This window comes from Ascaphus truei, chromosome 3 (genome assembly GCF_040206685.1).
Source record: "Ascaphus truei isolate aAscTru1 chromosome 3, aAscTru1.hap1, whole genome shotgun sequence".
Lineage (NCBI taxonomy): Eukaryota > Metazoa > Chordata > Amphibia > Anura > Ascaphidae > Ascaphus > Ascaphus truei.
The window spans coordinates 368,267,557-368,339,645 of NC_134485.1; the positions used below are offsets into that span (position 1 = coordinate 368,267,557).

General features: G+C 47.3%; 1 protein-coding gene and 1 long non-coding RNA gene across 3 annotated transcripts; both read left to right on the forward strand.

Annotated features, from left to right (window-relative positions):
• The first annotated feature begins 38,978 nt into the window (after positions 1-38,978).
• On the forward strand, positions 38,979-47,789 carry HMGB1 (high mobility group box 1). 2 transcript variants are annotated; one of them, XM_075592162.1, is made up of 5 exons: positions 38,979-39,107; positions 42,625-42,787; positions 44,641-44,786; positions 46,309-46,483; positions 47,200-47,789. In XM_075592162.1, the coding sequence occupies exons 2-5, from the start codon at positions 42,638-42,640 to the stop codon at positions 47,362-47,364; spliced, it is 636 nt and encodes a 211-aa protein (XP_075448277.1). In that variant the 5' UTR covers positions 38,979-39,107; positions 42,625-42,637; the 3' UTR covers positions 47,365-47,789. The 2 variants fall into 2 exon arrangements, with proteins under 2 accessions (XP_075448277.1, XP_075448279.1); XM_075592164.1 differs by having other exon boundaries at positions 39,054-39,159.
• A 14,859-nt stretch (positions 47,790-62,648) lies between these two features.
• Positions 62,649-70,153, forward strand: LOC142491150 (uncharacterized). Its single transcript, XR_012800310.1, has 3 exons — positions 62,649-62,832; positions 68,202-68,401; positions 69,734-70,153. It is a non-coding gene; the product is annotated as an uncharacterized LOC142491150 (long non-coding RNA).
• Positions 70,154-72,089: the final 1,936 nt, after the last annotated feature.

Consider the following 72,089-nt stretch of genomic DNA (forward strand, 5'->3'; position numbering starts at 1 on the left):
TGGAACGCTAGACGACCCCCCTCCCCAGCGATCAACATATGAGCACCTATTGTATGGGTAATGTGAATGGGCTTATTGCACTGCGCTTTGTATATGTATGCTGCATAGGGCTCGTTATATACATCTCCCCCACCCCCGGCACTCCCCTCCCAGCACTCCCCCCCTTCCCCTTCCACTCCCCCCCGGCACTCCCCCCCCTGCGCTCCCTCCCCCCACCCCCCCCTGCGCTCTTGCGCTCCCTCCCCCACCCCCCCCCCCCCCAGTGCTCCCCCCCACCCCGCCTGCGCTCTTCCCCCCACCCCCCCACCCCCCTGTTCTCCCTCCCCCACCCCCCATGCACCCCCCCTGTTCTCCCTCCCCCACCCCCCCCTGCACCCCCCACCCCCTCCTGCTCTCCCCCCTCCCTCCCCCCCCTCCCTCCCCCGGCACCCCCCCACCCGGTGGATAAACCAGGGATTCCCGGTATTGCCACTATAAATTAAAATATAAGTGATATATAATATTGTTGTATGGAGGTTGAAAAGTTCTCAGCATCGTTGCTAACTGCTATCTGAACACTTGATCCCCATATGTTGATAAGCTGTTATAGAACGCTAGTCAAACCCCCATTCCTCCCCCCCTCCCCAGGGATCAACATATGGGCGCCCATTGTATGGGTACTTTAAATATGCTTATCGCACTGTGTTTTGTATATGTATGCTGCATAGGGCTCGGTATATACATCCCCCTCCCCCCCTTGCACTCCCCCTTCCCTCTTCCAGCACCCCCCACCCACCCCCCCTGCCCTCCTCCCCCCCCCCTCTCCCCCTGCCCTCCTCCCCCCCTCTCCCCCTCTCCACTCCCCCCCCTGGCACTCCCCACCCCCCCTGCGCTCCCTCCCCCACCCCCCCATGCGCTCCCTCCCCCACCCCCCCTGCGTTCCCTCCCCCACCCCCCCCCACGCTCCCTCCCCCACCTCCCCTGCGCTCCCTACCCCACCCCCCCTGCGCTCCCTACCCCACCCCCCCTGCGCTCCCTCCCCCACCTCCCCTGCGCTCCCTTCCCCACCCCCCCTGCGCTCCCCCCCCTCCTGCGCTCTCCCCCCCCCACCACTCCTGTGCTCTCCCCCCCCCCACCTCCCCTGCTCTCCCCCCCTGCTCTCCCCCCCCCCTGCACCTCCCTCACCCAACCCGAAGGGCCTCCCCTCAAGCGAAGCATATAAATGTGACAAAATTAAAGTAACTGTTGAATGCACACACACAATTGTTGAATGGTGGGCTCTATCCGGTGGACAAACCAGGGATTCCCGAAACGGTCTTTACAAACTGAAATATAAGTGACGTATGATACTGTTACACCAAAAGGGGAGGTTGGTAAAGTTTTTAGCAATGCTACTAGCTGCTATCGGAACAACTAATCCCCTTTTGTGGATAAACTGCCAAAGAATGTTAAATGCTTATGCCTGCCCCCCGATACACACTAACAAGCACCCTTCCCCCTCACTCCCCCCCACTTCACCCCTCCCCACCCTGCCCCCCCCTCCTACCACCCCCCCTTCCTCCACCCCCTCGCCTTCCTCCTGCCCCCTCTCCCCCCTGGTCTCCCCCCCCCTAAATGATAAGTGTAGTAGATAAGAGGGGATTACTCAAAATTTGCGGTGAAAGCATGCACGCAACTGTACTAGTGGAAGCCCCACCAGGCGGACAAACTAGAGGAAACAAGCATTATTGATCCAAGTTGTAACACAAGTTACCCAGCACTGTTAATTCCCTGAATGCACAACCCCCATGGGCTGGAATATCGTTACCCCCGTTACCCCCCCCACCCCAACCCAATCTATACAAATAGGCACCCCCCTATCCTCTCCCTCTACCCTTCTCCACATCCCTCCCCTCCCCCCCCCGCCCGTCACCTGACGGAAGTTACATGGACCCCCAATTTAAGGCCCCTAACCAAATCCCTAAACCAGCATCTAATGGTGTGACTGACAAAAATAGGTAAGGGTCCACGACCTCCTGCCCAGACAGAGAGGCGACAGACCCGGAATCACCTCCCAAGGGCCTTAAGCCCAACAACCGGCTAGTAGACTACCGGTTTATATTTTTACTAGGCCACTCAGAAGCCTAGTCTCTTTCTTCTCCTTTCCCTATACCCCCCGCTGATGCTGTCCCAGCGGGAACCCCTCCTCCCCTCCCATCATAGTCCCTGTCCCTTCCCGCCCTTCCCCCCCCACTTTGCCCCTGGGGGGACGACCCTGGTCCGGATGCACGGCCCCACATCCTAAAGGAAGCACTCAAGCAGACCCTCGCTGTTGGGAAAGGTGAGGCCCTAAAAAACTCCACCGATAAAAGCCCATATGGCTAGCAAATCCGCAATCAAATTGGTCTCCCTCAATGTAAAAGGCCTACAAAACAATAGAAAAAGACGATTAGCTCTTCAAGAAATGAAGAAGTCTGGCGGAGACATAATTTTCCTCCAGGAGACGCACTTCAAATCTCAAGATCCGCCCAAAACATTCCAAAATGCATTCCCCTTGGGGTTTTATTCCTCATTTAGCAGTAAAAAAAGGGGAATAGCAATTCTAGTCCGTCAAGGAACCCCATTCAATTTAACAAAAACAGTCATAGATCCAGAGGGTAGATTTCTGGTGGTGTATGGTACACTCTCAGGGACGGAAATCGCTCTAGTCAATCTATATGCCCCGAATGAAAACCAGATAGCATTTCTGAAAAAAGTGTTAGAGGACCTAGACCCAAAATACCTGTCCTCGGTGATAGTGGGAGGAGACCTGAACATGGTCCTTAACCCAATAGAAGACAAATCACTCACCCCAGGCCGACCACCCCCGCCCCAATCCGTAAGCAAGGGGAAGAGATTCAGAGAGATACTTAAGGAATTTTCCTTGTTGGATATATGGAGAACCCAACATCAGGGCCAAAGAGATTATACGTTCTTCTCAGCACCTCACCAGACCTACTCTCGCATTGATTACTTCCTTGGATCCAAGAACATCTTAGATGCCTCCACAGGCTCAGATATAGGCCCAACAACCTGGTCAGACCATGCACCAGTCACCGTAACTCTATCGGTCCCCTTCGTAAAAACAACCTCCTATAATTGGAAGTTGAACGACACTCTACTAAATTGTCCAGAGGTAGAGAGGAAGATCAAAAAGGCCCTCAAGGAATACTTCTTTAACAACTGTGGCACGGTCTCATCACCTGCTACATTATGGGAAGCCCATAAAGCAGCAATCAGAGGTCATTTCATCTCGATTGCCTCCTATAAGAAAAAAATTAAGGCAAAAGTAATAAAAGATCTGACAGAGAAAATAACCAATTTGGAACAACAACATAAAATTAACCCATCAAAAAGAATATATAAAGCTCTGACCGCCACCAGAAATGAACTAAAAAGCATCCAGCTAGAAAGGGTGGAAAAAGCCCTCAAATGGACAAATCAGAGATATTACGACAAAGGGAACAAGGCCGATAGACTGCTAGCATCTAAATTAAGAGGCGTACAAAAAAGGTCCCAGATCACGGCGATAAGAAGCAGGTCTGGGGAAGTGCTATATAATGAGAAGAAAATAGCGGACGAATTTACTAAATTTTATACTAAACTTTACAATTTGAAGACCCAAAAGGAGGCCTCAGATTCGGCAAGGTCAGAAGCAATCTTAAACTACCTAGCTGACTGTGACCTCCCCAAATTGACGGAGGAAGAAAATTCCCACCTCAACTCTAAAATCACTAAAGAAGAACTGATATCCGCAGTAAAGGCTTCTAAAATATCCAAAGCACCAGGCCCAGACGGCTTCTCCAATATCTATTACAAAAGGTTTCTCCCAGTCTTAACCCCACACTTGCTGAGCCTGTTCAATTCTTTCCTGGAAGGGAACCCTATCCCGCCATCAATGTCTCTAGCTAATCTGGCCATTATCCACAAAGAAGGGAGAGATCCAACACAGTGCGGAAGCTACAGGCCCATCTCACTCCTAAATAACGATTTGAAACTCTACAGTAAAATTTTGGCAAACCGGCTGAATCCCATTCTGCCAAGATTAATAAACATTGATCAGGTAGGGTTTGTTCTGGGGCGTCAAGCCTCAGACAATACCAGAAAGATCTTTGACATTATTGAACATGTCCATCTGACCAACACCAAGGCAATGCTACTAAGTTTAGACGCAGAGAAGGCATTTGATAGAATCGATTGGCTTTTCCTCACCAAAACGTTGGAGAAATTCGGCTTCAAAGACTTGTATCTAGAAGGAGTAAAGGCGCTGTACCAGAACCCATCAGCAAGGGTAAAACTGCCAGGAGGAAACTCGGAGAGATTCCAAATACGAAATGGTACAAGACAGGGTTGTCCCTTGTCCCCCCCCCTCTTTGCTCTCACCATAGAACCTTTGGCGGCTAAAATTCGAAATAATATAAGTATACAGGGCATAACGATTGGAAAAACAAATTACAAAATTTCCCTGTTCGCTGACGATATTATTTTAACGCTAACCAAACCCCAAACCTCCCTTCCCAATCTCCAAAAGGAGCTTGAGGACTTTGGGGGCATATCAGGATATAAAATTAATAGTGATAAATCGGAGGCCCTAAATCTCAGCCTAGCAGAGCCAGAAGTGAAATTAATCAAAATAAACTTTGCATATAAATGGAGCCCTTTATACATCAAATACCTGGGAGTGAATGTATCAAAGGACTACCAGTCACTATATCAATGTAACTACCCAGCTCTCTTTGACAAAATCAAAAAGGATTTGAGCAAATGGGAAGATTACCAGATATCGTGGATCGGAAGGATGATATCTTTAAAAATGAATATACTTCCAAGATTACTGTATTTTTTTCAAACCCTCCCGGTCCATGTTCCCGGCTCAGAACTCAAAAATATCCAAAATAGAATGTTCCATTTCATTTGGCAAGGCAAAAGACCCAGAGTAGCCCGCTCAGTTCTACTGTCACCACGGGGGAGAGGGGGCATGGGAGTCCCAGATATCCAAAAATATTACCAAGCTGCTCAACTAAAGCAAGCGGTACTATGGAACACAGATCCGGCCCAAAGATGCTGGCTCCAAATTGAAACATTCTATGCTAAAATGCCTTCTCTGCCAGCATGCCTATGGAGTATGGAAAGAGAAGATATGCCACCGCGAAATTTCAACCTAAGAACGGCAAGACACACGTGGGAAGTCTGGCTAAAAACTAAAATCAAATATAAGCTTACCTCAATGGGGTCACAACTTACACCAATATTTGATAATCCTAAATTCCCCCCGCGGTGTGCGTCAAAACAATTCGACCAACTAAAGTCAAAAGGTATAAAGACATTGAGGGATATGGTGAGTCTGGGAGGCCTCCTAAGCTACCGTGACCTGAAAGCGAAATATAAGATCCCGAACTTGGACGCGTTTAAGTACCTCCAAATTAGACATTTCGCCCAAAAGGTATCGCCAAGCCCGGAATTCCCCTTTCCTACCAGATTCGAGAGATTATGCGAACCCGAATCAGATCAAAGGGGACTAATCTCCAGGATCTACTCGGAGATAGAAACAAGGGAGGGACCTCCCCAGCATGATTACATGCATAAATGGGCCGCCGACCTGAACATAACTATCGAGGAGGAGGACTGGGAAGAAATCTGGGGAGCGGCCGCAGGGACATCTATCTGCACCACCACAAAGGAAAACATTTATAAGGTACTCTTCCACTGGTATCTCACGCCAGTGAGACTAAAACAAATCTACCCTCTGGCATCGGACCAGTGCTGGAGAGGCTGTGGTCAACGGGGGGACATGGCCCATATCTGGTGGTCATGTCCAGAAATTAAGAAATACTGGACTACGGTCCAAAAATTAATAAAAGAGGTCACAGACCTTGAGGTACCCATTGAGCCACTGACCTACCTACTGGCCAGACCAACTGAGGAAATTGGTCGTCCAACTAGGAAATTGATCTCCTTTATTCTCACAGCGGCAAGGTGTGAAATAGCGTCTTCCTGGAAGAAGGTAGCCCCCCCTACTAAGGGTATGTTAAAAAAAAGAATCAACGAAGTGATGCTTATGGAAAAGCTTACGGCCTACCTAAAGCAAAAAATGAAACCGTTCGAAAGGGTGTGGGAACCGTGGCTGACATTATAGGATGAGGGCCCCCTTCGGGTCAAAACAGGAATCCCCCCCCATAGAGAGCTAGCAGCCCTAATAACTGGGACGCAGGCCGCCCAGAAGATACACTCCCCCCCACCTCTCCCCCCCCATTCAGGTTCCCCCCCCCTACTTCGGTACTATACCAAGCTTCCCCTTCTCGGGAAGTGCTCTTCATGGGCAAGTTGCCTTGCCCTTCTTCCATAAAAATCGAAAATGGCGTAATGTATTGGGATGAAAAATGTTGTCCCTTGTATTCATGTAACCATGTATCTACCCAATAAAAAAGTTTGGAAAAAAAAAAAAAAATATTCAAGACCGAATATTCAAATTCACTTGGAAAGACAAAAGACCGAGAGTATCAAGATCGATAATGTTGGCCCCAAAGACGAGCGGCGGCATGGGGGTTCCGGATATTATTAAATACTTCCAAGCGGCCCAACTAAAACAAGTAGTAATATGGAATAATGAACCAGCAACCTGTGGCTGGCTAGGAATTGAAAATCATTACGCGAGACCTCTATCCCTCACAGCGGCTCTATGGACCCAAGGGACCAAAGAGACACTAACAGGAAGGTTTGACTTGGGAGCGATGAGGTGCACATGGAACATATGGTCCAAAAACAAGAGGAAATTTGCTTTAGCCTCCTCTCTATTCCAGCTAGTCCCCATATTTAATAACCCAGAGTTTCCTCCTGTAGACTCTCATCAACAATTTTCCCAATTTAAATATCAAGATAGCAGAGGACATGGTGGAAAAGGGGAAAATCATGTCCTTCGAGGAACTACAAAATAGATACCAAACACAAGACTTGCAGTTTTACAACTACCTTCAAATCAGACATTTTCTCTTGACAATAGCTAATAAAGCAAGGTTCCTAATAAAGCAAGGTTCTTATCAAAATTTGAAATGTATTGTAAAAAAGGCACCTACCAGAGAGGCCTGATTTCGGGAATATACGGGGGAATCGAGCCCTCTGTGTCCAACCAAACACATAACTATATGTTAAAATGGTGAAAACTAGAAAAAGCACACCCTTCTACAAGCATTCAATGTATTAAATGATATGATTGTTTAATTAAAATCATTTTTAATGATATTAAAGTAAAAAATATATACTAAGTTACACTATAAATTATAATACATCTAAAGTGTATCAAAGTGCGTAACCTGTATATAATAATCAGGTAGCGTACGGACTGATGGCTTATGTATAATTATAAGACATCTACTTGTTCCTCAAAATCTGTAATTACCAATTGTGATAGCTATTTTGTATAGGCACACAAATGGTGTATAGTTGCCTTGAGGCACGAATCAAAGGCTGTATCAATTTATAGCCCCTTAAAACAACCAGAATAGCAAGATACTGCTTAAGAAATACACATGTAAAACAACTATAATGAGCCCACAAAGTGTGTTTATGTAGCTCAGAGGCACGGATCGAATCCGTATCAAAGTATAGCCTCCTAAATAAATGTATAGTTAGTAACAAGCAGATCATTAGCTATCAAAAAATGATTAAAAGTATTCAGGAACAAGGGTATCGCAGACAGATAGGGTAACTAAAACAAGTAGCCAAGAGCTGGTAAATCAACCAGTAAACATACTAGCTGAATATAGTGCCAAATGCAACAATTAGACAACACTATAAAATGTGTCTAAAGTGGCGTTAGGCATATCTCATTGCGCAATGCATAGATAGTACAATATCAATGTTTAGAGATGAAGGCTCGCAGCAAGTTTAAAGTATCAGACCTGCATCAAGGCGACTTGTAAGTCCTACCGGCACTCCGATGCGCCTAGCCCCTTACTGCTGCATACAAACGTCATGACGTCAGTCTAGTCCTGCCTCCCACCTGACGTACGTTTCGCAGAGGCGCTTTGTCAAAGGTGGTGACGTCTGGATAGACAGAGGAGGTACATATATGCAACTGATCACCAATGGGACAGTGATGCAGGGCAGCTGAGATAAACCCTCTAATGGCTATTAAGCCCATTCAAACAAAGGGGAGACAATTAAAACCAAATGGAGAACTAGGAATAAAAATAAATAAATCGTAAATCCCAAATTGTGTCTTAAAGACACAGTGTGCTAATTGTGTCAGAAGGAGTAAATGACTACCGGACGCAAAAAAGAATGAAGTATTAACCAGGTGAGTAAAATAGTGTAGACTTTGATGCAGAGGTATAGAGGAAGGGTATAACCACTGGCAAGGTGTAAACTCAGGGTTATTAACCATTAGATGAAAGGGGAAAACAGAAAGCCCTCATTAACCCCTATTGGAGCTAATGTGCCCAAGGTATAAATCCATTTGGATTCTTTTTGAAGGATTAAACGATTCCAATCCCCACCTCTCGGATTGGGGGGAATGCTTTCTATTCGCAAAAATGATAAATTAGTGGTGTCTCCTTTGTGCACTTGATGAATATGATTGGCCAGGGGGGTGTCAAGATGGTTGCGAATGGCCCCCAGATGTTCTAAAATACTCAATTCTCTAATTGTCTTGCCCACGTACTTTTTGCGACACTGACATATCACCTGATAAATCACGCCTTTCGTTCTGCAGTTAATAAACTGCCGAACCGTAAAGGACTTGGTGTCATTCCAGGTGAAGAATTTTTTTGTCACAGAGATATGTGCACAAGCTTTACAGACCTGGCATTTAAAATTGCCAGTAGATCTATTAAGTAACCAAGTGTTAAGTAGAGGTGGGAGTGAGTAGAATAAATCTAACTGGATGTACTATGTTGGCTAAACAGAGCACACTTGGAAGGTCCCAAATGATAGCGCACTGCAGGCCAGAATTGTGTTATATCAAGGTCAAAATGTGCGAATGAATGTAAACAGTTAAAGTAATTTTAATAATGCACATAATGGTTAAAATTAAAATATACATCCTAAATAGGATCTATATAGAGACCCTAAATGAAGGTTGTATATATATAGTTGTTATGGTTTAAATAACCAGTCAAACAAAGTGAATCATTAGTGTTCCTCCTGTAGACCTACTTGGCATATCATACTCTAGTGAGTGTATCCTTGTGTGTAACCCGCAGTGGATGATCCAAGTATATATGTCTAGTACATTTGTACAATGATGATCATTTGAGTCAATTGTTATGCTTCTGGCATCTCCGGTCTACTATATATATATATATGTAGCCCTCTTACCCCCACCCTAAGTGAGATTGGGGTGTGTAGGTGTATCTGACTACTTCTCAGTGTGGTGCTATACCTGTTGGCTCACAGGAGGGCTGAGCTTCCGCCACGGGGAACCTGGGGCAATTATACTAGGGGTACTTACTTCCAACGATGCAGCGCCTCCACCTGCGATGGCTCCCACCATAGGGGGAGTGGTTCCTCGCAGGACAAGCACAATAATCGATACTCACACAGATATATATTAACTAGGAACTTTACTGTGTTATGCAAGAAATTAGATCACGCAATATCATCATAACCTGTGTCCCTCTCTAGAGGAGACACTTACTGCGTCGCGCAGGACGCTTCCCAACACTAGGTGATCCCACCCAGTGTCCCGAGAATCCCCACCCAATGTCCCGCACTCTAGGAGAGAACGTGGGTGACTGCGCAGTCACTAATTAATGTGTTAGGCCTGTTGGTGCACATATATATTGAATACCTTCCGAGCACTCCGATGCTCGGGCCTGCAACACTCTTCTAAAAGGGTCAGACGTGCGATGCATCCGTCTGATCCTATCCAGGTACTTCTCCAGGAACCCCAACGAGGGTCCCACCGCTTCACGGGAACACAACCGAATCACGGCAACACCAACCGCATCACGGGAACAGCAACCGCCGCTATCCCTGTCTATCCCTAACTAACCCTAAAGCGACAGGAACCCTAACCTAGGGCCTGTCCCTGATGAACCGCAACCTGGGGTGGCTTGGGGAAAACTCCTAGGGCCTGCGGGGTAATAACCTGCCCCACTCCCCTAACTCATCCCAGTCCTGACACTCACTGAACCCTAACACTAACACTAACACTAGCAGCTACGCACTAGCAGCTACGCACTGCAAACTTCGTAACGCGTACAGCAACTTGCTGCACACTAGCACTATGCCTTCTTGTCAGGCCTCACAGCCCTGCCAGCCGTGATCCTGACAAGACAGCACACACACACGCACTAAGGGCAGCGTCCCTATCTGGGCCGTCCCTCAGCACTTACCCACTAACCTGGTGGGGAGTTGGGGCCTTACTTGGGATGTGGGGGACCTTACTCGATGCAGGAGCTGCACATGCTCTCTGCACCCTTCCTTCCCTCACAGCTCCCCAGCTCCAACTGACAAACATGCTGCAGTCCAAACAATGTATCCACTTTCCTTGCCTGGCCTTCCTAAGCCCTATTGGCTCCCTGGTGTCACATGGGGCATACAGAGACTCATGGGACTCGTAGCCCCTGCTCAGAGTCTTCCCTGGTAGGCTAGGGGTTCGCGGGCTTTTGTTGCACTTCCCTGCACAGGCACAGGCTATCTGGGGCTGCCTCACTATTCCCTGGCCTCTCCCTACACTCGCGCGACTTCTCCCTAACTCTCGTAGCCTCCCTGCGCATGCGCGAGCTATCTGGGGCTCTCCTGAGTCTGGGCCATCCCTGCGCATGCGCAAGCTAATGCGCAATGGCGGCGTCCTCAATGGCGGTGCCCTGCTCTGCAGCCGCCGGGACCTTAGAGACGCGATCGCGGCCTTAGCAACGGCCCGATCGCGTCCCCGGCAACCGGCCGCAGGCAGGGGAAGCCGCGCTGCTCCCTGCTCCAGCCCCCACCCTTGGAAGCAGCCGTCGGGTCTTTCGGCACCCGCGATCGAGCTGCCCAAGGGGAGGGGGGTCTCAAGGAGCTGCAGGAGCTCCAGGCTACACTCTCCCCCTGGTGGAAAATCCAACGTCCTCGCTTGGACAACGCCATACCCTGACATAAGGTTTATACAATTAAAATGCATGGCACAGAACATACAACACGTGTCGAATTTACCCTTCAGGTTACATTGCACTTCACACCAATTAACTGAAGCGTGCTGAGACCATTTGTGGGGAGCCCCTAATTGAACATGTGGGGGTACCTCACTTTTGCGTCCGTGAGCCTCCCCTAGAAAAATATCTTGGAGAGCACACTCTAAAGCGACAGTTACTGGCTCTTCGCTACTTCCTCCCCCTGGTGGAAGGAGTAGCACAGTGTCTCTGAAGCAGACCCTTACCCGGTCATCCGCGGCAGGGATGCGGCAGACCAGGAGGCCAGGACCTTTTCCGCGGTCCACGACTTGGCGAATGGCACACTCCTTTTTGGGCTTAAAGGAGGCCAGTCTCCCTGGATCTTCCTTTACACAGTCCTTGTCCCTACGGACTTGCGAGGCTTTCACTGAAAAGCGAGCACTGGACAATGTCTCTGTTTCACCTGACCGGGGGTAAAGAGTAGACACCCGACCACTGCGGTGATTCACGGTGGCCAACAGGTCCTCGGGGACGCTGTCAGTTCCCGTCTCGGCTGTCTTGGGACCTGCCCCCGGCACTTCTGGGGCAGTCCACTTACGCGCTGAAAACTCGGGAGCGTTGGATCCCAGTCCTGGGACCACTTGTGTCGGAGCGCACGGGCTCATTCTCCGTTCAGAAGCCGCAACTCTGGCCTTCTTCACGGCCAGCTCCATCGGAGATTGTGGGGAGTTAGGGAGTTCCTTACCACTCCACTGGCTTGGGATGGATTCTCCCAAGGAGGACACCTCTGCCAGGACGCGATGCAGAGGGGAGCCCTTCACCCGGGTGACCAGACTTAAGGAACCATCGTGCTCCGCGGTCACCTGGAGGCTCACCCCCGACACCCCTGGGGCAGTCGACTCACCCTCATCGTCGTTTGGTACTGGTCCCCATTCTAGGACCGATGGTACCTCGGTAGTAGGTCGGACTGACCATTGTAGGGCGCACGGGCCCACAGCAGGGTCCGCAACATCGGGATACACCTCCTCCAGGGCACACGGGCCCACACCAGGCTCTGTATCTGCCGAAATAATTGGTTCGATAACTTCACTAGAGTGGTCCGCCGGCAGGCGCATCACCACGAGAGGTTGGTCGCTGGAATCACTAAAAGAAAATGGGGGTATAGACACCTTACCCTGTGATTCCGGCATCGGCTGGCTTGGGCTCTGTGGTTCCTGTTCTACCACTAAGCCGTCCCCTTTGAGAGGGTCTGGAACCGTTTCTGCCACAGGGTTTTGGACACACGGGTCCCCTGAGGCCTCTGGAATTAGGACAGATTGATTAGCAATGTCACTCACTTTTGCAGAGGGGTCAGGCTTCCCCGCTTCTTCTTTAACTGCCTCCGTAGCCTGGGGTGTAATAGGTTTCAAGAACCGCACACCGCAGCATTCACATTCGGGCTCCCACGCCAATGCACCTCTAGAGCAGTCACAGGTGGGACTAAAACATTGTATACCCGGTTCTCCGCATACCTCAGTCGTCTTGAAGTCTAGCGGTAAATGGGACAGTTCGGCTCCCTCGTCATAGGCTTCTTGCAGGCAGGGGCACATTAGCATAAGGCCATCTACTCCTGGCGCTCGCCAGGCCACATACACACTGGGGTGTATGTCCTGACAGTCTCTCTCATCCTCATCCTCAGAGAAGAAAGAGTCTATTACTGTATCACTGTATGGTTGAAAAACACAGTACTTGCTCCCCCTGGTGGAATCTGAAGGAGGGGCACTTTCTACAAGGGAGTGGTTCTGGCTCTGTGCTGAGTCACTCACAGTGCAGGGGCGGGGTTCAGGGTTTCGCGCCCAACCCGGACAATACTCTGCAACAATTTCTTGCACAGTCCTGGTGCTCTCCCGACTTGGCGGGAGCCGCCACCTTAGGTGTGACTCACTGCTAGAGAGAGACTCCAATTTAATCACCGTCTCTGCAATTACGCTAGGGCTCTCTGTATAGATAGGGGGGTAGCCTTCTGGTTTTCCCGCCAATCCCGGACAGTTTTCTTCAACACAATCTAGTGCCGGCTTGCAGTCAGCAGCACGTGCGTTCTCCTGCGTTGGCGGGAGACGCCATTTTACTAGGTCTGCGTAAACTAGGGGGTATCCCTCAGACGGGCCCCCGGGCATACACAGGGCGGACGGTGCCTCTGCCAGGCATATATCCGCAGTGGGGGTTGCTACAAAAAGTATCGATTTCCATGGGGCCGTGGAATCGTGTTCTTCATCTAAAACACATGCGTGCGGACACCCTGGAATTACTGAACCTCAACCGCGGGCATAGTTGCGGGAAGGCCTCCTACTGCCACTACCCGGCCAGGCTCCATATACTGCCTCAAAGCCCAGGCAAGGACCTCGTGTCCGGACTTCACAAACATGGCGACAAAAAATTGAGACTTGGACAATTTGGGGAAAAAAATGGAACAGGGCACCCCAGGTCTGTATCTCAGCAGCGCCTCCAAATGTAGCCCTCTTACCCCCACCCTAAGTGAGATTGGGGTGTGTAGGTGTATCTGACTACTTCTCAGTGTGGTGCTATACCTGTTGGCTCACAGGAGGGCTGAGCTTCCGCCACGGGGAACCTGGGGCAATTATACTAGGGGTACTTACTTCCAACGATGCAGCGCCTCCACCTGCGATGGCTCCCACCATAGGGGGAGTGGTTCCTCGCAGGACAATCACAATAATCGATACTCACACAGATATATATTAACTAGGAACTTTACTGTGTTATGCAAGAAATTAGATCACGCAATATCATCATAACCTGTGTCCCTCTCTAGAGGAGACACTTACTGCGTCACGCAGGACGCTTCCCAACACTAGGTGATCCCACCCAGTGTCCCGAGAATCCCCACCCAATGTCCCGCACTCTAGGAGAGAACGTGGGTGACTGCGCAGTCACTAATTAATGTGTTAGGCCTGTTGGTGCACATATATATTGAATACCTTCCGAGCACTCCGATGCTCGGGCCTGCAACACTCTTCTAAAAGGGTCAGACGTGCGATGCATCCGTCTGATCCTATCCAGGTACTTCTCCAGGAACCCCAACGAGGGTCCCACCGCTTCACGGGAACACAACCGAATCACGGCAACACCAACCGCATCACGGGAACAGCAACCGCCGCTATCCCTGTCTATCCCTAACTAACCCTAAAGCGACAGGAACCCTAACCTAGGGCCTGTCCCTGATGAACCGCAACCTGGGGTGGCTTGGGGAAAACTCCTAGGGCCTGCGGGGTAATAACCTGCCCCACTCCCCTAACTCATCCCAGTCCTGACACTCACTGAACCCTAACACTAACACTAACACTAGCAGCTACGCACTAGCAGCTACGCACTGCAAACTTCGTAACACGTACAGCAACTTGCTGCACACTAGCACTATGCCTTCTTGTCAGGCCTCACAGCCCTGCCAGCCGTGATCCTGACAAGACAGCACACACACACCCACTAAGGGCAGCGTCCCTATCTGGGCCGTCCCTCAGCACTTACCCACTAACCTGGTGGGGAGTTGGGGCCTTACTTGGGATGTGGGGGACCTTACTCGATGCAGGAGCTGCACATGCTCTCTGCACCCTTCCTTCCCTCACAGCTCCCCAGCTCCAACTGACAAACGTGCTGCAGTCCAAACAATGTATCCACTTTCCTTGCCTGGCCTTCCTAAGCCCTATTGGCTCCCTGGTGTCACATGGGGCATACAGAGACTCATGGGACTCGTAGCCCCTGCTCAGAGTCTTCCCTGGTAGGCTAGGGGTTCGCGGGCTTTTGTTGCACTTCCCTGCACAGGCGCAGGCTATCTGGGGCTGCCTCACTATTCCCTGGCCTCTCCCTACACTCGCGCGACTTCTCCCTAACTCTCGTAGCCTCCCTGCGCATGCGCGAGCTATCTGGGGCTCTCCTGAGTCTGGGCCATCCCTGCGCATGCGCAAGCTAATGCGCAATGGCGGCGTCCTCAATGGCGGCGCCCTGCTCTGCAGCCGCCGGGACCTTAGAGACGCGATCGCGGCCTTAGCAACGGCCCGATCGCGTCCCCGGCAACCGGCCGCAGGCAGGGGAAGCCGCGCTGCTCCCTGCTCCAGCCCCCACCCTTGGAAGCAGCCGTCGGGTCTTTCGGCACCCGCGATCGAGCTGCTCAAGGGGAGGGGGGTCTCAAGGAGCTGCAGGAGCTCCAGGCTACATATATATACACAACCTTCATTTAGGGGACTCTATATAGATCCTATTTAGGATGTATATTTTCATTTTAACCATTATGTGTATTAATAAAATTATTTTAACTGTTTACATTCAGTCGCACATTTTGACCTTGATATAATACAATTCTGGTCTACAGTATACAAAATAGGTATCACATATGGTAATTACAGATTTTTGGAGGAACAAGTATATGTCTTATAATTATACATAAGCCATCAGTCCGTACGCTACCTGATTATTATATACAGGTTTATTTTAATCTTCACCATTAGTGCTGTACCCAAGGGCTATTAATGATTAATCGTGACCTATTTAGGTCTTATTTATCATTAGGAGTATCTTCACTCGTTACCTAGATATCCCTTGGTTCTCAGTTTTTGACATTTATGTACACAGCGTTTGTCTTGTTTTATATGTTTGGTCACCACAGTGATTTACTCACTTTGATACACTTTAGATGTATTATAATTTATAGTGTAACTTAGTATATATTTTTCACTTTAATATCATTAAAAATGATTTTTATTAAACAATCATATCATTTAATACATTGAGTGCTTGTAGAAGGGTGTGCTTTTTCTAGTTTTCACCATTACCCCTTATTCCCTTTTGCACCTTTGTGTTCAGTAATATATATCATTTTCTTTAATAAGCTGAAGCGAGAGTTTTTCCCTTTCCTTCCCCCCCCCCCTCTTCCCCCTTATTTTAAGATTATATGTTAAAATGGGCAGAAGATCTTAAAGTTGAAATAGATAGGGAAGAGTGGGAGGATATCTGAGAATCGGCAGCCAAAACTTCAATTTGTACAACAACAAAGGAAAATATATACAAAATTCTATTTCAATGGTACTTAACTCCTGAGCCAGATCTTCCCGGGTACACCCGATCTATGATGGAGGGGGTGTGACCTGAGATTGGATATGGCCCACATCTGGTGGTCATGCCTATGAATTCAGAATTTCTGGACTATGGTCCAAAAAATAATTCAAGAAGTATCAGTGTCATGGGAGACCAGGACATAACCTTTATAACCAGGATCATTTAATTGAGCAAAACAAATTGTGATTTATTTCATTGAAACAGACATACAAACAATGGGTTACAAATAGCAGGAAGAAAACACACTTACTTGGACCTGGGATACAAAACTAGACTCTCCTAAGTGCAGGGAATCCTCACCCTGATCACAGTTGCAAAACAGGACAGATTATATCTAGGCAGCTTTCTGCTGAAGCCCCTTTTCTTTCTTGCTGCAGACTGAAACTGGACACTTGGCATCTGAGAATCTTAGATGACTTACTTAGAACTCACTTAAAACTTGGAACACAACTTGGAACACTCTCTGGGCTGGCTACTAACTTTTTTATATCCTTTGCAAAGCCAGCCCCGCAGCATTACCACCAACCTGCAGCATGGGAACTTTACTGCTAGCCCCTCAGCTGTTTGCCAGTCTTGTGTGGAGCTTCAACAGGGCACAGGGGCATGTACGAAAACCACCATCTTGCCAAGCAGAACCACCCGCAGGGCTTCGTGCCTCCACATCTAGAGAGGAGACTACTGGCCAGACCGGCCTGTATTCATCCCAGGACGATAGTACTTCACTCAGCCATCCTGTCCAGAAGGCGTTCACACTTCTGGTCACAAGTGTGACTTTCATGTAAGGGCAGACTTAATGGCACCACACTCTGGTAGCCCATAAGCCCCCCTCAGCGTCCAAACAGTGAAAGACCCATCTTAGGTTTCAATGTACCAGCATACTATATTTAAAAAAATCAGTTTAATAAAATATACTTTATACATTTTCTTATTAAAATGTCCTAAGTCTTTTGGCGTGAGGGATAGAGGGAAAATGTGAACTGTTTCATCCCCACTATCCAAATCCCTTATACTCTGCAAACTTAGATTTATTTTTATTTTAATAAAAAACCTCACAGTCTTATACATGACTAGAGCAACCCCTGAACCCCTGCACCAGTGTTAGGGTGGTTTGGGCATGAACTGGGCATCCCCCCTTATACTATGGACCCCATGTATGTTGCAGGGATACATTAACCTCTTATTCCCCATTACCTGGTGGGACTGTGCTGCAGCAGCAATCCTAGTGGTGAGTCGCAAGAACGTTTTCAGAGTAGGGGTTTTACCAGAGCAGTGTGCTTCAATGTATCAGAGAATCTTACCTGATTCCCAGGGTACATCTTTGGGGTATCCTGTAACTCAGGAACCCCGCTACATAGCCACAATCTGCAGAGACTTTCTCCGTCAAACCCACTTTGAAACTCATAGCCTAGCAATCTCCTGGTCCCAGCAACCCATGAAAGGTAAAAACACAGAAATTCTTTATTGTCGCATAATTTTACACACAGTCACAGTAATGCATATACGACAGTCAGGTCCAAGAGCTGACACTATAGGGCCCCAAAACACCGATCAGGGGCAACCAAGTGGGCTTAACCTTTATTAGTGAGCCTGGTTACCCCTTCACTGTCACAATCAGGTCTGAGAGTTCCACTGGACCCATTGACCTTTCTGCTGGCTAAACCAAAGAAAATCTTTCATGCTCTATGGGGTGGCTAGTCTCCCACATTCTAACAGCTACAAGATGCTTTATAGCCGCGGCCTGGAAAAAAATCAACGGTCCTACCAGAAGAACTGTCTCTAAAAGAATAAACGGGGCCATGACCATGGAAAAACTAACGGCACAATTAAAACAAAACATAGAACAATTTTATAAAATTTGGGAACCATGGCTCCAAACATAGAAAACATTTAGAAACTAAGTAAAGTAAAAATTCACCCCAATGGTAAAGGCAGTAGGCCTCGGAGAATAAGTCAGAAATGAGCAGGTTGGTGGGGGGGGGGAGGGGGGGCTTGGGCAGGGGGGTGGAATGGAGCAGTCTGTCCCAGTCCTCCTCACCGCTTTGCCTCGCCTATCTTAAGCGGAACTCCCCTTCCTCTACCCATCCCCCTCCATACCCCACTCCTGATATCTTCGATGCCTTTTCTTTCTTCTCTTCTTTCTTTTCTATCTCTTTATGTAACACTAAGCCTCATGCAAGGAGTCCAGAATTTCTGCAAGATACTGTACATAAATCCGAAGAGTGGGATGGAAAACACCAACATACAAAGTGTCAAACCACTAATCTAATTTAGAATTTATAGACAAAGAGGTGAAATGTCAATCATTAATTTATATTGTGAATTTTACCAACTGTATTCTGTCTCAACTCCCTTGTAAACAATGAACTGTAGGAATTTGTACTTCCTTGTTTATGCAATAAAAAAGATTGAAACAAAAATATATACTATCATAACACTTGTAATTGCAGGGTATCCAAATGGGCACGTGGAGTTTTATATATATGAAAAAGTTAATACTCCTAGGTTGAAGAATAACCTTAATAATAGCACACAGAGTGGATGTCCAAAGAACACCACAGAGTGGGAAACATGGACATCTTCATCATGACATAAAAGTAATATCTCCTGGAGTTAGACTAGAGCAATGTCTTTAGAAAAGAATGAATGTTAACCATAGAATCTCATTGAATTTACTCATGACCATGCTGTTTGGATATCCAAAGGTAGCGTGCTCCCAGTTTGTAATCGGATGCAGGAAATAGAATCCCATGGGGGAAAGGATAAATGGTGCACTGCTAAAAAAAACAACCGATGGAGGCTGGATTGTTCAAAAGCTTTGACAAATACTTGCGCAAAACGCGTCAGAGGTCCTCTCTGCATGTTTTTTCTTTCATTTTTTAACAAGTTGCTGATGGCCCATTAAATATTTTTAACAACTTTTGAGTGATCCAGCCTCCATCGTTTTTTTCAACAGTGCACTGTGTATCCTTTCTCCATGGGATTCTACTTCCCCAATGTGTCAGCGTTCCTAAATTATCCGACTGACCATCCTCCTGCCCTGACCCCGAATTGCCCGACTACGCTTTCTGCCTACTGCCTGTCCTGACCCAAATCTTTTTAGCTACGCTTGCGCTCCACTTGCCCTGGCTTGCCTGACAATCCAACTACCTGCCTGCACCAGCCATTGGAATAGGAGAGGCAACAATTAAGGAATTGGGCAGGTGTTCATCGTGTCATTTTTAAGGGTTATATCAGTGTGAGCCTATTTTTAAGCATGTCAGTTGCTGATTTGTTTTATTTGTAATTTGTCCATGTTGCCACCCATTGGGCAGAGAAAAGAGCAGCACAGAGGCCCAGTGGTAGGCAGTTGGGTCTGAGGGGGGACCTCATTAAGATGTCATGAATCAGTATTAGGGGTATGAGGTGGGATGTTACAGATGTTACCTGAAATGTTGTGAAGGGGAAGGGTGAGGGCACCATCCAATATTTTACTGTTGCATTTGGAGGGAAATTATTTGGCACTGGTTCAATCGGTATAGTTAATGCAGACTATGCAGAGACTTAATTTTTTATGTGGTCAGAAGTGGCTCCTAGGGTGGAGTGGCATGGGGCCAGAGATAGCAAGGTGGTAGAAAGATCAAGGAGGAAGGTGAATAAGGCGATGGCGACCTTTGTAGGGAAGTTGGGTGGTATAGCTGTGAGGCACGTGGATCAGGCAGGTGAACTCAAAAGATTGTTTAGGGATGAGGGGGTTAACCTTTCAGATATCGGTAACCTAATTCTGGCATGGTATACTGGAGAAAGCAGTGAGGCTGGAGGCAGCTCGCAAAGGCCAGTTTAAGGTTGGTTAAGTTACCTTGCTCATGGTAGGAGTAGAGTGGTATTAGGGCGGGGTCACTCAGTCAATATTGGCTCCTTTAAATGAGGTGCTGGACCTCTTAATTGGGAGTGCTGGGAAAGGTGGTGCCATTCCTGGCTTGGGCGGCTAGTGGTATTTATGTGAATATGTGCCACGTGGCTTGGGCGGCTAGTGGCGATGTGGGTAAAAGTTTAGGTTATCCCTTGGGCTCTTGTTATGTGAAGACAGAGCTTCTGACTGGGTCACTAAGTTCTGTTCATTGTTGTGTTTAATATTTTAATTTGTTCTTAATAAAGCTGGAACTGGTTTATCATCCCAAGCAAGAAGTTGTGGCCTGGTTTTGGGGACTAGTTCAAGGCATGGGTAAGTCATGCCATCAGACACCAAATTAGTTAACATAGAACATAAACACCCTACAAATAAAACATAAAATCAATATGTGCAAATATTAGCCATTAGTAGCCTAAGTAGCCAGCTAGTCATGGGTTGACCATGAATATCTTGTTTATATTGAATATCTTGTTACTAGGGGTTTGGTGCATAAATATGTTATATAATGTTAATATGATATATTTGTAGCCAGGTTCCCCCTGCCTGCCAAGCCCCCCCCCCCCCCCCCTCACCTTCCTGTCGATCGCAGTATGTACAGTAATGGGATCCGGTTTACGAGTCTGATCCGGAAAGAAGTGACTTGAGATAAATGGTTTTAAGAGGGACACATGAAAGACATTGGGAATCTTCATACTGGGTGGTAGTTGGAGCCGGAATGCCACGGGATTGATTTGTTCACAAATAGGGAATGGACCCAGGAACTTAGGTGCCAGTTTAGGAGATGGTACCTTGAGGTGGATATTCCTAGAGGATAGCCATACCAAATCCCCTGGTTTGTAACTGGGTGCCGAACGACGACGACGATCGGCCTGTAGTTTCGATCTGCGGGAGGAGTTGAGAAGGGTAGACTGAATCCTAGACCATGCGGTTTGGAGGGAAGAAATGCATTCATCTACGGCTGGTACTCCAGAAGGAATGTTGGGGCTGGGAAGACAGGGAGGATGGAACCCATAATTTAAAAAGAAGGGCGACTCCCGGGTGGACTTGTTTTTTGCAGAATTGACGGCATACTCTGCCCAAGAGAGGAGTTGAGCCCAATCATCCTGGAAATCGGATATAAAACATCTCAGGTATTTCTCCAGGGATTGATTGATTCTCTCCGTTTGTCCATTGGACTGAGGATGATAGGCGGAAGAGAAAGAAGAAGAGATGCCCAATCTCTGCGTGAAAGCTCTCCAAAATTTGGATACGAACTGAGAACCTCTGTCAGAAACCATGGACGAAGGGATCCCATGAATCCGGAAAATCTGCTCCGTAAAGATATCAGCAAGGGCGGGGGAGGTGGGTAATCCTTTAAGTGGAATGAAATGGGACATCTTCGAGAACCTGTCCACGACCACCAAGATAGTGTTCATTCCTCTGGACCTGGGCAACTCCACGATGAAGTCCATAGAAATGTGGGACCAGGGGCGGTTGGGAACTGGAAGGGGTAACAGAAAACCCTGAGGCTTATGACGGAGAGTCTTGCTTTGAGCGCACATGGGGCATGCGCGGGTAAACTCCAGAATATCTTGAGATATCCTTGGCCACCAGAAATTCCGACGAATGAGATCAGTAGTCTTCTTAAAACCTGGATGACCTGCAGATTTAGAGGAGTGACCCCAAGACAGGACCTCTGGAACAAATTTGGATGGTACAAAGAGTTTGTTGTCGGGAACGACCAAGTCCTTGGGAATGCGTCTCTGGGAGTGCAAAATCTTGTCAAGATTCTTGAAAGAAGACGAGGCGAGAATCCTCTCATGTGGAAGGATAGTCTCCAAAGATTCCTCTGGCCTTTCTTCAGAAGAATGTATTCGGAAGAGTGCGTCTGCCTTTACGTTCTTGGTCCCGGGGATATAGGAAAGGTGAAAATCGAATTGAGAAAAAAAAAGAGCCCAACGAGCCTGTCGTGGACCAAGGCGTCGAGCGTTCTCTATGTAAAGAAGGTTCTTGTGATCCGTGAGAATAGTAAACGGCTCTTTCGACCCCTCCAGCAGGTGTCACCACTCTTGAAGAGCCATCTTCACGGCCAGAAGTTCCCTGTTACCCACGTTATAGTTCCTCTCGGCAGACGAGAATTTCTTGGAAAAATATGCACAGGGATGTAACTTATCTTGGGGCGTGGGTCTCTGGGAAAGAACGGCACCAGCGCCGCAATCAGAAGCGTCGACCTCCAGGACGAAGGGAAGTTCGATGTTGGGATGACAGAGAATAGGTGCGGATATAAAGGCTTCCTTGAGTGTCTCGAAGGTGGAGATGACCTCGGATGACCAAGCAGAAGGATCAGCTCCTTTTTTGGTGAGCGCAGTGAGGGGTGCCACAATGGTGGAAAAACTCCGTATAAACTTACGATAGTAATTAGCGAACCCTAAAAAACGTTGTATGGCCTTGAGAGAGTTGGGTCTTGGCCATTCAGTGACTGCTTGAAGTTTACCAGAGTCCATCATAAACCCCTCATCGGAAATGATATACCCCAGGAACGGAGTAGAGGTCTGATGAAAGGTGCACTTCTCCAGTTTGGCGTACAAATGGTGTTCACGGAGATGGGAAAGGACGTAGGAGGTGTGGCGTATATGGTCCTGGAGATCTTTGGAAAAAATCAGGATATCATCCAAGTATACAATAACAAAAATATTGAGTACCTTACGAAAGACGTCGTTGATGAAATCCTGGAAGACAGCGGGAGCATTACATAAGCCGAAAGGCATTACCAGATATTCGTAGTGTCCACTACGCGTGTTGAAGGCCGTCTTCCATTCATCCCCCTTCCTGATGCGCACCAGGTTATAGGCTCCACGTAGATCCAACTTGGAAATTTTTTTGGCCCCCTGTAATTTATCGAACAGTTCGGTAATAAGGGGAAGGGGGTAACGATTTTTAATAGTGATGTGGTTTAAACCCCTGTAGTCGATGCAAGGCCTCAACGACCTGTCCTTTTTCTTGACGAAGAAAAACCCAGCCCCTGCTGGGGAATTGGAGTGATGAATAAAGCCTTTCTTGAGATTCTCCTGGATATATTCATCCATAGCGTGAGATTCTGGTAACGACAAGGGTAGGTCTTGGACTTGGGTAGGGAGTAACCTGGAACTAGATCGATCGGACAATCGTAAGTCCTGTGTGGCGGCAAGAGGTCTGACTGTACCTTATTGAAAACGTCCCGGAATTGATGGTAAACGGAAGGTAGAATAACTTCGGGAACAGAGGTATTGGCCAGCAGTTGATGAGTCTCGCCTGACCTCGGCCTCCAGGAAATGGGAGCAGAGGAAGTCCAGTCAATGAGAGGATTGTTAAGCTGTAGCCAAGGAAGACCAAGGGTGATGGGTATCCCAGGAGCGTGAATGGCATCGAGAACTAAGATCTCCTTGTGCAGATGTGAGGACAGAAGCAAGGGAGCCGTCTCTAAGGAGATGTGGGCCGGGGTAAGAGGACGTCCATCGATACCGACGAGTGCGATGGGAACCTTCTTTCTCACGAGTGGTATGCGGTTTAACCTGGCGAATTCAAGATCCACGAAGTTTCCTCCAGCTCCTGAGTCAATGAAAGCGGCGGTAGAAGTCTTGAACTTATCGCCTGAAAGGGAGACTAGAAATGTAAGTTTCTTAGGGAGTTCACTTTTAGAAAGGGGACGTGGAGACATTACACCCAGAGAGAGCCCCTCTGTACTCACTGGGTGTTCCCGTTTCCCGGACGCAGTGGACACTCCCAAACCAGATGTTCCATGGATCCGCAGTAGAAACACAATCCCCCGGCGAGGCGGAACTGCCGTATCGGTGTGCGGATGCGTTGTACCCCCAATTGCATTGGCTCTGGCAACTCCAGTGCAGGACGAAGAGGTATGGTAGCACATGGGGGAGCAGGAGTGTTGCTGGGAGTACTGGAGAATGGAACTTGAAAGTTATGGACGCGAGTGCGCTGACGCTCTGAGCGGCGTACCTGGATACGTTGATCCACTCGGACAGCCAAATCAATGAGGACCTCCAATTGATCCGGCCTGGATTGGCGAGAGAGTTCATCCTTGATGGGATCTGCCAGGCCTTGCCAAAACACGGAGACAAGAGCCTCTTGTCCCCAGTTAGTCTCGGCTGCTAGAGTCCGGAATTCCACAGCATACTGCGTCACTATTCGCCGTCCCTGAGTGATCTGGAGGAGAGAAACAGATGCCATCTCCCGACGAGCGGGAGAATCGAATACTTGTTGAAACTCGGCTTTAAATGCCGGGTAATCTTGGGTAAGGTCAGAACGTCGCTCCCAAACCGGGGAAGCCCAAGCCAGGGCGCTGCCAGTGAGGAGGTTATAAATGTAGGCTACCTTCTTGCGATCAGTATTGTAGAGATGGGGGGCCATTTCAAACTGCACCTCACACTGGTTTAGGAAACCCCTACAATCTTGCGGTTCACCTGCATAAGGCTTGGGGGGAGGAATCCTTACATCTGAGCTGCTAACTGCGCTTGCGGAGAGGGGGCTTACATCTGGCGGGGTCACGGTCGGTACCCTGTCGGAGAGTACTGCGACCTGGCATGTAAGTGCCACAATTTGATCCGCCATGGCCTGGTTTTGCTGAAGCAGATTGGAGAGAAACTGTTGAAGTTCGGTCTGGTCTGCGTCTTGTGGGCTCGACATAATGTTACGCCGGTGCTGCCCGCAGACCAGACCCGTCCCCTGAGCTGAAGGGGGAAGTGGTAATACACGCACCCGCAGCAAAGGGAGCGTGTCCGGAGTGTGGTATGAAGCGTTGCCAGGCCAGGTGTAGTAAGGTAGACAATACTTGCCGGTACCGGTTGTAGAGATAAATTGAAGGATGCCTTGCTGAAGTCAGGGAGTGGAGAGTGGAGATAGGTCGTTGTCCAAGCCGTGTTCAAGGGGTTACCAGAGTGAGCGTTGTCCAAGGAGTGCCGAGATCGAGAGCCAGAGGGGGTAGTCGTACGAGCTGCGTCAGAACCTGTGAAAACACTGAGAGAATCCAGAAGTACTTCCATACAGAGACTATGTCGAGCAAAGACTGAGAGCAGAGAGGAGCTAGATAAAGCAGGAAGGTCCAATTAGGAACGGGGGCGGGACAGGAAGAGCTACAGGGAGACACTGCAGATTGGTGCAGGCATAACAGGCCAGGTGAGTCTTGTTAGTAACCTGAGTATGCCCGTGCAGTGTGCGGAGGCGGAGCCTGAGGTCCGGGGGACGGGAATAAGAGTGTGCAGACTGAGCGTGCTCCGTAACTCGTGTACGCGTGTGAACCGAGCCAGTGGATGGTGCAGGTGTGCGTGCAGGAGGGCGTGGGCGCACCCGGCGCTGAGCAGAGGAATCGCCGAGGGGAGTGATCCTGCGATGGCGGCAGGGGCGAGGAGCCGTGGAGGCCGGTAAGGCAGGATTGTTTTGTGAGTCCAGGGGCTTCCTGCGGGGAGGGAGTGCTCTGTGTGGGGAGCGAGGAGAACGCCGGTTTCTGACACTGATCCAGACAGAGTGCAACTTCCAGTAGAATACGAAGACTTCCGGGATGTGTTCAACAATCAGCAAGCAGAGGAACTTCCACCGCATCGCCCGTATGACTGCCCCATCGATTTGTTGCCCGGTGCCATTCCGCCTAGAGGTTGCTCCTATCCACTGTCTCTGCCTGAGACTAAAGCTATGAAAGACTACATTCAAGAGAATCTTCAGAGGGGTTTTATTCGAAAATCTTCCTCACCTGCTGGCGCAGGCTTCTTTTTTGTAAAAAAGAAGGATGGCTCACTCCGTCCTTGTATAGACTACCGCGGCCTCAACAAGATTACCGTAAAGAATCGTTATCCTCTCCCGTTAATCTCCGAACTGTTCGATAGGCTACAGGGCGCCAACATCTTTACCAAGTTGGATCTACGAGGGGCCTACAACTTGGTAAGGATTCGTCCGGGGGACGAGTGGAAGATGGCCTTCAATACTCGCGATGGGCAATACGAGTACCTAGTGATGCTGTTTGGTCTCTGCAATGCGCCAGCCGTATTTCAAGACTTCGTTAATGAAATCTTCAGGGACCTGTTAGACCAACATGTAATTGTGTACCTGGATGACATTTTGCTCTACTCCAAAAACATTCAGGAACATCCAGTACATGTTAAACAAGTTCTTAAAAGGCTACGGGAGAATAAGCTCTTTGCCAAACTGGAGAAATGCCACTTTCATCAGTCTTCAACCTCCTTCCTCGGTTACATTATTTCGGACACCGGATTCGCCATGGATCCCGAGAAGGTCAAAGCAGTTACGGACTGGCCGTGTCCATTATCTCTTAAAGCCGTGCAAAGATTTCTTGGGTTCGCAAATTACTATCGGGGGTTTATTCAAAACTTCTCCTCTATAGTGGCACCTATTACGGCTTTAACCCAAAAAGTGGCGGATCCAACACACTGGTCTCCCGAAGCCACCAGAGCGTTTGAAAAATTAAAGAAAGCCTTTTCTTCTGCTCCCATCTTGGTACACCCAGATCCAGGGTTACCTTTCACGCTGGAAGTGGACGCCTCCGGCGTAGGAGTTGGGGCAATACTGTCTCAGAGGAAAAACCCGCAGGCCCGCCTGCATCCATGTGCGTTTTTTTCCAAAAAAAAATCTTCTGCCGAGAGAAACTACGATGTAGGAAACCGCGAACTCCTTGCCATAAAGATGGCCTTAGAAGAATGGCGACACCTTCTCGAGGGTACAGAGACACCGGTCACTATCCTGACTGACCACAAGAATCTACTCTACATTGAAGGTGCGCGTCGCTTGGGGTCACGACAGGCACGGTGGTCCCTATTTTTCACCCGTTTTAACTTTCTTATATCATATATTCCTGGTTCCAAAAACGTAAAAGCTGATGCACTATCCAGACAATTCCTGGTCGAGGACAGGGCAGAGGATCGTCAACAGACTATACTTCCTCCCGCATGTATTTTGTCTGCCAACACCTTTGACGCCTTACCACACATTACCAGGGCTCAACGTAACATCCCTGTAGGCCTCAAGGTTCCAGAAGGACGCCTGTTCACTCCCACGAACTTCCATAGGAAACCAGGAGAACAATCGACTTGTTGGAGCGCACCTTCTGGTGGCCAGGAATGCTCAAAGACATTGAAAAATTTGTGGCTTCGTGTCCCATATGCGCTCAGAATAAAACGCCTCGGATTAGGCCGGCAGGCCTTCTTCAACCACTACCAATTCCAGATCGTCCATGGACACATCTCTCCATGGATTTTATCGTGGAGTTACCCAGCTCTAAAGGGATGAACACCATACTGGTGGTCGTGGATCGCTTTTCTAAACAGGCGCATTTCATCCCACTTAAAGGTTTGCCCAGAGCGCCTAAACTCTCAGAAGTCTTCGGCAAGGAGATTTTCAGACTCCACAAGTCATAATTTCGGACCGAGGTGCGCAATTTATCTCCAGATTCTGGAGAGCCTTCTGCCAACGTCTGGGCATTTCACTTCATTTCTCCTCTGGGTACCACCCACAAACGAATGGACAAACGGAAAGGACCAATCAGTCATTAGAAAAGTTCATTCGCTGTTTTGTCTCGGATTCACAGGACAGTTGGTCTGATCTCCTTCCATGGGCAGAATTTTCACATAATAATCTTAGAAATGAGTCCACTCAACAGTCCCCTTTCTTCACGAATTATGGATTTCATCCCTCGGCCTTTCCTTCCACAGTCTCCAGTTCGGGAGTTCCCGCCGCCGAGGACAGAATCCAGTGCCTCCAGGACTCTTGGGAGAAGATTCAGGGGAACCTGAGACAAGCCATCAATATGCAGAAGAAACAAGCCGATCGTCATCGTCGGGAGGTCCATCTTTTACTCCTGGACAAAAGGTCTGGCTTTCTACGATGAATATTCGTCTCAAGGTCTCTTCACCCAAATTGGCACCCAGATTCATTGGCCCATTCGTCATTACGGAGAGGGTCAATCCTGTCACCTATCGGCTTAAATTGCCGGCAACCATGAAGATTCCTTCCGCTTTTCACATTTCACTTTTGAAACCTTTTATCCAGGATCCCCAATCATCCATTCGAGACTTGCCACCTCAGCCTGTTCTTGTGGAGGGTCAACAGGAGTTTGAGGTGCAGACAATCCTCGACTCCAGAGTATCAAGGGGGAAACTGCAATACCTCGTTCATTGGAGGGGTTTTGGTCCAGAGGAACGTGAATGGATCCCTCGGGAACAGGTACACGCTTCCAGATTGGTCAGGGCTTTTCATCACAAATACCCTTTGAAACCTGCTCTGGGTCGTCCGGAGGTCTCCCCTGAAGGAGGGGTACTGTCAGGATCGCCGCCAGGCTCCACCCCCAGCACGCGTCACGTGGCTGTACCTCTGGCATTCACAGACCGCTATCTGTGCGCACGCAGCTGCGCAATGCTTCATCCGCGGAGGCGCACTCCCGCAGTATCACTACGGCACCCATTCTGCATCGCACTCATCTTACGCGCGCACGCCACACGCCAACGAACACTAGCAACATCAGCTGTGTTACACCAGCAGCCAATCCTGCACTACCCTATCGGCTCGTGGCTTATGTGTGAGGTCATCATCTGCTAGTTCCTGATTGGTGCTTTCCCCTTTAAATGCCTTCCTTTTTCACTTTCACTTTGCTGAACATAAGCACTGTTGTGCTGTGCTCGCTGCTTCTTGGATCTTGTCTGTCCTGTGCCTTGGCTGACTCGTGTTGTGACCCCTGATTGTATCTGGACCTGTCTCTTCTCTACCCCTGGACTTCGGCTTGTTATTCGATCCCCGCTCTCTCCTCTCCTTGACCACGGCTTCGGATAACGACCATTCTTCTCTCTCCAACCCCGGATCACGGCAAGTTCCACGGCTTCCCCGAACTCTCCTACCCCGACCCAGCTCCACGACTCCGACTACGCATTCCGGACCTGGCTCCTTGGTTGTAGGGCGGCGGTTATATACATCCCCACCTCAGCCCCGCGGTCTAGTCCTGTTTGTGGTGGGCGCAGCGTGACACTTAGATGAATAACACTTCATAGTAATTGGTTATATGGTCTTATGCTTGTGTAGCCTTGATAGGTTTTGGGCTATTATTCTGTCCTCCTCCTGGCAGCAATCCCAGGTTTTCCAGGAGTAATCATGGGTTTTCCCCACTCATTGTAGTGCAGTGAGTCAAAGAAGGTAGTGTCACCAGGCCTTGTCTCCAATCAGAGGCGCAGGGGTGGTGCCTACTGGATCTGTACTTTATGCATTGTACTTCCTGATTTAGATCAGTTGTCTCTACCTTTGAGAGAGACTGATTTACCCTAACCAAGCTGTCAGGGCTCTGACAGTTTGAGGCCCTCCCTTAGGGGAGCGGAGTGAAACCGTTACATCTTATCCCACCACCAGGGGATAAGGGAAGAACTACCGGTGAAGGGCTTTGCGGATAACGTATTTCCGGTGCGGGACTTGGACCTGTACCGGAATCCCGCGATGTCTCTACCTGATGACATCACTTCCGTGGCGACTGCCGGAGTGGACCTGGACTGTGCTGCAACCGCTCCGGTGATTAGCGCCCTCTCTAGGCGAGAAATGGATCGCTACCTTTACAAGTTTGTGGTCCGAGGGAAGCACCGGCAGCTGCCATGCCTGATAGTGCACCGCGTGGTGCGAAGAATCTAAAATGGTGGTTCACGCCGAATCTGGATGGCGCACGTGCAAGATGGCGCACGGACTGCAAGAAAGCTGATTGCAAAGATTTGGCCGGGTTTGGAGCGAAGGTCAACGCCCTGCCTGAAGGAGGGATGTGGTGCAAAAGCAGAAGCCGCGACCCCCTGCGATGTGACTGGCTCAGAGAAGAGTCCACATCATGAAGTGATACCAAGTGACCCTCCTCTAATCTCCACCAGAGGGAGGGTTAACAGTGAGAGCCAATCACGAAGCTCTACCCAGACTAGAGAAGGAGCCGGATGTGAGCTGCCGCACCCTCAGTATGATGGAGCATGGCGAGCAAGAGGAGTGAGTTACCCCTTTCTTTTGTGCCCGTGTCTACATAAAGTTAAGTCAGGCGATATGGACTTTGCCTACCACTCACTGCCAGAAGGTTTCCTGGATGTACCCACTGATGGGATCACCAGCTTGATGTGCTTGGGCCCTGATTGTGCATTCCCGGAAGAAGACCTTGTTTGTGGAGCTATTTTCTCTGTGAGTGAAACAAGCCATCTTGTGTCTAGCCCTTTACTACCTACGGTTGGGGAGTACCAAGCCCCAACGACCGAGACCAGGCCCGAGCCGGTTCCAGAGACCGCCACCCAAATGCTACTGTTTGCGTTGAGCCAACCTGATGAGGCCAGAGCCGGTCTTCTGGTGTCAGCAAAGCCCGATGGCTTTCGCTCCATAACCACTATCCAAAGTGAAGTACCAAGGTACCTGTCCCCAAGGTGTGGAACTTACTATATGCGGCCTGTGGAGCCCTCACAAACTACCACGGACCGGTGTGACGACCCAGCGGTTATGCTATGCGATGTGGGCCATGTCGATGCTACCCATGCGGAGGACCCTTGCACCCTAACAGACGTTCCAGGAGGTCTGTGCACCCCGGTTCCAGAATCGGTTCCAGAGACGGAACCTCAGATGATGGAACCTCAGGATGATGACAGCTCCAGGTCAGTGGTGATGCGCCAACCGGCGGACCACTCCAGCTGTGCTGTAAAGGAAGAGTCACCAACCTGCTGTAACGCTTGTGCTCCCCACACAAGCGCACGGAAAGGGAGGGACCCGATAGCGAGGTGGGGGAGCCGCAGGAGACACGAATGGGAGTGAGTTGCCGCGCAGCTGGGGATCGGTGCACGTAGTCACGTGAGCGCGCCGCGCGCAGGAGAATGCGCGACGCGTCCGGAAGTGCGGAGCCAAGCTCAGAGACACGACTGACCCAGCTGCATGTGTGCGCATGCTCTGGCAGCAGAGCGGGGATGTGCGTGTTCTCAGGCACCAACGCGGGGAAAAGCCAACACTTCAGCACGGGAGTCTGGAATGGGAACTAGGAACATGGAAGGAGCCGGGGAGGTAGAGTCCAGAGCACAAGGTAACATCCACAAGGGAATTGCTTCTTGGAGGACGTCCAGCCTCCTTAAAGGCAAAGTGCCAGAAACAGCAAGGTGCAGCAAAACTAAATATAACATAAGGGTTCTTAGTCTAATCCACTGGCCAAGGAATTATAAGCCTGCTACCACGTCAAGGTGAACCCTACTAAGCAGGTACCTACACTACCCGACGGTAAACTAACCTCAGTAGTATATGAGTGACTGTCCCAGTCTTCCGGAATCCAAAGGAGATAAGTAAAGGTCCCAAGGAGGTCCAGGCAGGAACAGCATGCGATAATAGTACTAGCAGGCACCAGGGCAGGCAGCAAATGACTAATAGCAAAGAGAAAGTCAAAGAGAGGCTTACTTCCTGTCAGGAGGAAGAGGGCAGGATTTGCCAGGAAGCAAGATGGCGTTGTTTGCTTCAGAATCCTTAAAGACACAGGATCTTGACTCGCAGCTAGATGGCGGCAATCAGAAGAAAACAGATACGGAAGGAACACGCCGCAGGGGGCATGTTCCACGCATCGTTACACCTGCGATGTAGAGTGGCCGAGTCCAGAGACCCCCACACGGCGAGCACTGGTGCGCCCAGGATCGCGGAGAAGTTCCACGGCCATGGCGATGCCCAGTGCAGCAGAGGCCGTACCTGCGACTGTTCCAGAATAGGACCGGAAGACCATCGCGAGCCAGTGGAGCGGTCAGGAACCACCACCCCTTTACTCCCGACAGGCCATGACGGAGGAGTCCGTCCGCTCCGCGGATGACGTATTTCCGGTGTGGGACTTGGACCTGTACCGGGATCCCGCGATGTCTCTACCTGATGACATCATTTCCGTGGTGACCGCCGGAGCGGACCTGGACTGTGCTGCGACCGCTCTGGTGAGTAGCACCCTCTCCAGGCGAGAAATGGATCGCTACCTTTACAAGTTTGTGGACCGAGGGAAGCACCGGCCTGTCGAGGCTGTGCCCCAGAAACCAGCGTTCCCTGCTGTAGGCCGTGGCCTAAACAAAGTCAAGGATTTTGTCCTGGATATTGTTGCCCCTCGTCACCTTGCCAATGTTATTGCCCCTGTCCATGTCCCAGCTATTTCGGGTTCCCGACATAGCCACCCTGGGTCACTGAGTAAATGGGAAGGCCCCAAGCCAATTACTGATCATTGGAATTGGGTGGGTTTGGTTCAGGACTCTGGGGCTTTGTGTAATATTGTTCATATTGTGCCTGTTGCCCGGGTAAAACCCTATGTGCCTCCAGTGTCTGACAGAGTTGCCAGAAATCGCCAAAAGTCATTACTCTATTTTCATCACCCACTTGAGGGAGAAATTGAGTTTGAAATGGGTTTCACTGTTGAGGAGAGGGGATATAGTTCTGAGGATGAGGAAAGATAAGACGAGGAAAATTGGGATACTGATAGTTCCATAGACAATTGGGATCGAGAAGTTTCAGATGAGAGTTGGTATAATGAAGAAAGGGTGTATTATATCTCCAGAAAGTGCCTTAAAGAAATGTACGGGTATGATCCTCTCAGACCAATAGCATCCATGCCTGAAGTATGGGTGGATTGTGGGTGTTCAGTATGCCACCCAGAGTATTATTGTACTTCTGCTCTAAACCCAGTGGACCATGCTGTGCGCAGGTCACCCTAAGAGGGTATAGGTAGTACAAGTTAAATATATCCTGAGGGTAGGGTAGTAAACAAACCAGATCCCAGGCACTATTATTAAGTAATGGGTTCTCCATGTTGGGAGTGTCCCAAGTTTCATTTGTTAACACCATCCTAGGTGAATGGGTGATAACCTGTATATGTCATGGCAGTGAAAATGTATAACAATGTCATGTTGTATTTTGTATTGTGTGCAGGTTGTTCTCCTGCAGGATGGCCCAGCTAATTAGGTCCAAGTGGGGACCATTGGATTCCACCAGAGGGAGAGTGTAGCCTTGATAGGTTTTGGGTTATTATTCTGTCTTCTTCCTGGCAGCAATCCCTGGTAAATGCAGGTTTGCCAGGAGTAATCATGGGTTTTCCCCACTCATTGCAGTGAGTCAGAGAAGGTAGTGTCATCAGGCCTTGTGTCCAATCAGAGGTGCAGGTGTGGTACCTACTGGATCTGTACTTTATGCATTGTACTTCCTGATTTAGATCAGTTGTCTCTACCTTTGAGAGAGACTGGTTTCCCTAACCAAGCTGTCAGGGCTCTGGCAGTTTGAGGCCCTCCCTTAGGGGAGCGGAGGGAAACCATTACCTCTTAACCCACGAGGGGATAAGGGAAGAGCAAGGACCGCTCCTGGCGCCCTTTGGCTGGGAGTGAGTCCAGGGACATCCTGAGGGTGGACACCCTACAAGCTACTCATCAACTGGCTGCTGAATACAGAAAGACAATAAAGGACACTGTGTTTTATTATACCTCCTGCCTGAGAGTGAAGTCTATTGGGAGGAGGGGGAAGAGATTCTTCTGCAGAGACTTCACCCCATACACCTGGGGGCTGCATGAGATGGAGGCTCTGCACCTGTGAGTACTATTCGGGCAAGACCCCAGAAGCCTGACCTGTCATTCCCCTATTACACCATGCGGGAGACCCAGGGCCCCCTGTTACCAGCAGGTTTGCACCACACTATACCATGTAACCAGAACGAGTTTCCCAGAGATAGGCCCTATGTGAGATTGGGTGGGGGAAACAGGGTTTCACTTGTCTGATTTTTTTAAAATGGCGTCAAATATATTTAACCTACTGTATGTGTTTGTAATGCCAGTGTCATTAGTTTGCTTTGGTCCGTTAAAAAATCTAAATTACTATCCAACTAACATCAGTTGTCCCATAGACCTCAATAAAATCACCCTTTTAAAAGTCAGAATCGCCTTTTTACAAACACTCTTCCCCAACAGACTTTAATATTGTGTTGTACCGGGTCCTACATTTTCCGAAATCCGTGTACCTGGGGAAATGGGAACATTATACCCGGCCGGGTACCCGGCTACCCGGTCGGCTAGGTAAAACCCATTTGTTACAAACCATCAACGACATATATATTAATATTAACAATTCCTGCGCACAAGCTATATCAATAGTGCAATATAAACCTACTAAATATAATGTTAGCTTTCCATACAGAAGCTAGTTTTAGGCTTTGAGAATGAGTAGTACTCCTAAAAAGAAGTTTCTAAATTAAATGTTTGCCCTGTGAATCCCCTGACTTCTACACTAGTGGCTACTTGTTTTCAATCATACATCCTGTTTCACTTTAACCTCGGTCCGGCTTGTACTTTGTTAATGTTTTCTTCTTCTCTGCCTGACTCTGTACTATTGCAGGATTGCAATAATGAGTTCAGTTTGGAATTTTTTTCAAGTGTCACCTGACAACGAGACGAAAACAGTGTGCAAATTATGTAATTCTGTTTTATCACGAGGAGGTACAAGTACCAGAACCTTCGGAACATCATCATTAATGAAACATTTACGTTTCAAATAGTATAATGAATTCAGTAGAATGGATAAGAAAAGGAAATTTGATGACCCCCCATTGCAGAACCATTGCATACAGATAAGGGACAAACATTGGAACAGTGTTTGGACAAAATCAAGTTATGGGATATAAATCATCTTAAGGCAACTGCAATTCATTATAAGATTGGAGAAATGATAGCTGTGGACAGCCAGCCTTTTTCTATTGTCGAAAATGTAGGATTTATTCATCTTGTCCAATCATTAGAGCAGCGATACAAAATACCTGCAAGAATTTTTTTACACATAATATTATTCCAACATTCCAATGATGGTCAAAAATTCAGGATTTGAGGAACATTGACAATTCACCGAACAATTCCATCTCTTTGACATCCGACATATGGACCTGTTCAGAGCCTAACGAAAGTGTTTTAAGCCTTAGTGGGCAATGGATCACTGAGGAATTTAAGAAAATATGTGTTGTTTTAAATGCTCGCCATTTTCCAGGAAGGCACACAGGTAATGCCATTAGTAATGCATTAGGCGAGGTGCTACAACTCTGGAAGTTAAGTCCCGAAACAAAATATACACGTATTGCTTCGGGACAACGCACGGAATATGACTGGTATTACAAATGAGTCCTGCTTCATCCATTGTCTACAATTGGTGCTCCATGATAGCATATTTTCTGAAAAATCTATTGCAGGCTTAATATCAAAGTGCCGCAATATTGTTACTCATTTTAACAACTCGCAAGTAGCTTGTACGAAGCTGTAGGAAATACTAACCAACTTTTCGCTTCCACAGCACAAGCTAGTACAAGATGTAGCAACAAGGTGGAATTCTTCATATCATATGTTGAAGAGGATATTTGAACAAAAGCAGGCCCTCACATTATACTCATCAGATCACACCATACCTAACTTGACTGCTGAGAATTTTAAGCTGATTGAAAATGTAGTTGTATTATTGGAACAATTTTTCACCGTCACAGTCGAAGCCAGTGCAGACGAAGGTCTTATCTCGATGGTGATTCCAAATGTAGCTACTTTAGAGTGCTTTCCCAGCCAAACCAAAACCAACAACGGCACCGAAACTATGCGAACAGAACAGCTGTAATCTTTGCAAACTAGATTTCATAATGTGGAATTTAATAAATTGTATGTGATCGCCACCGTTTTGGATCCACGTTACAAACTGATATTTTTAAATCCCAATGTACGCGTTCTTGCTAAAACATGGATAATAGAAGAAATGAAAAACCTGTCTCCAACATGTGCAAATAATGCAAAAAAAGATGATGAACAACGAGAAGCAACTGAAGATAAAGATGATGACGGAAAAATTAAAGATGTGTGAGCTTGCTTGTGTAGCCCTGGTAAGAAATAGGGCTATAGTTATTTCCTCCTCCTGGTATAAGCTCTGGTAAGGGCAGGCTGCCAGGAGTTATCATGGGTTTCCCCCACCTCAAGCACTTGCCCTGAGTGGTGGAGGTAGGTCATCTGACCCTGTGTCAAAGCAAGAGACACAGGGGCAGTGCCTGCTGATATCATAAAGAGCAGTGCACTTCCTATTTAGTGTTAGTGTTGAGAGTAGTTCTGGAGTTAGTGTGACCCTGGCTGGTCCAGTGGGTGACAAGTGTGTTAGTTAGTGAGCTGGAGGTTACAGTTGGAGAAAGAGGAGCAGCCTCTGAGTAGAGCTGCTAGGATTATAGTTAGCGAGGTGGACCAATGCCTCTCATCCTGCTTAGGGGGTGAGGGAAGAGCTAGCCCCACCCTGGGTGCCCTTGATCCAGGGTGGTGGCAGGGAGGGACTATCCTGGAGGAGAGCGATCTGAGTGGAGTGGATACCCTGTACATGTCTACTGCTGCTGTGAATAAAGAGCTGCTGCTTTTAAGGAAATCCGTGTGTGTGAGACTCTAATCTCTCATCCCTGTGTGGGAACTCTCTATAAGGATTCCACCCCGCGTTCCTGGGGCTTACTAGAGATGGAGGCGCTGCACCACTGAATGAGAACGAAGGCACCCACCCCAGAAACCTGTTCCTGTTATCCCCCATACCATCGCGGGAGACTCAGGCCCTCCTGTTGCCAGCAGGTATGCACCACATAGTCATGTAGCCAGATCCCAGTACAGCGTAGGGGGCCCGATCTGCGATTGCCCCGGGGTCCATGGGTTACACTTAAATTACATTTTATTTGAAAATGAAAGTCAAGAAGAAGATTTTCCAACTACGGATGATAATAGGTCTTAATCGAAAGAAGAGAGGCAATTTGAACATTTTCTTAAATGTACTAACATCCCTCATAAAGAAAATCCTTTACCATGGTAGGCAAAAAATGCCGCAATCTTTCCAGAATTGTCAAAATTGTCAAGATGTTACCTGTCAGCACCTCCAAGCAGCTATCCCAGGGGAAGGATGTTTAGTGAGGCAGGAATTATATACGAAGAGCGGAGGAATAAACTTCTTCCGCGAAATGCTGAAAAACAATTGTTTCTTCATCATAATCTCCCACTGTTGAATTTTAATTATTAACATTGTAATTGCAGTAAAATATTAAAATTGCAAAAAGTTAAAAGCTGGTACTGGTAGTCTTAAGTTAACCAGTTGTTACAAACGGTGTGGTGAAGTACCGACTGGGCAGTCCCTACCTTATAGCGTGCGCTCTGTGCTTGCATATGCATACTATAATAATGTGTGGGAAAATTAATCATTTAAAATTATTGATATAAATATTTCATATTGTTTAAAATGTTAAAAACGGGCACTGGTACTGTTAACCAGTCGTTTAGCATAATAATGATGCATAATATGTAACATGCATAAATAAAAACATTGTTTCTCTGAATCTCACGACGAAGTTCATTCAATTTGTTTTATACACCATTACACGGCGCCGGTTCCACTTCTCTGATGCCAGGTCCGGGTAATGGCCGGGTAGCTAGAAAAGCGCTTTGTGAGCCGGGAACCGGGTAATTTCCGAGTACTTGGTACATCACTACTTTAATATAATCAGCTTCTTAAAGTCTGGATCACCCTGCTAAAATAGCCACATGCCCAATAGATTCTCATGATCCTAAAGGATCTCACACTTCCAAATGTAGACTGCCCCACAGAATTCAATGGGAAGTCACAATAGCTAGGACACTTTGCTGCAGTCATGGCTTTTACCCACCCTGGTATGTTGAATATTTTGAAAAGTTGGTGTACAAACCCAGAGTGTAAACCTCAGAAGTGGGTTAAACTGTCTTGGAGTAAATGTACAGGGATGCAGTATGTAGAGAGAATAGGTGTTGTATGTATGGTATTACAACAGCGACAAGGTTAACATGATGTCCTCATCTGCAGGATCTGCTGTGACCGACGGTGACTTGAAATGACATATGTGGTAGGCACTTGAAGAGGCCAAGTCAGACACACAAGTCTGCAGACGGGTGCCTACTTTGGCATGAAGTATGTAGTGTGCTGAAAATCCCTGTGCCCAAAGGCACACTGCTACGCGTTATACTGGTGTTGTTGTTATTATTACACACACTGGAATCGATATCACCCTTTCATCTCTATATGCCTTTCTTTAAACACAGAAGTGTGTCTTTGTTTTTATTGTAAGTGTATAGTGACAATATCATGCAGTAACTCCTCAGTAACACCGTGCAGTTTTTGAGCTCAGGCTTCATATACGTTCAGATGGTTGTCACTTGTAAACATAATGGATGTTGTATGAGATACTTGAATAACAGACACTTTCAGATCATATATCGTCTTGAATTTAATTCGTGTTTACATTACTAGAAGCATGCGGCGCTGTAAACCTAATTCGGAATTTCACAAAACCACATTTCGGGTCACCATGGTCCATCCTACTGCTTTTATACTGATCTGAATGTGTCACTCCCTGTATATTTAGTAGCTCACGGCACACACGGAATATGACGAAACGATGTGCCAATGATGCATTTCTAGCCCCGTTTTACTGTTTAAATGCATAGTCTAACCATGAAGCGCGTGCACGCCGGGATTCACAAAATCTGAGAAACGCTGAATAAAAGATTTTATTGCATGAGCCCTGAAAAAGGCTGCAGGCTGTGGAAGGGGCAACAGTGTCCACCGAGGCGGCTGGGCATGTTGCAGCCCATAGAGCTTAACGCCAGTGCCCCGTGATGATGTTAAATCTCCGCTGCCTCGTTTCGTATATTGGGTTATGTGGACTATGGCAGGCTTGTATTGCAAACACCATAACTCTGCCTTACAGCCGCATCCCGCCTGAGCTTCTCGCAGCTCACATCACTTTTTTGTATATGCGCGCTGTTTTCATCTGTGGTGACGTTCGCCAAATCCTGACCAATGCCCGTCGGCCGCTGGTCAGGACAATGGAGGCGAGCCGCCCAATCAAGAGAAGGGAAGTCTTGGCGGCAGCCAATGGGCGCTGGCCTGGGCTAAGAGTAATGTTACAGATTGGGAGAGTGAAGAGGCTGCGTATCGATCCCGCTCTCACAGCCATTGCAGTACATTGAGCTCCATAGACACAGCATTGGGTGAGTACAGTACAGCAAAGTGACTGTCTATGTGTGTGCCGAGAACAAGTGGGTAAGTATTACGGCGTGGATAGAAATAAGTCACCTATTTAAAAAAAGCTGTTTTAAAACAGCGAAGATTAGATAAAAGCGAGGACAACCGAGGGAAAGCGGGGATTATAAACAGGATGAGACGCTGCTTATATATAAAAAATATATCATAAAATAACCTACATTTTATTTTCGTACATGTAAATCACTGTTTAGTGGACAGGGAAGAATATGAATATACCAAGAGTTTTTCAACTCTGATACCTATTTAAAAAAAAATATACATTTTTTAAAAATTTTTTTTTTAACCAAGTGGCTTTTAAACTTCTAATGGGTGTATTTGTGTAATGTGCAGTTACGTGGGAGTATACATGGGTAGGTGGGAAAGCCGGTGCTGCATGATGTGTGTATGCGCCCGTATAAGCGGCTTTACATGAGACGGCGGGTGCGTGCAATGTCAGGAGCCATAGAACCGGACCGCGAGCGAGCTCCACACAACACACGGCCATGATCCGAAGGGGGAAACACTGACAAGCAAGTGCTGACCGTGCCCCAGCTGCGGCCGCTCGGCGGGGGGTTTGCTGAGGATCAGGGCGTGTTGGCGGAGGAAGCATAAATTACCTCAAGAGCAAGCTATTGCTTTAACATGGCTGACTGGGGAGTCTATGGTGAAATCAAGAGCCATTAGGTAGTGGGGCTGAGGGCACACCGTTAAAACATATGTATACATATATTTTGTTAACACATGCACTGGTCTCCCCTCCACCCGCCGTGTGACCCTCCTGCGGGTGAGGTGTGCAGAGCTGACCGTCGCGGTAACGAGTTCGCGAGATGGCGGTTGAGGAGGAGCGGGCGCGAGCCTCTCTCGTCTCCTAACATGGTGGTTGAGTGGCGCGCGCCCCCGACACCCTCGCATAACACAAAAGGGAAGAAAGGGCGACTCGCTGCACGAGTGCGCGCTTCTCCTTCCCTTGCCTCGTACGGGCCGCCATTCTACAGCTGAAGAGAAGCGGGAGCGCGCGCGCGTTCTCGCGCCTTCTCCTTCCCGGACCCGCAGTGTTGTAATGTCTGTGGCAGCCTCGATAATATAAGCGAAGCGGGATCCCCCTGCTGCATCTACATAGCCAGCAAAGCGGAGCACTGGGGGTAGCTCTCCCCAGCACCGGACACGCGTTTACTAACAACCTGCCTGACACGGGGAGGATTTCAGGGGGACTTTCTTTCATCAGAAAGCTCTTCTCACAAGATGGAAGAAGAAAAATTGTCATTGTTGACTTTTTTTTTTCTCCCCCTCCTCCTCCCCCCCCTACCTCCCGGAGCTGCGCCATTGCTTGGCAAAGTATATGACGAGGCTGCTAAGAGAATTTAGTTTTTACATTTCCAGTACAGATATATAACTTCAGTCATGTTGCTGTGCAATAAAATCGCCAAGTTCTGCTCGTGTTATTGTCTTTTTACTGGTTTGAAGAAAGTTTGTGTGTCGTGCTTTCCCGTGCGGTAGATCACGGGTTGCACTGAGGGATGAGTAACATTTGAACTATTTGAAACACATGGCAGTCGCAGAACATACTTGTGTTCTAGGCAAACAATTACCTCGCGTTACCCACAATATCCAATGCAGTTTATCATCTTATAAAATGGAAAGGTTACTAGACACATCCTGTGGAACAATTGAATAGAAACTCTAACTCACCAAGTCCTGAACAGATTAAAATATAACTAAGCAATCACAGACAATGGGGGCTGCAAAACCAACGTTATTCACTGATGTTCTCTTAATGGACACAGGTATACTAATACAGCCATTTCATATCAGTCTTCTACAATGTTGTTTTGTCTTAAGAGAAACAGCATGTATCAACATTTTTACATTTCTTAGAATTACAGAGATATTCGTATGTCCCACAATTTTGTCTCAAAATAAAAGTTCGCGTTTTGGTTGGGCATTCATTGCTTTTTAGTTTTAATGCCCTTTTCTTCAAACATCCGAAGTGTGTCCAACAGCCACGGTTGACTACAGGCATACCCCGGTTTAAGGACACTCACTTTAAGTACACTCGCGAGTAAGGCCATATCACCCAATAGGCACACGGCAGTTCACGCATGCGCCAGTCAGCACGTCCTGAACTGCAATACCGGCTCCCTACCTGTACCGAAGCTGTGCACAAGCGGGGAGACTATAATCTGTTACAAATGCGTTATTTACATCAGTTCTGCACGTATATGACGATTGCAGTACAGTACATGCATCGTGAAGTGGAAAAAAGGTAGTGCTTCACTTTAAGTACATTTTCGCTTTACATACATGCTCCGGTCCCATTGCGTACGTTAATGCGGGGTATGCCTGTATTGGATGGACAATACCAAATATTCATGAGTGAGTCGTAATAAAACATCTTGGCATATTTTTTAATATAGCACACAGCCAGTATGCCTAGTAAGTAAAATCTGTGGTATTGCAGCTTCAATTATTTCGTTTTTGCTTTCATTCTTTAAATTGACACCATGTATTTAGCTGTACTGTAAAAGGTTGTAGTCTCGCTAAGGTCCAAATTGAACAGATATTAAAAGCATGTTTGATCATTAACTTAAACATTATGTAAAGTACAGACATCATTTGCCTTAACATTATCACATAGATGGGAAAAACAGCAATAAGACCAACAAAAGGTAGAAGATGAACAATCTTGGGACAGGGCTTTTTGCCTTGTTTATCATTTACTTGCTGCTACCAACTCAATTGTGCCCCCCCGTATCTTAACTTTTTTTTATATAGAGAACTAAACTGTTATGGCCATTAAGTTACCATTATGTAAATTGACATGGCCGTCCTTTTTTTTTTTTTTTTTTAACTCTTTGGTTATGTTACACTGTTTGCAAACATTTCAAAGACTACAAAAACTAACACTTGTTTATCCTTTTTAAAGCATCAATCGCTGTAACTAACCCATTGAGCACACCTCGCTGCCATTTGTTTGTTTTGTTCCTATGTATACCTTGAAATTCCATATTTACAGGCTAAAATGACCTGAAGTTCCACACAATTGCGTTGCAGCCTCAAATGTATTTATTGTAGCCTATCGCTTTGGAGCTCGTCCTTGGTCCCTGTATCTGGGGACCCCCTGGCTCTTGATATTTGTATTAAATTTTTGATACACATACTACAAATCTTTCCGCTGACCATTAATACTTTTTCCATTGGCCACCGGAGCAAGCCTGGCCCTGTGGCCATTGTGTTTGCCCGGTGGACAGCCAGCTTGATCGAGGATCTCTGGATGTCAGGACCATGGAGGACCTCCAGTTCAGGTGGGCTAAGTTAAAATGGCAAGCAGGCAGACCTGCTGCTGTTATATTACACAATTGACCATATACAAGGAAATACAATATGGAACTCGGTTCTGTTTCATCAACAGCTTAAGTTTGATCTCTAACCAGCTTAATATATCGCTAATCGTGTATACATTTGACTGAACCTTTTTTGTTACAGAAACTAATTCAAGATGGGTAAAGGTGATCCCAAGAAGCCAAGAGGAAAAATGTCCTCATATGCTTACTTTGTGCAAACTTGCAGAGAAGAGCACAAGAAGAAGCACCCTGATGCATCTGTAAATTTCTCTGAGTTCTCAAAGAAATGTTCTGAGCGGTGGAAGGTAAGGGTGGGGGACAAAATGGGCGGTGCAACCTTGATATTGATTCCTAACCTATGTGAAACCTGCCTTTTCAGATCGTGTCAATATTAATTTTATGTCCATTTGGTTTTAACTTTACCAGTAATCAAATTCCTCTGTACTTCAGAATAACGCATGTGTTTCTTCTTTATATATAAGCACACCTAACAAAAGGGTGTGTTGTCCATAAAAGCATTTACAAAAGTAGTTATGTATAATTTTCCAGTTTGTCAAAAAATGTGATCAAGCTCAATTTTATAAGTGCTCAATATTATATATTTTAAATGCAGTTACAACCCACCATTTTTTAAATTGTATTGTTCCAGAAACAGTCACTTTTTTGATCTTGTACTACTTTAATTATGCATCAATGTAATACCATTGTAACAAGAAAATGGAAAGTTGTTTTAGCTTGAATACACTTTCATTGGATGCCAAATGTTGGCATTCTAGACTAGTCATAGATTGTAACAAACAAATTAAAGCTGCATCCTAAGCCCCAACAGCAACCAAACTGCAAGGAAAAAAGAAACTATAAAGGTAACTGAGAGCCAATCATGTACACAGCAATTTATACTGCATGGTTTAAGCTGCAGCGAAATGATAAAGTACTGTAGGAGCAATAGACACGAGAAGTGTAACATGATGATCTCTCATTCTTTCTCTTCAAAATAGCTATATCTTTTTCTTGCCTAAAAGCAAAATGCAGTTGGAAATCACTAGATTTTAAGCGCCATGAAGCGATTTCTTAACCTTTTTATACGTTCATAACTGATGTGGGTTGTCTAACTGCTTACTACAAAGTCTTTGTCCCCTCTTGGTTCTAATTGTGAGCAATTCTAATGCTTAAAATTAGTGTCACAAGTAATTTAGGATCTTTGAAAAATAGGAGAAAACTTATAGACCTTCTTTACTATGTAGTATGCCCACGGGGTATGATCTAAAATGTAAACACTCTTTTTGTTGTGCTGTAGCTTTCGTCCCCTCCAAAAAGGAGTGACATATTTATGAAGGCATGAGTCAGGAAATCACAATCACTATTTTATTGTATAATATATGTTTTGAAATCGTGATCTCTAAATAGCTGATCAGTGGGTTCTGAATTCACTTTTGCCTCATTAAGCTTTGAGAATTTATAGAATAATGGAGCATTCTCATCCCAAAAGCAATCTTCTGCATCCAACCTATATATTTCTGCATTTTCTTTGGAAATAGTTTTTTTCCCCTCCGATAAAGAAAAACTAGTAATCCTGTATTATCTTTCTGCAAAAAAACTATGATGCCCTGTGCAAACTCAGACTGGGCTAAACAAGGCGACATGGCAGTGTTTGCTGGAGCTAAAAAGACCTGCTCATTTGCATGGCTTTACACAGGGGCCTGCACTTTAACCACAGTATGGCATGATATGCAACTCTGTACACATAGCCCTCCATACATGACAGAATCTAAGTTAAGTTTTCCTTAGAATTTAGTACCTGGAGTTGATCTTTATAGCCCCAGACTTTATTACACCCTGTAATTGGTTTTGTTTCCCTCTACTGCATGTAACACATTCTACAGTACTGCAGCATAACTCTGACCTGTGATAACGTGTGGCAGCACCCAACTTCCCAATTGCAAATCATCATTTAAGGTGGAACCTAATTAGTCAATTTTAGATAAAACGAACGCCAAGATTCACTAAGCACTCACACTTGGTGGCCCTCGCTAAGAACTGTAAATGGCAATTTGTATTTGAGAACATTTTGAAAGGTGTGAATGGAGAGTAAAAAAATATGAATATGTGACCTCCATATACATAATATATAGTTAATGTGTGTGCTTGTTTTTTGTAGCCCCTGACTGCTAAGGAAAAGGGGAAATTTGAAGATATGGCAAAAGCTGACAAAGTTCGTTATGAAAGAGAAATGAAATCTTATATACCACCTAAAGGAGAAACAAAAAAGAAGTTTAAGGATCCAAATGCACCAAAGAGACCACCGTAAGAGCAATTGTTATAAAGCGCATATACTTCTAGGTGGTATCATCTAAGGAAGGTGGGGGGGGGGGGAGACAGGTTAATCACTACTTTATTTATAAAGATAATTTACGGTTCAGTAAGAAATCACCCTGGATAGGGGGAAAGATGGCGGTGCACAGCGTGCCAACAGGTGCCTCGTGCGTTCCGGAAGCAGGAAGTAAAACGGAAGCTGGATGGCGATTTTCGGTGCAAAATTTAATGAACAGCAATGAACAGCAAAGACATGTTATTAAAAAGAAAAAATCATCTAGAGAAAGAACTCTGACGCGTTTCGTGCATCCACTGCACTTTGTCAAAGTGCAGTGGATGCACGAAACGCGTCAGTTCTTTCTCTAGATGATTTTTTCTTTTTAATAACATGTCATTGCTGTTCATTAAATTTTGCACCGAAAATCGCCATCCAGCTTCCGTTTTACTTCCTGCTTCCGGAACGCACGAGGCACCTGTTGGCACGCTGTGCACCGCCATCTTTCCCCCTATCCAGGGTGATTTCTTACTTCACATATTTCGGGCTGAGAGCACGCTAGAACCAGAAGGACCGTGTGTACAAGGGTTGTGAGTACTTGTCTTTTACACTGTATTGTATTTATTATTATGTTCTAGCTCTAAGGGCTGTTGGAGTTATTATTTAGATAGGGGTCAGGGTCCCTAATTCTTTTGGGTTCCCTTGACATCCCTTTTCTATGTGTTACCCACACCCCTAATTTTGAACATTTTTGACCTTAATACAGTTTACTCTCTATACATTTCCTGGTTCCTCCAACAACAATTGGTGCATTTGAAACGATTAATTAAGCTATATAGCTATTCAACCATCTCCTAAGAGAAGCAATTTATTCAACTTTGAGCACTGGCAGAGAAGACTCTTCTCTATCTATCCCTAATTTACGGTTCATATGGTCTGGTATCTTGGACCATATCTACATCTCTATGTTCTCTACACATAGCTCTGCTGTTCTATTCACATACATATTTTATATTCCTTTCTATATACTGATGCAGCGGCCGTTATTCAAACACTTCACGCGTCATGTACATCGGAATCCCGATTTGAAACCGCGGGGTGAATTCCAGCCTTCCCGCACTAAGATGCGAGTGCAGAAAAACAAATTTTAGTGTTCTGGCTTTTAAAAACATGAAAGTGGCACAGTAGCACAAGTGCACATTACAAATCATCCATTTTATTGCAAACGAAGAAACAGAATCCATGAAATTCAAACAAAACATGCGCGGGTGCCTGGGGCGATTGGCCACATTCATGCTGCGTGGGGAACAGGGAACTGAAAATCGGCGCCGTGATGTGTTCGAATAACGGCCGCTGCATCAGTAGTACTGAGCACCATTACACAACAGTCGTTAAATCTAATGCAAAAATCAAGATCACAACGCCACATGTAGACGTCCCCCAACACACAACTCCTAACTCTGACTAATGACGTTAAAATACACCATATTAATATTTTCTTTGTTTTATTTACTGCAGTTCAGCTTTCTTCTTATTCTGTGGTGACTTTCGTCCAAAAATCAAAGTGGATCACCCAGGTTTGACCATTGGAGATGTTGCAAAGAAACTGGGAGAGATGTGGAACAACACTGCTTCAGATGACAAGGTGCCTTATGAGAGGAGAGCTGCCAAACTGAAGGAGAAATATGAAAAGGTAAAGCCTATTCACAGTATTGCATAATGCACATAGGGAGTTTGCAACCACCATGCTTGACTACAAAGTACTTTAGGAAAAAGGACACATTTTACAGAAATGTAATTGAAATCAATACATACTGCACCATGTTGCTGGCAACATTTCAGTACTGATCGATTATTAAAGGTTTTAATAGAATACAAATTGTGAGTATTTTTAGTAAAATTCTCTTAGTTTTTAAATAAGAAATACAAAAAGCATGTGTAGCATGTTTTTCTTATACTTTATTTTATATTGGTTCACCTTAGAAACATTAAATCTGTGCAGAAGGTGGCACTGTCTACCAACTGAACACATAATTTTTTTTTTTTTTTTGTCCCTTAAGTTTGCCATCAGTAAATGTATATTTTTCTAATAGGTGTCATGATCAAGCAAATAATAGCAAAAACGTATTTATGCAGCTATGTATGTTTGGAGTATGTAAGTGCAATGGCTTCATTGTTTTACCCCCACCACGACCATATGCATTCCTACCAACTTGTGCAAAACAAATTGTTCTAGAAACAAAATGTGATCTTGGAATTTTTTGGGGGGGAGGGTCAGTGTATAGAAGACAACCTTTTTATCTCTGCAGTGTTAAGTCTGTCAACGCATTATTGGATTTGTGTTTTGATTGTGCTTAAACATCTACATGTCCTTTCGTACATCTTCTATATGGCATTTTTATTCTTCAGGATATTGCTGCATACCGGGGCAAGGGAAAGCCTGAGCCAGCTAAAAAGGCCCCTGCCAAGCCAGAAAAGAGCAAGAAGAAGGAGGATGACGACGACGATGATGAGGATGATGACGATGATGATGAAGAGGATGAGGAAGAAGACGACGAAGATGACGATGAATAAGCATCCTCTGGAGCATTTGCTTGTCTATATAGCATTTAACCCCCCTGTACACAACTCACTCCTTTTAAAGAAAAAAAAAATATACGGCTGTGTAAGATTTGTTTTTAAACTGTACAGTGTCTTTTTTTTGTATAGTTAACACACTACCGAATGTGTCTTTAGATAGCCCTGTCTTTTAGTGGTTTTTCAATTGCCACTGACCTTGCCTCGTACAGTAAGGGGGTTGTAAATTGGCATGGAGATTTAAGAAGGTTCGTGTTGGTGCACAGCACAAATTAGTTTATATGGGGATGTAGTTCATTTTTTCATCTTCAGTTGTCAGTTGTTGTTCTGTTTAACTGAATACCACTTTGAAATTGCAAAAAGTTGCAAAACTGTTTTGTTGACATTCTGAATGCTTCTAATTAAATACAATTTTTTTTTTATTACTATTGTTGTTTTTGTTCTGTGAAAGGACTAGAAAAAAGGTATTGGGATTGGTTGAGAGATGGTGCCCAAGATCAACTGTATACTCTATCTTCCTCTGCTGCTTCCTCTATACCTATCCCATGTTTACAGCCAGCTCTTGCGCTTTAGATGTTTTAAACAATATTTTCTCTCGTAAATACAATTTAAGAACAGTTTATAAAAAAATTTCTATCAGTGGAGGTTGATTGCATCCTATAGGGATTCTGCTTTCCTCTTCGTGTTAATAATTTTGTTGTGTAAAAGCCTATTCCAGAACACGAACCCGTTGTGCTCACTTTCCAAATTCTTGATTACCCAGTCACCTGCAGTTATTCTAACCGCTGATCCATTCCTCAAAGGCTTATTACTAAATTGGTCCTTAAGAGCAAGTGTGATAAAAATAGACAAAATACTGTGTTTAACAATGTCTGTCGTATTAGCCTAACACATAAAGGCAAGTATTGAAAACTTTTCTTAATGCAAGAAAATGAATTGAAAATGGCTGAGGTACACATGCCAATGAAAATAATTAGCAAAACGTTTAAGAACATTTTATTTAAAAATATATACTACAGGTGCAACTACCTGAGCACTTTGATTTTAACTCTCATACAGAACACAATGCTCCTAATCGCCGCCACATCCTCCCCCCCCCCCACACACACCCGGCTGCTGACATATGCGGCGCGCCGCCGCTCCTAACGGCCCAACTGTTCCACGACCGCTGCCATGCCGCGCATGCGCAGTTGTGATGGCGACGCTGACGGACGCCACACATGCGCAGAAGCGGCTGGCAGCGGCGTCGTCCCACCCACACGCTCCTCAAGCCCATTGGCAGCGGCGCCATTCAGCCTTCCACTGCCGCGGGCGTTCGCGGGCCCCTTGCGACCGCAGGAAGCGGTGGCACACGGCGCAAACCCGGGCGCAACCTGCGCGGCACAGGGCCTCGGTCACTCATGCCCGTGCCGAGCGCATGTACCCCGCGGGAGGTGTGTGTGTGCAGATTGCGTGCGGGCTGTGTGTCTGTGTGTGCGCGCGTGCTCAGAATTTGCATAAAGGGGGGGGGAGAGGTGGTGCGCAATGTTGCACCCCGCCCCTGGCTGCAGCTGGACACATACACACTGACTGACCCACACACTGACTGACCCACCCACACCCCCCCACACACTGACTGACCCACCCACACCCCCCCCACACACTGACTGACCCACCCACACCCCCCCACACACTGACTGACCCACCCACACACTGACCCCCCCACACACTGACCCCCCCACACACTGACTGAACCCCCCACACACTGACTGACCCACCCACACCCCCCGCACACACTTACTGACCTACCCACACCCCCCCACACACTTACTGACCTACCCACACACTGACTGACCCCCCCACACACTGACCCACCCACACCGCCCCACACACTGACCCCCCCCACATCCCCCCACACACTGACCCCCCCACACATTGACTGACCCCCCCACACCACCCCACACACTGACTGACCCAGCCACACCCCCCACACACTGACTGACCCACCCACACACTGACCCACCCACACCCCCCCAACTCCGACTGACCCACCCACCCCGCACACTGACTGAAGCACACTGACTGACCCACCCATCCCCCCCGCACACTGACTGACCCACCCCCCCCCCCCCCGCACACTGACTGACCCACCCACCCCCCCCCTGCACACTGACTGACCCACCCCCACGCACACTGACTGACACACCCACCCCCCCCGCACACTGACTCACCCACCCCCCCCGCACACTGACTCACCCATCCCCCCCCGCACACTGACTCACCCCCCGCACACTGACTGACCCACCCACCCCCCGCACACTGACTGACCCCCCCACACACCCCCGCACACTGACTGACCCACCCCCACCCCCACTGACTGACCCACCCCCACGCACACTGACTGACTCACCCACACCCCCCCGCACACTGACTGACCCACCCCCACACACACTGACTGACCCCCCCACACCCCCCCACACACTGACTGACCCACCCACACACCCCCACACACTGACTGACCCACCCACACACTGACTGACCCGCCCACACACACACACCCCCACACACTGATCCCCCCACATCCCCCCACACACTGACTGACCCCCCCACACATTGACCCCCCCACACCACCCCACACACTGACTGACCACCCCACACACTGACTGACCCAGCCACACACCCCCACACACTGACTGACCCACCCCCACTGACTGACCCACCCCCACGCACACTGACTGACTCACCCACACCCCCCCGCACACTGACTGACCCACCCCCACACACACTGACTGACCCCCCCACACACTGACTGACCCCCCCACACACCCCCACACACTGACTGACCCACCCACACACACCCACACACTGACTGACCCACCCACACACTGACTGACCCCCCCATACACTGACTGACCCACCCACACGCCCCCACACACTGACTGACCCACCCACACCCCCCCACACACTGACTGACCCACCCACACCCCCCCCACACACTGACTGACCCACCCACACCCCCCCCGCACACTGACTGACCCACCCACCCCCCCCGCACACTGACTGACCCACCCACCCCCCCCCGCACACTGACTGACCCACCCACCCCCCCCCCGCACACTGACTGACCCACCCACACCCCCATGCACACTGACTGACCCACCCACACCCCCCCGCACACTGACTCACCCACCCACACACCCCCGCACACTGACTGACCCACCCCCACGCACACTGACCCACCCCCACACACACTGACTGACCCACCCCCACACACACACTGACTGACCCACCCACACCCCCACGCACACTGACTGACCCACCCACACGCACACTGACTGACCCACCCACACCCCCACGCACACTGACTGACCCACCCACACCCCCCCACACACTGACTGACCCACCCACACACACCCACACGCACACCCCACATGCACACCCCACACACACACACACCCACACACCACACACATCCCCCCCCCACACACACACACACTGACTCACATACACACACACTGACCCACCCTGACTGACACACACACACACACACACACACACACACACACACACACACACACACACACACACGCACTGACTGACACACATACACCCACACTGACTGACACACATACATACACACACACACTGACTGACACACATACACATACACACTGACAGACACACACACACACACACACACACACTGACTGAGACACATACACACAAGGAATTCACACTTAGTGCAAATAGCTAATACAGGGGATGTGTGCCGAGCACGCGCATTATAAGTCAAATTTATTTGCGTTTTGTCACTTAAATTGTATTTTGATTTTTAATTAAAACATCACCAATACAAATACAATTTCTGTGACAAAAGTCAAAGAAGTTTCACTTACTATGCGCGTGCACAGCACACACAGCTTTTTTTTAATATATTTTTGTCCACCCATAAATTATATAAGTGCTGTTTTATCAGGAGCAATCCATTGTGTTTACATTTGCACCGGTGTGAAAAAAAAATTTGATGTAATAAACACGTACATACCTATTTTTTTTAAATGCAGAGCAAATGAAAATGGGACAAAGGAAAAAGCACTCCAATATTTTTAAGTGGGATGCCTTGATATCGGTAGAGGAATGGTGTGCACACTAACACCAATACAAATATTAATTGTAAAAAAAAGAACTTGGTTTGTATAACTGCACTAGGGTACTGCTCCAGTAAAATGCATTTTCTCAATACAGAAAATGTGTTTCACTGCTGGATGCAAAAACTAGAAAAACAAAAATGTGCACTCGAGTCGTTCCCATCAAGTTACACTTTAATACCAGCTGCCAAAGCTGACGTTTTCTATTCAATACAATTGCAATGATGTGGTGTGCTCTGGAAAACACCCTGGTTCTGGAAAACATGCATACAACATATGACACTAGTGCTTTGAGGCATTTCAATTTTATGCAAAATATATCGAGAGAACAAGACCTAATAAAATAACTTATATTTTGTTTCACTGTAACAGAAGCTTGTATTGTTTATACAGTCCTGTTAGGGACTGCAGTAACATTTAGTTCATTGTTTTTCTTATGCCGTCTGCATTTATTTCTCAGCAAGCTAATTAACTTGCATTTTACTTACTGTAGTAACCAAAGGCCAAATGCACATCCAATGTGATCAATTATGTAGTTCATTTATGTTCTTATAAGTATGGTCATTTAGTTCAATATTCTGGTGAAAACATCAAACCTGCAACCAAGTGAAGGTAGACCCCATCACAGTGTTTTTTCCTTTTGGGTTCTGTGGGCATCCCTAAAGGGTTTCCTACAATTTTCAGGTCAGAAGAATACAGAAGAATTTACCATGCATCTGATCTCAGATTCGCTATTAGAGAGGGTTGGGGTTCCTCAGAATTTCATAATATAATTACAGTGTTCCTTAACCAAAAAAGGCTAAAAAATGCTGCCCTATCAGCAAGTCCTACACTACCAATTTGATCCTGTCTTTTGTATTTCCTTCACTGCATAGTAATAATAATATAGTGGGGGAATATATATATATATATATATATACACAGTGCTTGACAAATCACCCAAAAATCTACTCGCCGAACCAAAAAATCTACTCGCCACCTAGTCCCGCCCCCAACCGTGCCCCTAGTCCCGCCCACAACCCCGCCCCTAGTCCCGCCCCCGCTTTTAAAAAAATACATAAATAAAATAAATTGAATAAATTCCTAGTAAGAACATTCGTTTTTGACATAAGTTTATTTATTGTATTACATTATACTACAATTGGTCCTTGTTACGTGTGTGTGTGTGTGTGTGTGTGTGTGTGTGTGTGTGTGTGTGTGTGTATGGGAGAGAGAGATTGAGTATGTGTGTGTGTGTGTGTTTGTGTGAATAAATGTCAGATCTAGAAAAAAAAGCCAGATGTGAATGACTGGTTTCCTGAACCCCTTAACCAGTATCTGGACGTCCCCGCTTCACAATATTTAAAGCAGCAATCCCGCCTGGGATCTTACCTGATCCGCAGTCCCTCAATGTCCAGGTACTCTCATTCCCGCAATGTTATACATTGGAGGGGAGGTGTTCCTTACCTGTCTTCTGGGTTGGGGGGGATTCCGATGTCTCCCGGGTGAAGCTTGAGTGAGATCTGGAAGAAAGCAGTATAGGTTATTTCGGTGTAGTATAGGGCAGTTAAGATATACAGGGTAAATAAGATATCCAGATCGAGAGTGTGAGACAGAGAGTGTGTGAGACAGAGACAGAGAGGGGAGAGAGACAGAGAGGACAGAGACAGAGAGGGGAGAGAGACAGAGAAGGGAGAGAGACAGAGATGGGAGAGACAGAGGGGAGAGACCGAGAGACAGAGAGGGGAGAGACCGAGAGACAGAGAGGGGAGAGACCGAGAGACAGAGAGGGGAGAGACCGAGAGACAGAGAGGGGAGAGACCGAGAGACAGAGAGGGGAGAGACAGAGAGGGGAGAGACAGAGAGAAAGAGAGGGGAGAGACAGAGAGGGGAGAGAGACAGAGAGGGGGGAGAGACAGAGAGGGGGGAGAGACAGAGAGGGGGGGGAGAGACAGAGAAGGGGGAGAGATGGGGGTAACTGACTGACGGGGGGAGGCAACTGACTGACCTGGGGGGGTAACAGACTGACTGGGGGGGGGGGGGGGATGACTGACTTTGACTGACTGGGTGACTTTTGACTGACTTGGTGACTGGTTGGGGGGGTGGGATGACTGACTTGGTGACTGGGTGAGGGGATGGGATGACTGACTGGGTGACTGGGTGGGGGGGTGGTATGACTGACACTGACTGACTGGGGGACTTTTGACTGACTGGGTGGGGGGTGGGGTGACTGATTGGTGACTGTGTGGGGGGGTGGGGTGACTGGGTGGGGTGACTGACTGGGTGACTGGGTGGGGGGTGACTGACTGGTGGAGGGGGGTGACTGACTGGGGGGTTACCTCTGGTGTCCTGCACACACACATTCTCTCTCTCCCATACACACACACAAACACTCAATCTCACACACACACACACACACACACACACACACACACACACACACACACACACACACACACACACAAAATCTCTCTCTCATACCCATACACACACACACACACACACACATAATCTCTCTCTCATACCCATACACACACACACACACACTCAATCTCTCTCTCCCATACACACACACACACACACACACACACACACACACAATCTCTCTCTCATACCCATACACACACACACAGGAAGGGACCTGCGCCGGAGGGGAGAGAGGGGGGGGGAACACCCCGCTTCTTCCTCCCGCCCCGCGCGAGCAGCGGGAGCACCGAGGGGAGAGAAACACCGGCAACTGCAGTATCTTCAGACCCGCGCGGGCAGCGGGAACACAGGATGGGGGGGGGGGGAGAGAAACACCGGCAACTGCAGTATCTTCAGACCCGTGCGGGCAGCGGGAACACAGGATGGGGGGGGGGAGAGAAACACCCCGGTTACTTCAGCATGTGACCCGCGCGGGCAGCGGGAACACAGGATGGGGGGGGGGAGAGAAACACCCCGGCCACTACAGTATGTGACCCGCGCGGGCAGCGGGAACACAGGATGGGGGGGGGAGAGAAACACCCCGGTTACTTCAGCATGTGACCCGCGCGGGCAGCGGGAACACAGGATGGGGGGGGGGGCGAGAAACACCCCGGCCACTACAGTATGTGACCCGCGCGGGCAGCGGGAACACAGGATGGGGGGGGGAGAGAAACACCCCGGTTACTTCAGCATGTGACCCGCGCGGGCAGCGGGAACACAGGATGGGGGGGGGGGGGGGCGAGAAACACCCTGGCCACTACAGTATGTGACCCGCGCGGGTAGCGGGAGCACCGGGAGGAGGGAAGGGAAACACCCCGGCTTTTACAGTATGTTGAGACCCGCGCGGGCAGCGGGAACACCGGAGGGGGGGGGGGAAGGAAACACCCCGGCTTTTGCAGTATGTTCCGACCCGCGCGGGCAGCGGGAGCACCGGAGAGAGGGGGAAGGATGTATCAATGTATACTGTATATAAATATTTAAAGTGCATTAAATTCCCCCCACCTGAAGCATCTGTCCAAACTCCTCCATGACCGGATCAGTAAATTGTAAATTATAGGAGCTGACAGAATTATACAGCAGGATATGAGGAGGAGGAGGAGGAGCAGCAGCAGACGCGCATGCACGCACGCACTCAACCCCCCCCCCCCCATTACTTACCCATGCAGAAAGGGCGGTTTGAAGTCCTGGCAACTCCATCCCGCGTCACAGCCAATCAGCTACGATTTTTTTTTTTTTCAAATTTTTTTTTTTTTCCGAACAGGGGATTTTTTTTTTTGCAGAGCAGGGGAAAGGTTACTGGCCACGAGCCAATATCCGATCGCAGCTGGCGAGTTGGCGACCGGGTTTGTCGAGCACTGTATATACATATATATATTAGAGAAAAAGCGCCCGATCCATGTGTAAAATTCAATATTAAAGGTTTAATTTACCACGAACATAGACAATTGCACACTCACACTTTGCCAGTGTATTAAAAGCGTTGTATGGGACAAGCCCATGCACCAAACATATGTCAGACTGCAGCAAGTTCCTTCCGTTCCATCTGGCTGTGAAAACCGCAAGACTTCACTGCTACTGGTGTCACCGTCTCAGTGTCTCTCCGGCAACCTGAATGAGCAGCTTGCAGTTCCTATTCGGCACGGCTCCTCTTGGATAAGATGACAGGGAACTCCTGTGCTGGTGTCTGTGTTTAGGCGTCTGGACTGCTCCACCACCGTAGTTCCTATACCATCCCCTGATGAAATCCGCCGAGTCGGAAGAAACGCGTAGGGTCACATGGTATAGGAACTACGGTGGTGGAGCAGTCCAGACGCCTAAACACAGACACCAGCACAGGAGTTCCCTGTCATCTTATCCAAGAGGAGCCGTGCCGAATAGGAACTGCAAGCTGCTCATTCAGGTTGCCGGAGAGACACTGAGACGGTGACACCAGTAGCAGTGAAGTCTTGAGGTTTGCACAGCCAGATGGAACGGAAGGAACTTACTGCAGTCTGACATCTGTTTGGTGCATGGGCTTGTCCCATACAACGCTTTTAATACACTGGCAAAGTGTGAGTGTGCAATTGTCTATGTTCGTGGTAAATTAATCCTTTAATATTGTATTTTACACATGGATCGGGTGCTTTTTCTTTCTCTTTTTTTCTAATAGGTATCGTTTTGGTGGTTGTTGACCCCAAGAAAGAAGCTGCCCGGACCACATTTTTCCTTTAAGGTTTTTTACACAGTTACAGGACATTTTATTTTCATTTTTTGATCGTGAACATTTTATTTTTTATGATTTCATTTTTCATATTTTGATTATTTTCATGGTACATTTTTTATGTCATTTTTTTCATTTACACATTTTTTCACTATTTTAATTCATACGTGTTATTTATATCTCCATCATCTTGGTCCTTACCACATTTTCTTAAAACTATATATAGTTTGTATATAGGCATCTGTGCAGGGTGTGTCATTTTGCCAATCAGATTCAGAGTTGCAGCAATTTGGGTGTATGCTATCACAGGCGCTGTCTATTAATTTCTTTATTACTATATATATATAATATATAATATATATATATATACTTCCCTCCTTATTGCTACAGCAAAGGTCATCAGCACCTTTCTCCTGGGGGAAGAAATATCTCAATATACTTCTACATTCCCATGTGTACTTGAACATGTTGATTAAATAGAAGTGGGATAGGTGAGCTTAAACTAAGGAGGAGGAGGGACCGCAGACTTAGAAAACAAAGGCCCCAATGGACATCCAATATGACAAATTATTTAGTTCATTGCTATATGTTTTTTCTTTTCATAAGTGTAGCCCTGGTAAGAAATTGGGCTATAGTTCTATCCTCCTCCTGGGTGTAAACTCTGCTAAGGGCAGATTGCCAGGAGTTGACATGGGTTTTCCCCACTTATGACACTGGGTTGTGTAAGTGAAGGTAGGTCATGTGACCCTGTGTCCAATCAAGAGATGCAGGGGCGGTGCCTACTGGAGGTTACATAAAGCAGTGTCACTTCCTATTTAGTGTTGGAGTGTGAGAGTGTCACAGAGGAGAAGTGACAGAGTTAGTGAGTTAGGAAGCAGAGGAGTGATCAGCTCATGAGTAGAGCTGATCCAACTATAGTTTAGTGAGGTGGACCAAGTACCTCTCACCCTGGTTAGGGGGCTATAGTTGGAGGCGCTGCTGAGATCGCTGAGAGCAACAGGACAGGTTTTCAGCGAAGCAAAGCTGAAAGATGTAGGTACACTTTCAGAGCAAGTGCTGCAGAAGGAAGGGCATGTTTGCAGACATGGGGTAGTCAGGAGAGACCGTCCTCTCGCACAGTACACCCTGGGTGCCCTAGGTGAGTAATGTCAATTTGGATAAAGTGGCTATAGCTGTTCTAGTCCCTTGAGGCAGATAGTGTAGGATTCCTGTGGGGGTTAACCTGTTAACTAGTCCAGGGACCTCAGCATAGGGTCTGCACTATGAGTGGCCAAAAGTAGGTTGACGCCCAGTACTTAGGAATGCCAAGTACACTAGCCAGTATCCAGAAAACACACCACAGAGTGCTTGTAATGAACCGTCAGCGAGTGCGGTGTACTAGGAGAGAGTTCTGCTTAGCCTGGGGTATGCCATGCGTTATATTCATTGGTTAGAGCACCATTAAGTGTAGTAAGTGTCTAGGAACGAGTTACACCATAGACACTGAGAGTAGCGCTATCGTGGGATTAGAGGGCTCACTAAAGATGGCGGCGAGAGATACATGTGCTCTGCGGGGCATGGAGGAGGTTAAAATGGTGACAACTGCGTCATTCACTGCAACGTGGGTTGCAGCCGATCCAAAATGGCGACTCCCGCCAAGCCCAATTTGCGCACGTGCTGCGTGCAAGCAGGCTGTGAAAGAAATGTGGCGAGAGATGTGCAGGGGTTTGGCGCTAAACCCAGATCCCCAGCCAAAAAGGGAGCGGCGCGAAAGCCGAAGCCACACCCACTTGTGCAGTGACTGGCCGACAAACGAAGCCACGTTACACAAAGAGAGAGTGCCCCTCCTCTTGTTTCCACCAGAGGGAGGTGGCACACCAAGAACCAATCTCCACAGTCCTCCCCAGCGGAAGGAGGGACAGGAAGTGAGGCTGAGGAACTTCACTTCTGCTTGACTGGAGAAGGAGCTAAGTGCAAAACCAGCAAGCTGAGCAAATCAACCCCCGCGCAAAAGCTGGCTGACCTAAGCATAACCACTTATCAGCTTCCAGGAGGCCTCCTGGTTGTGGAGGTTGATGGCCGAGAATATCTGCGGTGCCTGTGCATCCAATGCAGGTCACCGGGACCGGCCCCAAGTACTACGGCACGGTGCCAACAGTGTGGCACGTTCTACCTCTGGCCTATCGAGCCATGCCCTATGTTAAAGACCCCACGAGTTGCCTCTCCGGTAACGCTGATTGAGGTAGAGGACGCAGAGGCTGCCCTGGTCCCATATGTCACCCCTGTGGTAGGGACCCATGCCCAGCCACCAAGAGATGTCCCGACGGAGGAGAGCGCGACCGCAGTGGAGGTACCGGAGCGGGCCCGTTTCGTACTCATACCCACTTGCGGTGCTGCAAGGACTCGAGGTGATTCCCCAGCGGAGGAGCCGTTGCAGTCCTCGTCGGATGAGAGAGACAGCCTGTCATCGGTGGCGATGCGCCGGCCGGCGAACCACCCCAGCTGTAAAGAAGAAGTTCCACTTACCTTTGAGATGGAGCAGACGAGTCCGGAGGCCCCCCGACGTCGAGCGCTGGTGCGGCCAGAACCGCGTAGAAGTCCCACGGCCGTGGCGACTCCCAGTGCGGCGGAGATGGGATCCGAGACGGCTCCGGAGGAACCGCAGAGTATCGCAAGACAGCGGAGCGGTTAGAGGATACCACCACCCTCTTATTCCCGCCAGATGAAGGAGGAAGCTGTGGAGAGAGAAGGGCTTTAGGCCTACCTGCCCATCCGCGACCCTGATGGTCCACCACCGCCCCTTCCGGTCCTCGACGCACTTCCGGTGCGAGACCAAGGAGCGGATGGAGATTCCGCGGCGACCAGCGATGACGTCACTTCCGGGTCAGACTGGCGCAGAGGCCCGGAAGCTTTGCTTGTTCCCCTATGGAGAGCGGGGTTGGAAGCAGAGTTTGAGAAGCTTAAGGCTCAAGTAGCCCAGAGAGGAGCCCGAAGTGCTGCCGAAAGAGCCAGTAAGAAATTACCAACAGGTCGTGGCATCGCCCGACTCAGAGACACTGTAATGGACTTTGGTGATCCCATGGTCACCGCCCCTAGCGCCATTGCCCCGTCCACTGCCCCGTCACGTGTCGTGCCACCAGGTCCTAGTGGGAGTAAGCTGGATAAGACACCCAAATATTCAACTGATTGGCGGGATTGGATGACAAGTGATGAGGGTTCTGATGGGGAGATACCATTGTCAAGTGTTGTACATGTACCTAACCCCACTGTGTTTATTCCTGTTCCCAGAGGTAGGGCCCGAGGGTCCCAGTCTACTGCAAAAGCGGGTCCTGTAAGTCCCAAACCACCTAAGATGAACCACACGATCTATAAGAATGTCAGAGGGAGGCGTAAAGGCTTGCACTCTAAAGAGGCAGCGACATCAGGTGTATCTTCCAGAGCAGAGTCTGAGGAAGATATGAGTGTGTCATCTTCATATGAGCACCGAGATAAATGGTGGGCACCGTTATTCACAGGGTATCATGAGGGGATGGACCGCACCAGATTTGTGTTAATTAAGAAAGATGTAGTAGATCACTGGTGGGACGTAGGCACCCTATTCCCCATAGGAGGTTGCCGACGAGTTAAACAACAGGTGGAGAGATATCATGCAAGAGGTGATTACCCCCAAAGGCTCATCTATTCTGTATGATGATGTTGCGCCCGAGGAGCCACAGTTCTGGGTACTGCCAGGAAAGGCTGGGAACCGGAAACTTACTAAATTAAGTAGGGCAGACAGAGCCATAGTGACGAGATATCGGCAATCTCATGGATATGAGTTTCCATACGTGCCACAGACGATAATGCAGGAGATCGAGGACCAGAGAGATACCTGGCTCAGAGATGCAGTCCATGAGCATTTAAGAATTAAGTTTGGTAACACCGCTTACATAAGGGAGGATAAAATATGTTCCATGATCAAGGCATGGAGTACAGGCAGGAATATATTCATGCATAATGTCCTGTACAGACCGGAGAATGGGCCTGTACAACCCTTCTTTGTTAAAATTGTGGATCACAACGGGCGGGAAGTGAAGAGGCCTGATCCCCATCATTATTATTGAGCTCGGGTTCTCCATGTTGGGAGTTTCTTGCTGTTATGTCGCCATCATGGGTGTTACAGTCAGTGTACACATATTGATTAATTATGTTTGTATGTTCACAGATTGTTCACCTGCAGGATGGTCCAGAAAATTAGGTCCAAGTGGGGACCATTGAATTCCACCTGAGGGAGAGTGTAGCCCTGGTAAGAAATGGGGTTATAGTTCTATCCTCCTCCTGGGTGTAAACTCTGCTAAGGGCAGATTGCCAGGAGTTGACATGGGTTTTCCCCACTTATGACACTGGGTTGTGTAAGTGAAGGTAGGTCATGTGACCCTGTGTCCAATCAAGAGACGCAGGGGCGGTGCCTACTGGAGGTTACATAAAGCAGTGTCACTTCCTATTTAGTGTTGGAGTGTGAGAGTTTGTCACAGAGGAGAAGTGACAGAGTTAGTGAGTTAGGAAGCAGAGGAGTGATCAGCTCATGAGTAGAGCTGATCCAACTATAGTTTAGTGAGGTGGACCGAGTACCTCTCACCCTGCTTAGGGGGTGAGGGAAGAGTTAGCCCCACTCTGGATGCCCTTGATCCAGAGTGGTGGCAGGGAGGACCATCACAAAGGAGAACAGTTGGTGGACTATGTTGGGGTATGAACAGTTGGGGTATGAACTATACCTGTCGGCTGCTGCTGCTGCCCTGGAGAATAAAGACTGCTGCTTTTAAAGACAAAACCTGTGTGAGACTGGAATCTCTCATCCCTGTGTGGGAAACTCTCTGGTAAGGATTCCACCCCGCATTCCTGGGGCTTACTAAAGATGGAGGCTCTGCACCATTGAACCAGAACGAAGGCATCCATCCCAGTAACCTGTTCCTGTTATCCCCCATGTCATCGCGGGAGACTCAGTCAGGCCCTCCTGTTGCCAGCAGGTATGCACCACACAAAGACACATAGCCAGACCCCAGAACACCTTAGGGGGCCCGATCTGCGATTGGGAGGGGGAATAGGGGCTATATAAGTATGGGTCATTTAGTTCAATTCTTTGGCCAAAACATTTCAAGGCTGCAACCATGTCAAGTAGACCCTTTCAGCAAGTTCCCTTCACCACCAATTTATACTGTTGTAAGCTTCATTTGATTGTTGTACTGGGCAATTTTTGTATCATGTAATCGTGTTTGCAGTAACTTGCATATTATTAGAAAGCCTTCGTCTTTGTGAGCAATATTGCATGTGATTTAAAGCTTTTCTATGTGACTTGCTCCTATCAACCTTTCAATTTATAAACCTGTAATTGAAGGGGGAAAAAAAGCTTAATCTGAAAGATGTTGCTTTAGAAAAAGTTACTACGGTGAGCTAAAAATGATGTTCAAAGTGTCTTACATGAACATCACATTGATGTTCAAGTAGAAATCCTCATACAGATAGTGCAACTGAAAGATTGTAATATGGAAAGAACATTTTGCACAAACAGTACAAATACTGTACATACTTTACGAGTGTACCAGAAAACCACATTTGTCATGTTTGTTGCTTACAAAATAGACCAAGCTTATTTCCTACAAATTTGGCAAAATGGCAGTTATGTTTTGGCACCAGAATGGCTGGTTTAGACTAATTATATGTGTGTTAAAATGTATAAGCAGAAAAGATATTGCTTGCTAATTGAAGCTTGTTTGGCTTTAGGATCACTTACAGATTTTGGAGACTTGGGGCCTATGTACCAAGCAGTGCAAACTGCTTTTTTTGATGCCAGGAAATATTTTTAAAGCCTGCTTGTGTGCAGCTATGTATTAACCTGAATTTTCTCAGTCTGCCACAAAAATTAGTTCTGGACTGCGGCAGGCATAGAAAGTGCGTAAAAATCATTCATTATGTTAAACTTGGCGTAAATCCCCAAAAATCTGTTGATATTGGCACAGGATCAAATTGCCACTACATGGCTTTCAGTGCAGCAGAAGAGGACCAAAGATGCAAAGTTCTGTGGGGAAGATCATGTGACCAGGTAGTCACTAGATACATTTGGTGCACTGCCAGAGAGGGGGCAGGGCTCAAAAGGGGTGTGCCAGAGCCTGTTTCAGAAGAGGCATGGGCTGTAACTTTGTAAATGGTTACTACAGAAACAAAAAATGCTTGTTACATAATACATAAAAAAAAGTAATTCAGAGTTGTTTAAAAAATGCTACACGTATTTTCTTATAGTACAGAACTGATTTATTAAAAAAAAAAAAACATGATGGATATTGCTTGGTCTGCAGCTTTAAAGCGTCAAAATTAATTTCAAATGGCAAACTATGCAGTCATATGTGTGAAGCCTTACTACACACTAGCACATTTAATTAATGTTTTTAGCTCTACAATTTTGACATACAAAATAAAAATATATAATCTTAGTAACAGACCTGTCAACTCTTTCGGATTTTATGTCATCCAGATTTTACAGCCGGTCTCACGGGAGAGGTGTAAATCTCACGGAATCCATGAGTTGACAGGTCCCTACATTCAATGCAGAAGGAGACTCCACTGTTGCCGAAGCCCTGTCCCTTTAAATTCTGGGGCGTAAAGTCTCCGTTGTGGGTGACTGACACGGCTTAGCAGGAGATGTGCAGGTGAGAGGCATGGTGTGCCCCGGAGGCTCAGGTAAAACTGCCCTCCGCTGCTTAACTTTAATCCTTGCACCCTCTGCTGCCCACCATTGAACCTCCACTACCAATTCCTCCTCTACTGCCCTCATACCCTCAATTTACTGTTTGCTATCCCCCTACTTTTATCCTCTTCTGCCCCCCCCCCCATCCTTCCTCTGCTGAAACCTTCATTTACCCTCTGCTATCCCCCTCCTTTTGCCTCCACTGACCTCTCATCCATCCTTTGCTGTTTCCCTCCCTTTACCCCCTGCTGTCCTCCAATCCACCCACTATTGCTCCTTCCATTTGCCCTCTGCTGCCCCCCTCCTTCCAGCGTCCACTGTCACCCTCCTTTTCCACTGCCCACCCCATCAACCCATCTGCTGCCCCTCTCCACAATCCTGTGGAACGGGAAATAGTTGTGAGTTCTCCTCCCAGTGCTGGAAAAGCATTCAGCTCCATTTAAATGAATAATCTCCAGTGCAAGAGATCATGCATAACCAAGAGTCTTGTATCTGTGTGAACTTGTCTTCCTCTTCTGTATTTATCGGTAGACCTTGTGGTCTGTTAGGGCATTCCTCTTTCTTTCTCACTGTCTCGTCTCTTGCTGTACACTAAATGCTCCCCCACAACATGCCTTTGGATTACAAATATTTGGCAGCTTGCAGCAGGAAGGGAGTGTCCTGAGCCTCACATTTCATCTACTTAGTCATGCCTAATGCCTTTTCTTCCTCCGCAGATCTATACTTAGGGATGTCTGTGAACGTTTGCTGTTCAGTAGATCACTTAATGTTGTGGTTTGTCTTATTTTAAGTTGTCCTAACTTCTCTTTTTGCTTTCCCCCCCCTGTGTGGCAAATATGCTGTGTAGCAGTGTGGCTGACAAGCAGTGTTTAATACATCTTGTTTATGTTGGATTTTATGCACTCGTTGCTAGATACACAGGATTTGCATGAAGCTACATTGTGTGAAATTAGTTACATCTGTTAGTACTATAAATGCCTGCAGAACCTTTAACAGGAAATCCTATTCAACTGACACATACTGTATCTGGTTGCTATACGCCAAACAACAAAATACAAACCCCTTTTTAAAGAACTATATTATTTTCTATAAGGTTTATGCCATGCATGTTGATATAACACAAGGGAAAACAAAAACTGGAGTACAGCAGACACCAAGGAAATCCAAAACTGGTAAATTATAAGAGGCAAAAAGGTGATTTTTTTTGGCAGATATGTATCTCACTCGGATCGTCCGGTTCCTTTGGCCCTTGGATTTTCGTGGCTAAATCCCAAAAAAGGCAAATCCGTAATGGCGGATTCAATCTATCCCCTATATTAAAAAAAAAAAAAAAATTAGTTTGAAGAGGTGGTCTCCGGAGCTGAACCATGTTGAATTCCGCTCCTGGGACCGCCTGCTTCCAAAGATACTTAGCTCTGTAGGGTGTGCCAGTACCTCACTGGAGTTTAAATGTCCCGATCACGTGGGCCAATAGGAAGCCATGACCGGGGACATTTAAACTGCAGAGAGATACTGGCAACACCTATATTATTTATTTATAAAATGTTTTACCAGGAAGTAATACATTGAGAGTTACCTCTCGTTTTCAAGTATGTCCTGGGCACAGAGTAAAACAAATAATACATGGTTACAAATACAGTTACATAAATGAACAGGTCTGGAAATACAAATTAATGATTAAATCCATGAATTGGTGCACCTACTACATCATACAAGTTATCACCCCCAGGGATCATCAGGGGCCTCAATTTTAGTCAGCTCATTAGAACCAAGCGCATCATTAGTTCTCCAGAGAAAGTGGTGATGGACTTCGATACTATGGAGTGTAGGTTTAGGGATAGGGGTTATCCCAGGTCGTTATTGCATGAACAAAGGAGAAAGGTGGAAATGCTCGCTTAAGATTCCCTCCTAGGACTCTTGCTAAAAAAAAAGAATACTTTGTCCAATTTATCTCTTCTTACACTACGTGTTGTGGTAAAATGAAAAAACGTCATACTGAAACATTGGCCACTGCTGCTGTGTGATAGGGCAATACAAGCAGGATTTAGGGCTCATCCCCTCTTCATACAAGAGGGATAGGAATATGAGAGATGCTCTGGTTCGGGCTGATATAGTGGGACAAAACCCCCAACAACTGAACTAACTACCGCACAAGTGGGTAACTTTAGACATTGTGGTTGTTCACAGTGTGGCAGTCTACAGGAGGCGGGTCACTTCACCCATCCTAGTGCAGGTTGAAAATTTAATTAATCTGCATTTCAATTCTTTATCTTGGTATTTGGTATATCTTATCAAGTGCCCATGTGACCTGGGGCATGTGAGGAAGACCACATAGTTCATGAAAGACAGTATTAGACAACATAAGGCAGCGATTCGGAGAGGTGATCTAGAGGCCCCGGTGCCTAATCATTTTGTAAGCGTAGGATATAATGTGAGTCAACTGCACTTCCAGATAATTGATCATGTCACAAAATTACGAAGGGGTGGCAAAAGGGTCAGGAGGCTACTCCTTAGGGAGGCAGACTAGATCAGAAAATTGGACATGCTAGCCCCAGGAGGCATGAATAAGGATCTAGATCTGAGCTGTTTCCTCCGAAGAGGAGATCTAGATATTATCTCATACACTGTACAAACTGCTCTTGGTCTAAGGATGGAGATGAGTCGGTCTGTGTATTTTGGAGTGATGATGTCTGCCCCAGAGAAGTTCGGTGGTGGCCATCACTGTTTATGTCAGATTGGTAAAAGGGAATTTTTTCCCCCCCTGAATATGCCCCCTAGGTCCTTCCCCTCCCTCTGTTGTGGTCTCTCTCCTACCCTCACCTCTGACATATAGGTTATTGTTTTTAGCCTAGGGTGTTAATCTTGCTGTCTGATGGATTGTGTTGTCTCGCCTGCCTAGAGATTTGGATCTGCAGCGGATTGGCTGGTTTCTTTAGCCCACGGATTTCAACAGATCGATCTGAAAAAGGGTGATTCACGTTTTGCGGATTTTGTTTTATTATTACCAATACACTCCGCGGATTCCACAATCAGTGGATGGATTTGTAGAATCCATTGTGCGAATTCAGCAATCAGTTGGCGGGTTGTTAAGAATCTGCCAACAGATTGCTGAATCCGCAGATTAGATTCTACAAAAAACGTCCACGGATTGTATCCAATGGTGGTTTTTGATGAATACGTTTGCGGATTTAACAGCGTGAAATGGATTTTGGGGTTTACATCTGCGAAAATACAGGAAACATCTTTGGGTGTATTCGCCCATCTCTACTCCTGCCTTAGTCCACGTAGACAAAGGGTGTATAAAAATCTTTTCTCTCTCCGTTATTTGCTGCTTACCACTATTCGTTTGGAGAGGGAAGTGGTGATTTCCTTCCTCCTTCTGTCCTATTGCGTATATGGTGAAGGGAGGATATGCTTCTTTTGGAGATGTGATATGAGACCTCCTATCAGCATGATATTTCCATAGGATGACTAATTGCACCTAATTTTTTGATACATTTGTTATTTATTATTTTAAAAGCATTCTAGAAATAAAGAGATCTTGACACTTTTTTTCTATTGCTTCTCCCAGCCATACATATTTATTTTGTGTTATCGATGGCTGTAATACACTCACCAAAAGGGTTGAGGAGAGATTGGGGTTATTATGTATGGGTTGTTGAATGGATGCACTGTGTGGGCATTTCACTTATGTTTTCTTTTTGCCCGATACTGTTGAAGAAACTGATGGCTGCCGTGGTGGCGTCCTGTTGAGGTGCTATAGCGATCAGTGGCGGAATCTGTTTAGGGAGAAAGTAGGCATTATCTCTACAATGCAGGCTGCACCCATAACAGCACGTCAGAGATCACCTTAAGAACGGGGATAGAGGTCCTGTTGCGGATTGGTAGACAAGTGATACTCTTCCTCAGATTAGATGGGTGGTCACATGACTGACGTGATGCCGTCAAATGTGATCACAGGTATTTAAAGTTAGAAAGGAGTGAAACCCCTGAGACACTCCATATGAACATTTGACTCTGATGGAAGCATGGGGAACAGCTGTATCGTGTGAAAGATCAGTGGATGCTGGATGATAGAGCCCCCTGCTTCTGGCATTGAATCTGTGTAGCAGCACTTTGGACAAATCAGAGGATCATTTAAAGGGAAATACCACTTTTAGGTGGGAACAGGTCTGAAGAAGGGCCTCAGTGCCCAATACGTAGCTCCCCTTATTCATGGACACTTGGTATTTTGTATCTAACTTTGCAGGTCTGATTTTCAATGTTACTAGCACTGACTTTTAAGTGTGTGTGTTCCTTTTGGTGTTTCTGGCTCCCTTGTTTTTGCCCCCTGTTATTGGGATCCTCATGTGTGGTAATGGGGGCCACCCCCTTGGGAGCCCTAACCACCCTTCCTGGGGCAAATACCACCTTCACCCTTACCCTTGCCCCCCCCCAACAAACCCACCCCCCTCATCTAGATTAATGGCCAATACCCGATTAGCCACATATGGCTAATAGTGCTTTTGGGCATTTGAGAAGAAAAATACACATGTATGAAACAAAACCCCCAGAAATACATAAAAAATACTTTTACATTTAATGTTCACCATAAAACCATTGATTGTCACTGTGGCTGCCTAAGTCCTCTCAATGTGGGCCTCCTCAAATGCCAATGTGGCTGTCAAGGGTAAGATATAATTGAAAAAAAAAATACATTTACAATATTAAAATACATTACTGTAACAATGCTCGTCTCTAGACAGGAAGCGACCCGTAGGGCTGATGGATATTAAATCACTGACGAGAACCGTGAGATAGTGTCCTGAATTGAGTATGGAGTAGTCGGGTCACATGTAGTGGTCAAGGCAGGCGCTAGAGGAGCAAGTTTGGGCCACAGGCTAGGAGCAAGGCTGGGTGCAAACAAACCGAAACGCTGGAGTTCAAATTTCTCCTGACCTTCCACCATAAGAAGACTGGGAGGGTAAGAAAAATAATTTTGGATGTAGGGCATGAGGTGACAGCCAAGAATGACAGAAGATATTCTCAGGCTGGCAGGAATGGCGCTGGGTACCTTGAATTGGGCACAAGATGGCTACAAAATCTTTTTGACATCTCTATGAATCTTCGGCCACCAGAAGATACGTGATAAATACTTGAATGTCTTCTTTACTCCAGGGTGGCCAATGAAATTGGGCTGATGTCCCTAATCTAGAACCTCTTTGCAAATGTATATAGAGTCTTTAAGGAGGTAAAGATACCTAAGCAGAAACTTCTGACTGTGCTTGCAGAACTTTCTTCAAAAGGAGAGATGAGACGGATGACATGAGGCAGGAAGGGGAAATAATGGGACCATTACCAGTCTCTAAAATCTCTTTTCTAGAAAATGTTCTGGCCAAGGCATCCATCTTTATATTCGTTGGACGTGAAAGGTTGGGAGAGTGGAGAACCTCTGACACTGGGTGAGGAACTGGAGAACAAGTCCCAGAGCAGGGTTTTCCCCATGCTGTCACCTGACCTGTGACCGAATCGATACTGGAGTTATGTTGCTGTAACCATGGGAAACCCAACAAGATGGAACAGGTTGGTGAGCAAATTATGTCAAAGATGAGGGATTCCTTGTGATGAATACCCACTGTAACGAACATTGGGACTGTTTCTAGAGTAATCGTGCTGGGAACAAGAGGTCTTCCATTAATAGCTTTCACAGCTATGGGAATTCTCTTGGGATGTAGAGGAACGGCATGAGTTGCTGCGAAGGACTCGTCAATTAAGTTGCCTGCAGCACCCATGTCCACAAATGCCTGTATAGACATTGACGAAGTTCCCCAGGACATTCTGACAGGAATTGGAAGCCATTGACAGGACCTTGGAGGACAAATAACAGAAATGCCTTGAGCTGGTTCTCTAACACTATTTAGGTACTCGATGTGATAGTAGGGGTTAGCCAGGCTATCAAAGAAAGGTTTAAGCCTGTTTGGTTACCCCTGATCCGTGTGTTGGGTTTATAGAGTGTCAGCTATTGAGCCCAGTAACTGTTTTTGCATCATGTATAATTATGCGGTAATAAAGTATTTGATGTGTTTTACCTTTCCAGGAGTGCCAGCAAGCAGAGATTGCTGTGGTATGAGTTTCAAGGGGGGGGGGGGGGGGGGGTTGCGGAGAAAGTGCTGTCAGAATCTGCCTAGCTAGTAAGGGTACAGAGTTGCTAGTTCCCCTAAAAATGTACCCAGGAATCAGGTCTAATTCCTGGATACTTTAGGCACATGTCCCGGCAATATCTCCCCTTGAAAACACTTTCGCGACTCACCACTAGGGGTTCCCTGCTTCAGCACAGACCAGAAAGGTAAAAGGGGCATAGTGATGTGAGGTGTCCCTGAACCAGCCAAGGGGTCCCTAGGTTAATGGGGATACCCAGTAAATGCAGAGGTCACCCAGAACCGGTATAGGGGTTCTGAGGTGCTCCAACCATACATATAAGGTTGTGAGGGGATTCTTAGAATCCGTACTAAGTCTATGCAATAGTGGGTGGGGAATATGGCTAGTGAAAAATAAAGTGCAGCTTTTTTATTCTATTTCCCATACCAGAAAGACTTAGGTTTTTAAAGTGTATATTTTATTAACAAATGGTGTTAAGTACATATATGATTTGTGCACAGTAAAATGAGGCACATGAATGAAAAGTGTTCCTATAGCTACAGGGATCCCTATATCACATAGGGGTACCCCAATTAGTGCCAAGGTGTCCCAGAACCTGTATTGGGTTTGTGGGCTATGGAAGTCCACTGGAAAGTATAGAAAACCCTGACTTGTTATGGGGCTTTTGGGGTTCCCTGTTTCGTAGAAACTCCAGATTTTGAGAGTGTACATTTTAGGTGGGATATTATAGCAAAAATGTATTCCTTTTGTTTGCAGGAGTTCGGAGGCTCCAGCTGCGGGTGGTTCCCTTTTTCTCCCAGGCGTTGCTCCTGCTCAGCTTGGCGGTCACGAATTCGTAGATCCATATGTATAAACAGAGCAATTAGGTCCTACAAATCGGTAGCAACATCTTGGTAAGTAAGCTCATCCTTCAGAAGCTCGGATAGGCTCTGCCAGAAGATGGTTTCTAGAGCCTGGTAATTCCAGCCCATCTCGGCAGCTTGGGTCCGAAATTCAATAGCGTATTGCCCCACAGGGTGTGTGTGACGGTGAAGGGGTAACCAGGCCATCAATAAAAGTATTATGCCCGGCTGGTTACCTCTGAACCATATTTGTGGGTTTAGAGTGTCAGCTCTTGGACCAATTGGTTGTACATGAAATGTATGTGATTGTGCAACAATAAAGAGTTTATGTGTGTTTTATCTTTCCAGGAGTGCTAATCAGTGGAGATTCACAGGCTATGAGTCATGGGGGGGTTTGCGGAGAAAGTGTTGTCACATTGTGTCTAGGTAGACGGGGCCAAAGAGTGACTGGCCACCCCCAAAATGTATCCGGGAATCAAGTCAGATTCCCAGGGACATATAGGCACAGACCTCTGGTCAGAATCCTCCCTTGAAAACAGTTACGCTACTCACCGCCAGGTTCCCTGCTTCAGCACAGACCAGAAAGGTGAAGGGGGCATAGGGATGTGAGGTGTCCCTGACACAGTCAAGAGGTCCCTAGTTTAAGGGGGATACTCATTTAATGCCCATGTCATCCAGAAGCTGTATAGGGCGAGACTCACCACTAAGTTCCCTGCTTCAGCACAACCCAGGAAGGTAAACATGGCATAGGGATGTGAGGTGTCCCTGAAACAGTCAAGGGGTGCCTAGGTTAATGGGGATACCCAGTAAATGCCCATGTCACCCCGAACCGGTATAGGAGTTCTGGGGGGTACTCCAATCAGCTACAAGATTGTGAGGGGACTTTTAAAAGTCCAGACCTAAGTATTGGATAGACTGGAGTGTGGGGAATATGGCTAGTAAGAAATAACATGCTGCTTCTTATTCTATTTCCCATAACCCACAGACTTTAGATATTTTTAAAGTGTATATTTTAGGGAACAGTGTGTTTTTTAAAACATATGCTTGTGCACAGAAATGAGCTGGAAATTTCACAACTAATGCTCTGACAGGACCCTGGGCTACCAAGTGGTGCCATGAGGTCTGGCGGGACATCTGGAGATGAAATCCCAGAGGATGTCCAAGGTGTGAAGACCATTTGGACTGGAGGGTAGGATTCAATTATCCACATCCTCAGATCAATGGACACCCTTTGAATGTCCATTTGGCCCCCCTAGACTGGCCGGGGCCTGTCACCGTGTGTGGCACTGAGGGATTTTCCATGCCCCTTGGTTCATTCAGATTTCCAGGTAACCCTTTGCGTCCTATCAGCCCTGCTCTGATTAGCTGCTGAGAAATTTCTCAGGCTTTTTGATCTGGCAATAGTAATTTGGGAATGAAACACCAGAGGTATTATAAACCGCTGCGCGACCCAGATTTTCAGTTCTCTAAGGTTCTCTTAGGCCTCGTCCATGGTTGCTGCTTGCTGGCGGAGGCGCGCTCCCGCTCAGCACTGAGCCCCTACAGCCGCAATTAGAGCGGCTTTAGTAGGGGCTCACCTACGCTTCCGCAAGCACGCGGAAGCGTAGGTCTTACCAGAATTTTACATTTCAGCACTCGCCGGAGCGCAGGGCCGGTCACGTGAGCGGTTCACCCAATGAGGGCGAACCAGCTCCGTGACGTCACTGGCCCGCCCCCTGACGGCGCGCTGTCTAAGGCCAGGGAAAGCACCCGCTTTCCCTGAGCCTCAGCGTGTCTCAGCACGCCCGCCGGAACCATGGACGAGGCCTAAGGTTCTCTAAGGCTCTCAAAGTTTTCTAAGATTCTAAGCAGCAAGTGAATTCCAGCCCTTTGGAGAGAGAGGGGAGCTGTGGCGTTTGGAACGGCAGGGTGATTACAATTACAATACTTTTTAGGGTAAGGTTTGGATTGATAAGTCCCTACACCTAGGAAAGTATAGTTTTTTCAACCCCAATCCCAAGTAAGTGTGTTTTCTCATGTTTATTGTAATCCACAGTGTGTACGTCTGTTTCAATGGAATAAATCACAATTTGTTTTACTTCTTGGTTTTGCCCAGTGATATGATCCCGGTATAAAGGTGTAATTGCCTGGTCTCCCGTGACAGTGTGTACCCTGACAAATCCAGAGTAGTGACTTTTAGGCAGAGGATATCCATCCTGGGGCCTCAAAGACCTGTCGAAAGACCTGGATGAAGGCTGTAGAATAATTCACCAGGGAACCATTTCTCTCCC

Bases quoted from the DNA above. Each gene is read 5' to 3' on its own strand.
- HMGB1 (XM_075592162.1), top strand. From the start codon at position 42,638: ATGGGTAAAGGTGATCCCAAGAAGCCAAGAGGAAAAATGTCCTCATAT. The intron at 42,788-44,640 runs GTAAGGGTGGGG...TGTTTTTTGTAG, and splicing joins AATGTTCTGAGCGGTGGAAG to CCCCTGACTGCTAAGGAAAA. The intron at 44,787-46,308 runs GTAAGAGCAATT...TATTTACTGCAG, and splicing joins AATGCACCAAAGAGACCACC to TTCAGCTTTCTTCTTATTCT.